General features: G+C 38.7%; 1 protein-coding gene across 1 annotated transcript; it reads left to right on the top strand.

The window, feature by feature from the left end:
• Positions 1 to 43947: 43947 nt before the first annotated feature.
• On the top strand, positions 43948 to 44830 carry LOC121982979. Its single transcript, XM_042535977.1, has 2 exons — positions 43948 to 44017; positions 44104 to 44830. The coding sequence occupies exons 1-2, from the start codon at positions 44003 to 44005 to the stop codon at positions 44800 to 44802; spliced, it is 714 nt and encodes a 237-aa protein (XP_042391911.1). The 5' UTR covers positions 43948 to 44002; the 3' UTR covers positions 44803 to 44830.
• The last annotated feature ends 27259 nt before the right edge of the window (positions 44831 to 72089 follow it).

Raw genomic sequence — 72089 nt, 5'->3', positions numbered from 1 at the left:
GCCTTACCTCCTCTCTTCTCTTCCTTGTGGCCGGCCCTCTCTCTTCCTCTTCTCACTTTGTTTCTTCTCTTAGGCCGGCGGCACCATCTTCTTCTCTTCCCTTTCTTCTTTCTAAGGTCATCACCTATCTCATCTTGGTGGCCGAAACTTGAAAAGAAAAGAAGAGATCCTTGGTGGCCGGTTGTTTAGAGGGGAAGAAGAAGAAGAAGGAAATTTCCTATTTTGGCATCCCTTGGTGGCTTGAGTTTCTTGGAGGCAAAGAAGTGGTTCGGGTGGAGTTATCTTGGTAGATCGTCGCCCACACAATGCCCAAGAGGAGGAGGGGAATACAATAGAAGAACAAGCGGTTATCGATTTTATGTTATTATTTTTGTTATCGATTTTGTGTTTTGATTTCATGTTTCGATATTGTGCTTCTATTGAGGTCTCTGTAGTTAAACCTAGTTTACTGTAAGAAGTTAAATATCCAATTTCTTTGAAAGGCTTTGTCTAGAAAGTGGTGGATGATCTCATACTCAAGAAGGCCTAGTGCCTCGCAATGTTTAACCTGGAAGTCGATCTTTGAAATAGATATTTAATTAACTTCTGTAATATGGTTTAACTTAAGAAGATCACATCGGTTAAACTTGGAGTAAAAATGTTAAGTATCGTTTCCAATCCAAGTTTAACTTCTGAAGAGCAACTTGGATTAATAATGTTAAGCATTGTTTGCAATCCAAGTTTAACTTCAGTAGAGCACATGGGTAGCTAGGTTAAGTTCTGTGCTTGTACAAATTTTTATATAGGGAAAACAGAACAGTGTTCCGAGTAGCAACCAACAATACCATATTTACTTACTTTGATTACTATTTATTCACATACCTTATTAAGCATGCTGGCTTACTATAGCATACTTGATTTCTGTTTATATATATATGATTGTTGCATCTTGCGCATCATATCATTGTATGTAAACTGACGATTGTTGTCTCCCTTGTGGTGTGAGAAAGTCGTCAATCAGCTTTAGCACCGCACACTCGGCCACTCATGGGTAGTGGTAGCTGGAGGAGATGCTGCTTGTCCCGTAGTGCTCCCACTCGATTACTCATATGTAATCATAACAAGAGATGCGAGAATTAGGGACCCCATTGCTAGTAGCTAGTTAGTTACTCAGCACATGTCCACTTGGCCACTCGAAAGTAGTGGTAGCTAGAGTGAGTACAGTTATCACTATCCCGACCTCTCGACATACAGAGGTCATGATGCTGAGGGATGGGCAGGAGTGATCATCTGTGCATATGCTGTTATTATTATACCTGTTGATGTTGTTGATTACTTACTTATGCAGTTGTTTTATTATATCCATGTGATATGTTTACATATATTGAGTTATATACCTGTTACATGTGCTTAGACACTAGCTTACTTATTGGTAGTATGTATATACCTCACATGATACCCTTGTAGTATGAGCAGTACTATTGCAGATCCTCACTACCCCTGACTTTTTATTACTAGCTTAGTATATGGATTCAGGGATGGATATTTATTATGATTACACTGTAGTTCATGTTAGTATTCCCTATGAGACTGTATACTGTAGGACCATTGGGCCGGCTAGAGGGGGGTTGAATATCCCTATAAAAAATAAACAAAAACCCTTCCTGACTTTTCAAACTAACACTTGTAAACTAATCAAAGCAGTAAATTAAAAACAGAAAAGAAAGAGGCACAATTGTTTACTTGGTTACAACCGGGGAGGTTGTTAATCCAAGGAAAGGATGAAGCACACTATCAATCTCCTTCAGGCGGAGAAGCCTCTTACAGCGTTGAAGCACAAAAAGAGAAGCTAAACTAGAGAGAGCGTACAAGTGTTGTTACAATGAGTTGTTCTGAATGAATTAAAAGCTTCTGGATCAAGGTTATATTTATAGCTTTGGTCGGGGCGCTTGGAAGGGGTTCCGGGCGCCCTGGGAGGATAAAACTTTATCCCCCAACGTTCAAATCACGTTTGACGTGATCTGGTCAACAATTCAGGTCCGGGCGCCCGGAAGGGTTCCGGGCGCCCCGGGCTGTTCTAGGCGCCCTGGGCTGCTCCGGGCGCCCCGGAGCCAAAAGTCAACAGTGGTTGACTTTTTCATCCGGGACCTCTGCTCCGGTTCGGTTCGGCTCGGTCCGAGTCTTCTATTCTGGATCCGTTCGCTTGGGTAATCTCTGCCATCCGGAAAAGGGGCTCACCCGAACCCAACTTCCGGTCTTCTCGAGCGGGCTTCCCTCCGGCTTCTCATCCTTCGGAATCGCCGCGTGTTTCCTTCTCGTCCGCCAGCGTACTCATCTGCAGTCTTCGTCCCTCGGACGCACCGCGTGCTGTCCTTCTCGCTAGCTGCGTCTCTTACTCCCCAAACAATCTTCCGCTCAGGCTTTCGCCCCTCGGAATCACCGCACGCTTCCTTCTCGTCCGCCGGTGTACTCTTCCGCAGCACCTCATCCCTCAAACTGCCGTCCTTCTTGCTAGCTGCATCTTCCGCTCGACTACCTGTGCTCCTAAGCTCCTGCACACTTAGACACAAGGTTAGTAAGAAATAGGACCTAACTTAACTTGTTGATCACACCAAAACAACCTTGGAGTTCCAACAATCTCTTTCTTTTTGGTGTGAGCAACCCAAGTTAAGTTACGGTAAAAATAGACATAAAATAAACTTAACTAAATTTGTAATTTAAGTGCAAAAATAAAACAAGTTAATATTTTGGTCTACCTCCCCCTAGACTTATACTAATCCTTCTCCCCCTTTGATCACAAATAAAATGGGGTTTCCAGAAAGAATCTAAGGGTTAAAGACTTAGAAAACTTTGAGATCCTTAAAAATTTACAATAATTTTCACATAAAGAGTCTCTGGAAAAAAGTTTAAGTAAAATTTTCTAAGTGAAATTAAAAAATTCTAACGTAGACATTTTTTTTGCAAAAACATTACAAAAATTTCTAAAAAAATTTGAAGTAGAAATTTTTAATTTCGTAACAACCTTTAACTAAAAAAATCTTCTGAGAATTTTTCTAAGTATTAAAGAAAATTTTCTAAGAAAAAAAATACAAAAAAAAATTTTAAGTTAATTTCAAAAAGTATTTTTCTAAGTATAAAAATATTTTGAGAGAGAAAAAAAATGTTTGAAAAACTTTGAAAGCATTAATTAATTCTAATTTTAATTCTTTGACAGAAAGTTAATTAAACATTTACTTCAATATTTTAACTTCCAGGTCGTGGCGAGGCACTAGACCTTCTTGGTTATTGGAGCAACAACCACTTCCTTAGACAAAGCCTCATAGAGAAATTCATTGTTTAATTTTCTCACCGAAAGTGCTAATTTTAATTTAAAATTTAGTTTAAGCATGATTTAGGAACCCAATATAAGTTTTAACCTACTGGATTAAAAAGTTTTTAGGGACATATTTTCTTGAAATGTTTCTAATTTGTCCAGGGTGATATTTAAAGTACCAATTTAAATTATTAAATCTTCTAAAATTGGTTTTAGATGGGCATGTATGGGTTTTCAAGTTTTCTACTTGAATTTTTAAATTTTGAATTTCTAACTTCAATTTTTCATTTTCTAGGTTTGATTTGTCTAACATTTCTAACGGGCAAGATTAAGCTAATATTCCTTTTAAAATTTTAATTTCTTTTTCTAACTTGCAGGAGTCTTTAGTTAGTAATTTAACAAATTTAAAAAGTTTATCGGGAGGAAGTGGACGTACCTGACTTACCTTGTCGATATCATTATCTGTGTCTTCCCCTGAACTGCTGCTTTTTTCCGACGAAGCTCCCCCTTCATTGATACTTTCGATGCTCATCTCAGAAGAACTTGAATCGCAGTTGTCGTCTTGATGACTCGCCATCAGTGCGAGTCCGGAGAATGCTTCGACTTCCGATTCGGACGACATATCGTCCCATGTCGCTTTTAGGGCCTTGCATTTTTGAACAGACTTTTTACCTTTATCTTTATCCTTGTTCTTTAGCTTGGGGCAGTTGTCCTTGACGTGACCTTCTTCGTCGCAATGGTAGCAGCGGATCGTTCTTTTCTTTCTACCCTGTGGATGGTTAGTTTTTCTAGAATTGTATAACTTCTTAAATCGTCTTACCATCATTACCATTTCCTCATCGTCGAGAAGATTCTGACTCAAGTTCGTCTCTCGATGCTTTGAGGGCGACGTTGTTCTTGGGCTCCTTTGAACCTGTGTATCTTGATTCGTGCACTTCAAATGTTGAGAAAAATTATTCTAAAATTTTTTTTTCTAGGTCTTTTGAAATATAAAAGGCATCTACTAGTGATGCCCATTTTGGATTTCTCGTAAAGGAATTTAAAGCGTACCTTAGCGAATCTCGGTTACTTACCTCTTCTCCGAGATTCGAAAGTCCAGTGATGAGCTCCTGTATCCTCGAGTGTAGATGTGCAATTGTTTCACCTTCTTCAAGACGGAGGTTGGTGAGTTGGTTGCGAAGTAAGTCCCGTCTCGCAAGCTTGGCTTCGGATGTTCCTTCGTGTAGTTCAAGGAACTTCTCCCAAAGTTCCTTTGCCGAGTTGTAGGTGCCGACACGGTTGACTTCTTGTGGCGAAAGTACGCTTAGCAGATGGAATTCTACTTTCTTGTTTACCACGTAGTCGACCTGCTCTTTCTTCGTCCATTGATATTTTACTTTGCCTTCAGGAGCTTCAAAACCGAGTTCCATTGTTAATAATAAATCAAAACTAGTACCGAAAAATACCTCCATACGCTTCTTCCAGCTTGCGAAGTCCCCCTCGAATTTTGGCGGGTAGATATTGGATCCGACCATCTCGTTGCTTCGTTCGGCGATTAGTCCTCCTGAAGCATCTCTGCTCTGATACCACTTGTAGGACCATTGGGCTGGCTAGAAGGGGGGGTTGAATAGCCCTGTAAAAAATAAACAAAAACTCTTCTCGACTTTTCAAACTAACACTTGTAAACTAATCAAAGCAGTAAATTAAAAACAGAAAAGAAAGAGGCACAATTGTTTATTTGATTACAACCGGTGAGGTTGTTAATCCAAGGAAAGGATGAAGCGCACTATCAATCTCCTTCAGGCGGAGAAGCCTCTTACAGTGTTGAAGCACAAAAAGAGAAGCTAAACTAGAGAGAGCATACAAGTGTTGTTACAATGAGTTGTTCTAAATGAATTAAAAGCTTCTGGACCAAGACTATATTTATAGCCTTGGTCGGGGCGCCTGGAAGGGGTTCCGGGCGCCCTGGGGGGGATAAAACTTTATCCCCCAACGTTCAGATCGCGTTTGACGTGATCTGGTCAACAATTCAGGTCCGGGCGCCCGGAAGGGTTCCGGGCGCCCCGTGTTGTCCAGGCGCCCCGGACTGCTCCGGGCGCCCCGAAGCCAAAATTCAACAGCGGTTGACTTTTTCGTCCGGGACCTCTGCTCCGGTTCGGTTCGGCTCGGTCCGGGTCTTCTATTCCGGATCTGTTCGCTTGGGTGATCTCTGCCATCTGGAAAAGGGGCTCACCCAAATCCAACTTCCGGTCTTCTCGAGTGGGCTTCCCTCTGGTTTCTCGTCCCTCGGAATCACTGCGTGTTTCCTTCTCATCCGCCGGCGTATTCATCCGCAGTCTTCGTCCCTCGGACGCACCTTGTGTCGTCCTTCTCGCTAGCTGCGTCTCTTGCTCCCCGAGCAATCTTCCGCTCTGGCTTTTGTCCCTCGGAATCACCGCACGCTTCCTTCTCGTCCACCAGTGTACTCTTCCGCAGCACCTTGTCCCTCGGACTGCCGTCTTTCTCGCTAGCTGCGTCTTCCGCTCGACTACCTGTGCTCCTAAGCTCCTGTACACTTAGACACAAGGTTAGTAACAAACAGGACCTAACTTAACTTGTTGATCACACCGAAACAACCTTGGGGTTCCAACATATACCTTTAAATTTCTAGATATATATATATATTATGCTCATGCGTTATCTGTCTATTACCTGCTAAGTCTCAGCACTCACCATCCCATGAACTAGTTTTCTTTCACCATGTAGCAAGTAAAGGATTTATGGAGTCGTCTTGAGATCCTGCCCGCCAGTCCTATTCACATCGAGCGACTTCTTCTGTTATTACTTCCGTTCGCATTATTGGCTTTGGACTTGTTCGTGTATGTATCTTTTGTATGAAGTTTAGCTTTGTATCTTCTTATAATTGTTTTGATGTGGTTGTCTCAAGCCGGGTCGACTCGCAATTAGTTATTTTATGGTTTTAAGATCGTTATTTAGTGATTTCCACTGTGTTTTGTTACAGCCGTGTGGGCTACTTATTATACAACTGCATGGTTATGTTCTTTTTGTTCCAGCCGTGCGGGCTGCGTATATAATTGCGTGGTTGTGTATGCTCTAGTCGTGTGGGATATTTTTGGTAGCTTGTGAGTAGCCTTGTGACATTGTATACATGATTCATTTGTCATTGCTACAGGAGAGGTGCTATCCGATTTTCATCGGACAATGTTACCCGTGGGGCGTGACAATATATATATATATATATATATATATATATATAAATGTTTTTTTAGGCTCGTAGATTGGCCTGCCTAACTCACAACCCGTCTTGGGTTGGGTTGAGATTTTCCAATTCGCTAAGATTACAGGTCAACCCATCCCACCTCGCCAAATGATATGGCACCATGGGTATGCTCACTTCGCCATGGGTCGGTTCATCTAATAGCTTTATTAGGAGTTATGGGTCTGTCATAAAACAGATCTGTTAGCGAGGGGCTACGAGGACCATAAGTCTCAGACATGTCCTAAGACTGAGTCATTAGTGAGGAGATAGGAGTTTAGGGTCTGTTGTAAGGAAGAGTTGTTAGTGAGGGGTTAAGACGACCATGAGTCTCGTGCTTGTTGTAAGTCTGAGTCGCTAGTGCGGAACTATGAATTTTGGACTTGTCGTAAAGTAGAGCCATTATCGAGAGGCTCAAAGGGGCATGATTCTTGGGTCTGTCATATGACTAAAACGGTTAGTGCGAAGCTAGGAGTTCTGGACTTGTCATAAGGAGTCGCTAGTGAGGGGCTAAAAGGGTCATGAGTCTCGGGCCTGTCATAAGGCTGAGTCACTAGTGCGGAGTTAGTGTTGGATCGTAAAGTTTGCTAGAGGGGGGAGGTGAATAGCGATTGTCAAAAATCGTAAATTAAATCGAGTACACAGTGGAAGAGAAAAATAGAAGCAATGCTAACAAACCAAATTTACTTGGTTCGGATCCTTCGTCGACTCCTACTCCAAGGCCCGCATGTGAGAGTACTTTCGTTGAACAATCACTAATAATTCGCAAAAAGTATTACACAATTTAGTACAAAAACTATAAAAAATACCGACAACAAGGAAAATGAAACTGAGTCGCAGGTTGTTGGAGGAGCTTCGCAGCGTTGCAGGATCGTCTTTGCAGCAGCGCACAAGAGAGTAATCGTAGAAGAAGCTGTGTTTGGCTCTTGGTGGAAGACTACTTATATAAGCAGTTCCAAGCGCCAGGATCCCTTTCGGGTGCCCGGACCGTGATGTCAGCCCATCCAATCAGCGCACTCCATGTTGGTGATGAGATAACTTTTGGCATTCCGAGTGCCCGGACCCCCTTTTCCAGCAACTTTTTTTCTTGCAAAAAAAAGGTTAGTCTAAAGCAATAAAAAATTATACTACCATGCAAAACAAAGTTAGTACAATATAACAAATAGAGTAGTAATTAGATTCTATCTCCTCGAGACCAGAATCTAGTCAAGATCTCAACTTAGGTTTCCAAAGTGGATCTAAGTTGGATCGATGCCTACTGTTCCCTCAAACGGGGAATGCGTCCTCACCAAGTCACTCCCCTCCAGTGACTTACCTTAACTTATCGCTTTCCCAGACATCTGGTTAGCCCGTCAACCTATCTAGACTTTGTGCCAGCTATCCGATCGACCCATTGACCTAGCTGGAATTTGTACCAGATATCCGGTCAGCTTGTCGACTTATCTGGACTTTTTACTAGCTATCCGGTCAGCCCGTTGACCTAGCTGGATTTCTTGCCAGATATCCAATCAGCCCGTCAACCTATCTGGACTTCGTACCAACTATCCAATCAACCCATCAACCTAGCTGGATTTCTTGCCAGATATCCGGTCATTCCGTAGACCTATCTGGATTTCTCCTGCACACTTAGTTAACTTGTTAGATCATAATAAAGCTAACTTAACTTACTTTATCATTCATCAAAACTTGAGTTAGATTGTTAGTACAACTTACACGAACAGTTAGGAGTTTTGGATCTATTTTAAAATGGAGCCATTAGCGAGGGGCTAAGAGGACCATGAATTTTAGGTTTGTCATAAGGCTGAGTCGCTAGTGTGGAACTAGGGATTCTAGTCATGTCGTAAGGTGAAATCATTAGTGAGGGGCTAAGAGAGTCATGAGTCTCGGGTCTGTCGTAAAGCTGAGTCGTTAGGGTGGAGCTAGGAGTTCTGGGTCTATCGTAAGGTGGAGCTGTTAGCGAGGACTAAGATGACCATGCATCTCTAGCATAGAGCTAGGAGTTCGGGGCCTCTCGTAAGGCCGATCTGTTAATAAGGGACTAAAAGGGCCATGAGTCTTAGGCCTATCATAAGGTTGTTGTTCAAGAAGAGATCAACAAGTAAAAGGCTGTAATTTTTCTTGATAGAACATTAATATTTATAAAGATAAATAACAAGAAAGGAAAAAATAGGATACGGTAAGGCCTTAAATGTGTTGCACTTTGAGCTCATTTGGGTTTCTTTTCCTTTTAAGGGATTGACTGAGAGATGGATACTTTCATTAAGGAGTATACTTCCTTTCTCTGAGTCCTTCGTGCTCTTTTGAGGTTAGTTTTAACTATCTCCACGTAACATTTGCAAGTGGCGCTCTAATTTCCACTAACAAAACCAACTCAATCTGAGATCGGGAACTTCAACTTTTGATGAAAGTTAGAGACCACCGTGTAAAATGAGCGGAGTGTTGGCTTTCCTAGGATGAATTTGTAACATGATGGAGCATCGACCACTATGAAGATGGTGCTTCGAGTTCACCTCAAAGGTTCCTTAACTAGAGAGAGAGGGAGGCTAATTTGTCCTAGCGGTTGCACCTCATGCACTGTAAATCCAAATAGAGTGGTTGATGTGGGTCATAACTCTTTCGGTTGATTTGCATTTGATTGAAAGCTTCTTTGTGCAACACATTTATCAAGCTTCTCGTGTCCACGACACTCTCACCTCGTTGTAGTTAGCTATAGTAGTATAGATTACTAAGGCGGCGTTGTGTAGGGTGACAACTCTTTCTAAATCTTGGGGCCAAAGTTTATGAGAAGGTCGCTCTCCATACCTCTTCCGATGTTGATGCTGTAATTCTCCAAACTCTGTTCATGTGCCTTCATGGCTTGGTTGGAATCTCTATCAGCAAAGCCACCTAAGATCAAGTTGATGTAACCTTGATGGGCAGCATTGTCCTAACAATCTCGATGATCATATCGGCAGACATCACAACGATCCTGGGAGTGGTGTCGAGGCAATTCTGGTTCTTGTCTAGGGACTGAATTGGCTCTGCGTTGGATCTATCAATCTTTCGAGTCGTTGTGCCGAGTGTATCTAATGTGTGTACGCCTGATAGTAATGGGTGAAGTTATCCTTCCTTGGCACCATTCCTTTATAACTCTACAAACTTTTTCAACAAGCTACCGACACTCTTAGGTGTCATGAGTGTGCGATGGGTGATATGTACAGAAACAAACCAACTTCTCCTAGGATGGCTAGCTTGACCCTTCTACAAATGGAGAAGTCGAGTATACGACTTACATCTGTTAGAGTGTATACTAAAAGCCTAGCTTTTGGTATAAATATTTATCTAGAAATAAGAATCACATTGGTCAAATGTCTACATTTATGATAAATGTAGTTGTTCAATTAATTTATATTGTAGATAACATGGTGTGTGGTGTCACACACAGAAGATCATGTTATCAGTACCTTATAAATTATAAACAGTAGCTCACGACCATAATGGAAAGGAACAAACCATTGGAAGGTCGTAGTGTAATTAGGTATTAGTTTATCTTAACTATATAATTACACTAGTACACTTAGAGTGTATTGAGTAGGACCATTAGAGGTCGTTTCTTTTATACTGACTTTATAAAGAAACAAAGACCTCAGTTATTATGGAAGTGTGTGCTCTTAATCCTAATATAATAACAAGCACATATGTTTGATATTTATTTCTTTAATTTATCAATGGGTGAGATTTAGTTCGATGAATCAATAAGCCCGATAAGTTGGGAAATGATATCACTTATAGTGTGTGTTGTTGATTATAGAAGGAAACTGTGTCCTAGTGATCTAGGTTGAGAATGTCCCCAAGAGGAGCTCATAAGGATTGTCATGTTAAACCCTGCAGGTGGACTTAGTCCGACATGACGATGAAGTTGAGTGGTACTACTCTTGGAGCTAGATATTAATTAAGTGAGTTGTCAGTAACTTACTTAATTAGTGGACATTTGTTATCTTAAACACAGGGAGACTAACACACTCATAATAAGAAGGAGCCCAAAATGTAATTTGGGATTGGTGCGGTAGTTCAATAATAGTTCTTTAGTGGAATGAATTATTATTGATGAAATTAAGTTGTGTGTTCGGGGCGAACACGGGATGCTTAATTTCATCGGGAGACCAAAACCAATTCCTCCTCTCGGTCCCTATCGTAGCCTCTAGTATATAGAGATTTATACCCACCGCATACCCACCTTCTTACCCATCCAATGGGGCCGGCCAAGCTAGCTTGGAACCCAAGCTAGGGCCGGCCAAGATCAAGTGGATGAGTCATGTAGGTGGCCGGCCAAAGCTTGGATCCCAAGCTTAGGTGGTCGGCCACTAGAATATTAAAAAGGATTTTTATTGAAATTATTTCTTATGAGGATATCATGATTTTAAAAGAGAGTTTAAAAATTAAAATTTTCCTTTTATAGCTTTCTACAAAAGATTAAGAGAAGAGATTAATCTCTTTCCTTATTTGTAGTTTAAGAGGATGGTTTTAATTTTTGGTAAAAACTTTTCTTATTTGTAAATCATCTACATGTTTAAAAGAGAGTTTAAAATTTGAAATCTTTCCTTATTTGTTGATTAAAAGGTGGATTTTAAATTTTAAGAAAACTTTACTTTTTAACCATGTTCATGATTTAAAAGAAAGTTTAAAAATTAAATTTTCTCTTTTATAAGTTTCTACAAGAGATTAAGAAAAGATTTGATATCTTTCCTTATTTGTAGATTAAAAGAGATTTTAATTTTTAGAGATAACTTTCTTTTTATCCACATGTTTAAAAGAAAGATTTTAATTTATTAAATTTCCTTTTTATTAACCAATCATGAAGGGATAAAATTATTGGAAATTTTTTTATAAATTTCTAGAAACAAATTAGGAAGTTTTAATTTTTGTTTTAATTAAAACTTTCCTTGATTTGTGGATTGTAGGTGGCCGGCCAAATAAGTTGGAAAAAGGAAATTAATTTTTAATTAATTTTTCTTTTTCATGGCAAAAGAATTAAGGAAGGTTTTATTAATTTTTCCTTATTTGCCAAGACCAAGGATTATAAAAGAGGGGGTAGAGGAGGCTTCATGGTGAACAACTCTATTCTATTCTTCCTCTCTTTTCCTCCTTGGTGGCCGGCCCTAGCTTCTTTCTCTTCTCTTCTTCTTGTGGCCGGTGGCAATCCCTCTTGGAGCTCTTGATGGTGGCCGGTTCTAGCTAGGAGAAGAAAGAGAGAAAGGAGGTTTTGTTTCTTGCATCCCTTGGAGCTTGGTGGTGGTGGCCAGACCTCTACTTCTCTTGGAGAATTTTGGTGGCCGAAACCTAGAAGGAAGAAGAAGGTGCTTGGTGGTTCTCATCTCGGAAGATCGTTGCCCACACAACGTCCGAGGTTAGAAGAGGAATATGGTAGAAGATCAAGAGGTCTTTCTAGAAGGTATAACTAGTTTTTTTTTCTTTCCGCATCATACTAGTTATTTTTGGAAATAATATCAAATACAAGAGGCTTACGATTCTAGTGTTTCGAATTTGTTTTCGATATAGTGTTCTTTTGTTTTTCTTTTCCTTGTGATTTGATTGTTCTTTTCGGTTAACCTAAAGTTATTTTAGGAAATTAAATATTAGCTTTCCATAAAAGGTTTTGTCTAGTCGGTGTTGGTTGCTCCCATATCCAAGAAGGCCATGTGCCTCGCCACGTCAGTACTGGGAACCAATTATGGAAATTAATGTTTAATGGAATTAATAACTTAAGGTGATTTGGGTCGAACGTGTTAAGTTCCGCAGGAGATCCAAGTCTAAACCTAAAAGAACATATAGATTAAGTTTTGGATCAAAAGTGTTAAGTTCCGCAGGCGATCCAAAATTTAATTTAAAAGAACACATGGTAGCTAGGAAAAGGTTCAGACCTTTGTACAAAATTTTTGTACAGTGGAATCTCTAGGTTTTCCGAGTAGCAACCAACAACATCGTCCGCTCCTCTCTTTGAGTTGGGATGTCATTTGAGGAGTTGATGAGGGATATTGCCCTTAGGTGGAGGCCAAAGAGGCTTCTTGTCCATTCAAGGGGCCACGACGGTGTCCCCCTTGCCTGCTAGCAAGGCTTCTTCCAAGTGTATGTACCTCTCAACCTATTCCAACAACCTTTTGTAATTCATTGAATATTTCTTCACCAGTGACCTAAAGAAATTTCCATCTACCATACCTTCAAAGAAGACATTAGTTAATATCTCTAAGAGAATCGATGGGACATCGATCCCAAATGACTCGAATCGCTAAAGATACTCTCGGAGGTTTTCTTGAGGCTTTTGCTTCATGGTCAATAGGTTATGAAGTGTCTTTTGATACCTCTATTGCAATCAAATTGTAGGAAAGCGGCTTTGAAGTCATCAAAGGAGTTGATAGAAGAGGCAAGGAGCCAACTGAACTACCACTAGACTGAGCCTAACAAAGTAGGTGAAAGACTTAGCACTTGACACCATCTATGTATTGATGTGTTGGGATATGCCTGATGCAGTGTGTGCTAAAAATTATTTTATAATTATGCACAACGGAAGATTTAATGAAAATAAATTAATTTATTACATCACATACACTACATGCATACAAGATATAATTGCGCAGATAAGATCATAAAATAAAATGAAATCAAATAACAATTATTCTAGGTATACCTTACGGATGACCTATAACGAGAAGGACATCAATATTTTGCGATGTTATCAAACCTTACCTCTATTCATATCCACGCCGAGCTCTTCAAGATAGCTCTAAGAGAACAAGCTTCATCTTTAGAAGGCACTAGCTAGGAGTGAAGGAGAAGGATCAAGAAGAGGAAAAGAAGCAAAAGGAAGATTTTCTTCCTTTGGGTGACTCACGGCAACAAGAGGAGACCTCTTGTTGTGGTCGGCAACAAGGGAGAGGGAGAGGGAGAGAAAGGTATTGGATTTAAGTTTTCAAAACCTAATCAAGCCAATAATAAATTGTGTATTAATTCTCTCTTAACCATGTCAATTTATAGTTCTCTTTAATGAGTTGGATTAGAAATCCTAAATTCAACTCATTATGCCTTAACAAAAAATTAGTCCATTAACCCTTGGTTTGGTTCACAACTAAATCAAGTTGGTTCATTGCTAAACCAAATTGGGTTCAACTCTTTTATAAGAGATGTTTTCCATCCGTGGTTCGTTCTGACAAATATTTGTATATTTGTCTTATGTATGGTCCAATCAAACATTTATCTCTTGATCTGAGAGTCCTATTCTCTAACTTGTTTTATGTCTTTTAGAGACTCGTACTGCATGTGACACAATAAGTTCCCAGTTTATCTTGGTCGTCCATAATTAACTACTCAATTATGGAACGATTATGAGTTGCACCTAGTAGTACATCATGATCCCCAATTGATAAAAAAATCATAATTGATCTTAGAATTAATTCTAAATCATTCAACAACTACAGTGAGTCGTGTGTCATTTCTTTCACTCATCTTATACTCACTTAGTTCAGGATATGGTCTATGTGTTTGCCCCCACTAGGCTGACTACGTCACACCTAGTCCAAGTAATACTTCCTTATTTTGTGGATTTAAATTACTTGTACATGTGTACAAGAGTGTCATACTCTTAACATATGATATTTTAGCCAAAGACTTTGAGTAATAATCCTAACGAGTAGTCATAGGGTATACATCTCCTTGCAAGGAGTGGTAAATCCTCTATGGGCTATCCAAACATCTTCAGACACTTCGATTTATACCTAATCATCTCGGATCCACACTTCCAAGTGATGTTTGCTTAAGATGTTAAAGTATAAGTCTCTATAACCAAGATGACTTGTATAAGTCAAGTTGAAGGAAACTTGCACTCGAGCCCAGTAAGAACTTTACAGACATATCCATATATGTAAAGAACCATATGAAGTTTTACAGCAAGTCACTTCAATGAACTAGTTACCATAACTAGCTTCCACACTTAATTCATGACATCCCACCGTCTCTAACTAGTGAGAAATAGCTGTTTGGCTAAACCAAGGAGTATAATCCATGCTAGTCTTACAAAATTGATGATGTTTGAATGCACCAATTCGATGATTAAAGAAATTCCAGTACATTCATAATTATACATATAGAGATAATCACAAGTTATGATCCAATCACAAATTCTCTCAAACTATGAATTGTATTATGGATATTTACTAAATAAGTTTAAGACTATTCAAATATATAATATACACTCAAATAGTGAATATATATTTATCAAATAAATAGTAAAACCATAAGGCAATTGTCTTATGACATCCCTCAAAATCTAACACTCCCACTTTGCCTGATATTAATCACCACTGTGTCCTAAATCGTAAACATGGATGTGACTCTCAAATTTATTTTGTGGTAGAACCTTTGTCAAAGGATCCGCTTGGTTGCTTTCAGTAGAAATTTTCTCGAGTTGTATTTCTTTCATACTAATGATCTCCCAGATCAGATGATAGTGGTGAAGCACGTGTTTAGATCACTAATGAGACATAGGTTCCTTTGCTTGCGCAATGGTTCCAATGTTGTCGCAGTAAACAGGTAATGCTTTAATAGTGGATGGAACCACACCAAGTTCGATAACAAACTTCTTAATCCAAAATGCATCTTTTGCTACTTTTGAAGCTGCAAAATATTCTGCCTCACAAGTAGAATTTGTAATAGTATCTTTCTTGGAACTCTTCCAACTAACTGTACCTCCATTTAATATGAATATGAATTTAGACTAGGACTTGGAGTTATCCTTGTCCATTTGGAAACTAGCATCCGTGTACCCACATATGACCATATCACTATCTCCATATATCAAGAATATATCCTTAGTTTTTCTCAAGTACTTAAGAATTGTCTTGACAGCTGTCCAATGATCCATTCCTTGATCTAACTGATATTTGCTCATAACACTCAGAGCATACGATACATCGGGCCTTGTACATAACATAGCATATATGATAGATTCTATTGCGAATGCATACGGTATAGCATATATGATAGATTCTATTGCGAATGCATACGGTATAGCATATATGATAGATTCTATTGCGAATGCATACAGTATCTTATCCATACAAATCCTCCCATCTTTTATACATAGACTTTGAAAGGTAAATTTCATGCCTCATAGGTATGAAACCTTTCTTGGATTCAGACATGCTAAACTGTTTTAGCACTTTGTCTATATATGTCGATTGTGAAAGACCAATCAACATTTTCGGTCTATCTCTATAGATCTTCATCCCTAAGATGTAAGTTGCTTCTCCTATATCTTTTATGGAAATTGTTGTGGACAACAAAACTCTAATTGACTATAGAACTCGCATATCATTTCCTATAAGTAATATGTTATCAACATATAATATTAGGAATACGACTACACTCCCACTAATCTTTTGACACACACAAGGTTCGTCTAGGTTTTATGAGAAATCAAACTTTTTGATCACCTCATCAAAATGAATATTCCAACTCCTAGATGCTTGCTTTAGTCCATAAATAGACAGTTGAAGCTTGCATACATTATTCATGTTAACAGAAGTGAAACCTTCAAGTTGTATCATATACACGTCCTCGAGCAGGTTTTCATTAAGGAAAGCTGTTTTCACATCCATTTTCCATATCTTATAATCATGATGAACTAATATGGTCAGGAGTATCCGAATGGATTTAAGCATGTCTACAGGTGAGAAGATTTCGTCATAGTCAATGTCTTGCCTTTGACGATAGCCTTTCGCTACCAATCTTACCTTGTAGGTAATTACATTACTATCCATGTCAGTTTTCTTCGTGAAAACCTACTTGCATCCTACAGGCGTAATTCGTTCAGGTGGGTCCACTAAATTTCAAACTTGCCTTTCATACATAGAATCTATCTCTGACTTCATGGTTGTTAGCCACTTTTCCTTCTCTAAACTATTTAGAGCTTCTTCATAATCATTAGGTTCCTCATCTTCAATTAGTAACATGCCATTTGATTTTCTTACAAGAGATCTATATCTCTTAGGAATATTGCATATCATACCTAATTTACAAAGAGGTTGTGTTATAATCAGCTACGATTCTTGACTAGGCATCTCATTAGTGGTCTATTGGAGTCTCTTGAACTTCATCAAGTTCAACTATACTCCCACTTGTTTCCTACAAGAGAAACTCTTTCTCTAGGAATGTAGCATGCCTTGAAACAAACGCCTTTTGTTCCAAGGGTTAATAGAATTGATAACCCTTAGTTTCCTTAGGTATCCAATAAATAAACACTTATTAGACTTAGCATCCAACTTATTTGATACGGTCCTCTTCACATAAGCAAGACATCCCCATATCTTCAAATAAGATATGAGGGGTTTCATATTAGTCTGTACCTCATATGGAGTAGTTGAGATTGTCTTCATCGGGACTCTATTTAGCAAGTGAACAGATGTGATGAGTGCATAACCTCAAAAGGTTTTGGGAAAACTTGCACGATCCATCATTGACCTAACCATGTCTAACAGGGTTCGATTATGCCTTTCTGATACACTATTATGTTGTGCGTATAAGGCAGAGTCCATTGAGACAATATATCATTGGCCCAGGTAATCTTGAAACTCTTTGCTCAAATACTCACCACCTCGATCGGATTGAAGTATCTTAATACTTTTACCAAGTTGTTTCTCTACTTCACTTCTGAATTCTCTAAACTTTTTAAAGACTTTAGATTTATGTTTCATTAGATATACATACTCATAACGAGAGTGATCATCAATAAAAGTAATGAAATAGCTATAACTTTTTAGGGTGTGAGTTGACATTGGTCCACATATATCGGTATGTATGAGTCCAAGTAACTCATCAACTCATTCACTCTTTCCAGAAAAAGGTAACTTTAGTATATTGTCTTTTAAATATGAATCACATGTATCAAATTTATCTAATTCAAATAATTTGATAACTGTAATGTTTTGCAATTTGGACATGTGTTTCTTGCTTATATGGCCAAGATGACAATGCCACGAGTAAGAGGTTAATTGATTATCTATTCGAACGTATTTATTGCTGGTTTTGATATTAAATGCATCACCAAATATATCTAACATGTAGATGTCATTGCATAAAGTTCCATTGTCATAAAGAACGCCATTCAAAGTTATATAAAAACAATTGTTACTAAAAGTCAAATGAAAATCTTTTCTATTTAAGCAAGAAATAGAAATAATATTCTTTATTAATATAAGAATAAAATAATAATTATCCAGTTCTAACACAAGTCCACTAGGAAGTTTAACAAGTATGTTTCGATGGCCACTACACCAATCTTTGCTCCATTCCCAACTTGTAGACTTGATTCTCTTTTGAAGTATATTCTACTATTCCTTAGTCCCAATATTTCATTATATATATGTGAGTCACATCCAATATCCAATATCCAAGTGTCTGAGAAAATAGCATGAAAATCAATTGTTGGTCCCTTTGGAGGTCGACAAGAAGGGAGGGGTGAATTACCCTACAAAAATAAAACAACCTTTCTCGGATTTTTAACTAAGTTACTAGCACTTGTAACTAAAATAGAAAGAGACTAAAAGAAACAGACACAAAAGAATTACTTAGTTTGCAGTCAGAGGATTGCTAATCCAAGGAAAGTGTAGCGCACTATCTGACGATCTCCTACGGGCGGAGTAGCCTCTTTACAGCGTTGATAGCACAAACAGAAAAGTAAAGCACAGAGAAATGGATTACAAGTGAATTGAATAAACTGTGCAGAACAGTGCTATATTTATAGTAGTGTTCGGGGCACCCCGAAGGGTCCGGGCGCCCTGGGGGGATAAAATTTTATCCCCCAACGTTCAGATCGAGTCAAAACTCGATCTGATCAAAAGTTGGGTCCGGGCGCCCCGGACTGGTCCAGGCGCCCGGAATGGTTCCGGACGCCCAGACCAGGAAAGTCAACAGAATTGACTTTTCTCAGTCCGGGACCTCTACTTCGGTTCAGCTCGTCTCGGTCTGGGCCTTTCGCTCCGGCTCCACTAGCTTGGGTGATCTTGGCCATCCGGAATAGGGCTCACCCGAACCCAAGTTCCGGCCTTCTTCTCGAGCAGCCTTCCTCCCCGGTTTCTCGTTTCTCGAACGTCGCGTACGTTCTTCTCTTCCACCGGTGTACTCTTCCGCGGTCACCTCGTCCCTCGGACGCACAGAGCCAGTCGACTCTCTCCCGAGTCGTCCTTCTCGTTAGCCACGTCTTCCGCTCGACTTCCTGTGCTCCTAAGCTCCTGCACATTTAGACACAAGGGTTAAACCAAACAGAACCTAACTTAACTTGTTTGATCACATCAAAATACCTTGGGGTTCCAACAATCTCCCCCTTTTTGATGTGAGCAACCTAAGTTAAGATAGGGTAAAACAAACATAAAGTAAAAATAAAATTTTGCAAATAAGTGCAAAGATTCTTCAATAGAAAAAATTTACACCTCTCCCTAGACTTAACATTCTTCTCCCCCTTTGATCACATAAAAAATGGGGTTTTTGACAAGTCTAAGGTTAACTTTTAAAAAATTCTAAGTTAACAGAAAATTTCATTTTCAAAGTTAAAAATGAATTGTGTGCAACGGAATAAGTAACTTTAAAAAAAAAAATACTAAGCTAAATTTCTAAGTTAGACACATATTTTCAACAGAAAAAATTTCATAAGTATTGAAGCATAAAACATTTTTGTGATTAAAAAATATTTTCAAAAAAAACTTTTTCTAAGTAAAAAATTTGTGCAAGAAAATTTTTCTGATTAACAAAATTTTTCTGATAAATCTTAATGCTTTATCAGAAAGTTAATTAAACATTTTATTTCAATATTTTGGCTTCTAGGTCGTGGCGAGGCACTAGGCCTTCTTGGTTATTAGAGCAACAACCACTTCCTTAGACAAAGCCTCATAAAAAAATTTTAATGTCTGATTTTCTCACTGACAGCTCTAAATCTAATTAGTTCAAGTTCAAGTTAGATAGGACTTTGGAAACCAATAAAGGTTCCAGCCTACTGGATTAACTAAAAATTTCTTAGGGACTTATCTTTTTGAAATGTTCCTAATTTGTCCCTTATGATATTTAAAATATCAATTTAAATTGTTATATTTTCTAAAATATGTTTTATTTGAACATGCATGATTTTTCAATTTATCAATTTCTTCTTTTAATTTTTCATTTTCAAATTTAATTTTATCAAAATCCTCTATCAAACAAGATTTAACTTGAAACACTAATTATGAATCATAAAATAATTTTATGATCATGTCGAAGCACGATCGGGCTCTAATACCACTGTTGAGATATGTCCGATGCGGTGTGTGCTAGAAACACGTTTTATAAACATGCACAGCAGAAGACTTGACTATAAATAAACTAATTTATTACATCACACACACCAAATGCATGCAAGGTACAATCAAACAACATAAAATCAAATAACAATTATTCTAGGTATAACTTAAGGATAACCTGTAACGAGAAGGGCATCAGCCTTTTGCGATGTTATCGAACCTCACCTCTATTCGTATCCACATCGAGCTCTTCAAGACAACTCCAAGAGAACAAACTTCACTTTTAGAAGGTCCTAGACACGCACGAGCAAAGGAAAAGGATCGAGAAGAGTAAGAAGAAGCAAAAGGAAGGCCTTCTTCCTTTGGGTGGTTCACGGAAACAACAGGAGGCCCTCTTGTTGTGGTCGTGGGAAGAGAGAGGGAGAGGGAGAGAGAGGTATTGGGTTTTGGTTTTCAAAACCTAACAAGCCAATAATAAATTGTGTATTAATTCTCTTTTAACCATATCAATATATAGTTCTCTTTAATGAGTTGGATTAGAAAATCCAAATCCATCTCATTATATCTTAACCAAAAATTAGCCAATTAACTCCTTAATTTGGTTCACAACTAAATTAAGTTGATTCATGACTAAACTAAATTGAGCTCAACTCTTTCATAAGAGATGTTGCCCATCCATGCTTTCGTTCTGACAAATATTTTCATATTTATCTTATGTATGATCCAACCAAACATTTATTTCTTGATCTAAGAATTTTATTCTCTAACTTATTTTACATCTTTTAGAGACTTGTAGTGTGTGTGACCTAATATGTTCCTAATTTATCTTGGTCATCTATAATTAACTACTTAATTATGGAACGATCATGAGTGTCACCTAGTAGTACATCATGATCTCCAATTCACTGAAAAATCATAGTTGATTTTAGAATTAATTCTGAACTCTTTAGTAGCTATAGTGAGTCATGTCTCATTCCTTTCACTCATCTTATATCCACTTGATTCAAGACATGATCTATGTGTCTATCCCCACTAGGGTGACTATGTCACACCTAGCTTAAGTAATACTTTCTCGTTCTACGGATTCAAATTACTTGTACATGTGTAAAAGAGTATCATACTCTTAACATGTGATGTTTTGGCCAAAGACTTTGAGTAATAATCCTAATGAATGATCATAGGGTATATGTCTCCTCGCAAGGAGTGGTGAATCCTCTATGGATTATCCAAACACCTTCGGACACTTGACTTATACCCATGTTAAAGTGTATACTAAAAGCCTAGCTTTTGTAAACATTTATTTATGAAATAAAAGAATCACATTGGTCAAATGTCTACATTTTATTTGTTAAGTGTAGTTGTTCAATTAATTTATAATGTAGATAACATGGTGAGTGGTGTCACACACAGAAGATCATGTTATCAGTTCTTTATAAATTATAAACAGTTGCTCACGACTAAGATGGAAAGGAACAAAACATTGGAACAGTCGTAGTATAATTAGGTATTAGTTTATCTTGACTAATAAATTACACTAGTACACTCTAAGTGTATTGAGTAGGACCATTTTAGGTAAGCTCTTTTTATACTGACTTAATAAAAGAACTAGACCTTAGTTATTATGGAAGTGTGTGCTCTTAATCCTAATATAATAACAAGCATATATATTTAATATTTATTTCTTTAACTTATCAAAGGGTAAGATTTAGCTCGATAAATCAATAGGCCCGATAAGTTGGGAAATGATATTACTTATAGTGTGTGTTATTGATTATAGAAGGAAACTGTGTCCTAGTAATCTAGGTTGAGAATGCCCCCAAGAGGAGCTCATAAGGATTGTCATGTTAAACACTGCAGGTGGACTTAGTCCGACATGACAATAAGGTTGAGTGGTACTACTCTTGGAGCTAGATATTAATTAAGTGAGTTGTCAGTAACTTACTTAATTAGTGGGCATTTGTTATCTTAAACATAGGGAGACTAACACATTCATGATAAGAAGGAGCCCATAATGTAATTTGGGATTGGTGCGGTAGTGCAATAATAACTCTCTAGTGGAATGAGCTATTATTGATGAACTTGAGTTGTGTGTTCGGGGTGAACACGGGATACTCAAGCTCATCGGAAGGCCAAAACCAATTTCTCCTCAAGGTCCCTGTCATAGCCTCATTAAAGCCTCAAGTCCATCCAAATAAGAGCCCTTCTTGGTGTCCAAGAGAGGGCCGACCCAAGGCTTGGTGACCAAGCCAAGGGTCGGCCACCATCTTCTCTTAAGGGACAGGCCCCTTGCTTGGTGGCCAAGCAAGATGGGGCCGACCATATTATTTCAAATTTGAAGGGGTGTTTTAAATTTTTAAAATCTTCTCTTTGTAGAAAACTATAAGTTTTAAAATAGAAATTTTAAAATGAAAAACTTTCCTTATTTGAATTAGGCCACATGGTTTAATAGAGAGTTTTAAAAGTTTTAAAACTTTCCTTTTTTTTAACCATTCTCATGGTTTTAGAAAAAGGAAGAGAAGTTTTAAAGTTAAAATTTTCTATTTTTGTAACCATGTTAAAAAAGAAAATTTTTAGAAGAGAAGTTTTAAATTTTAAAACATGGTTTTAATTTTTAAAACTTTCCTTTTTTTAAGATCCACTTTAAGAAAGAGAGCTTGTAAAATTTTATAAGAGGATTTCTTCTTTTATAAAATTTTATAAAAAATATTTTTCCTTCTTGATGATGTGGCTGGCCACCCTTGCTTGGTGCACAAGCAAGGGGTCGGCCAATCAAGTTAAATCAATCCATGTTTGATGATTGAATCATTCAAGAGGAAAGAAAAGAAAAAATAAAAAGGAAAAAGGAAAAACAAGAGGAAGATTTTAATTTTTTGTAAAAAGTCTTTCCTTATTTGCCTTGGGCAAGTAATATAAAAGAAGGGGAGATGAGGCCTCATGAGATAACAATTCTTATTCTCTTGTTGGTGATCCTCTTGTGGCCGACCCTCTCTCCCTCTCTTTTCCCTTTGCTCTCTTTTGCTCCTTGGTGGTGGTGGTGGCCGAAACATAAAGAAGAAGGAGAAGCTCTTTGGGTGGTGTTCATCTTGGAGGTTCGTCGCCCACATGACATCCAAGGCGAGGCGAGGAATACGGTAGAAGATCTCGAGGGTATTAGCATACAAAAGAAGGTATAACTAGCAATCTTCTTCCGCATCATGCTAGTTATTTTTCTTTGTATGAATTCCAAACACAAGAGGCATTAGATTCTAGTTTTTTCGAATTTGTTATTCGAGTTTGTGTTTTTTGTTTTTTAAATTTGTGATTCGATTATTTCTTTTGGTTAAACCTAGAGATATATAAGGAATTAAATATTATATTTCCTTAAAAGGCTTTGTCTAGGAAGTGATGGTTGCTCCCATATCCAAGAAGGCCTAGTGCCTCGCCATGTTTAACCTGGAAGCCAATTTTGAAAATTAATATTTAATTAAATTTATAACATAGTTGGATTTGGATCAATAGTGTTAAGTTCCGCTTGCGATCCAAGTCTAAACCATTAAGAACAGATAAGTTAAATTTGGAATCAATAATGTTAAGTTCCGTTTGCGATTCCTAATTTAACTTCTAAAGAACACAATAGGTTATTTACGAAAGGTTCGACACTTGTACAAAATTTTTTGTACAGTGGAACCGGTACGATCTTCTTAGGACTAACCAACAATTGGTATAAGAGCTAGGGTTTGCCTCTGTGTGATTTGGTTTTCAAATTAATTATGCACATGTTATACATAATTTAGGCAGGATAATAGTAGGATGTGCTAACTTTGTGGTTGCAGGCTCCAACTATTATAGCATATAGTTATTGTGTGTGATTGGACCCTTGGACATGTCAAGGGCATTATTTTGTGTGTGCATGATTGTATTTAACTAATATAGCAGGAGCTATATTAGCCCTAGGTTTTTAGAATTTTATTTTTCGATCTAGATTACATGTACATTCCTTTGTGGAATATAGGATCGATATATGTAAAATTCTATATTTGTCGCGGATTGTATTCTTGAAGGCGTGGTGCTATTGGAGGACCAGAGGCGCAACGGAATAAGAAGCAAGATAGATGCGATGACTGGACCCGATGACGGTGGCTAAAGATGGCAGCAGCTAGGGTTGGAGCATACTGAAGACAGTGATAGAAAAGGTCATAATAGTTGGAAAATTAAATTCTAAATTTATTGCTTTTATTTACTGTGATGTATGTGTGCATGATATGCTAGGATAGGTTAAAATCTTCAATTTTAAATAACTAAGTGGGAGAGAAATTTTAATAAATTCCACGATCTCCATTACTGGTTTGTAAGTGATGCAAACAAACTTACGCGTTGGCCCTGAGTGCCTTCCTCCATATCGGATGAGTTTGTTTGTGGATCACTAGATCAAACTTCCATTTTGGATGACTATAGGAAATTAATCAACAGCGTGTGATCTTTTCCATCGGAAGAGACATAATCTTATTAATGGACTAAGTGTTAAGTAATGGTATATATTTAGGCACGTCTAATAGTATTCTCCCCATCGGAGTCACTGCTATTATTTGTGTGACCGAAGGAAAATCAACTATTAATTTTATTTGTCATAAAGTTAGGTTGACAAGAATAAAATTAATCGATAAAACCTCCTCTTACAAATGTTTGATTTTGTATACGTCCACACTATCGTGGCATGCAAAATTCACGGTGATTTGAGGTGTTGGTTAATTTAAAATAGTATTGTTTGAGGAATCAATATTATTCTAAATTTAGAGTCTTGACCAAAGTTTATTTATTTTTTGTGATTCTTAGGATGACTTTCAACCCACTGGCCATTATTCTGAAAGAGAATAGACTTACTGGTCTCAATTATATAGATTGGAAAAGAAACCTAGATATTGTCTTAACTGCTGAAAGCTATAAGTTTGTATTGTCAAAGGTATGCCAAGATACACCTAATGATGATTCTACCCCAGAGGAGATTGAGTATCATAAGAAATGGGTAAAAGCAGATGAGATGGCGCGGTGTTACATTTTGGCTTCAATGACAAATGTATTGCAATATCAGCATCAAGATTTACCAACTGCTTATGATATAATGAACAATCTCAAAGAACTCTTTGGGTACCAGAGTTGGACTGCTAGGCAAGAGGCAATGAGAAAGTTAATGATAGCCACCATGTCGGAGGGGCACCCGTAAGGGATCATATCCTCAAAATGATGGTTTATCTGAACGAAATACAAGTCCTCGGAGGTGAAATCGATGGGGAAACTCATGTCGATATAATTCTCCAAACGCTACCCAGAAGTTTTGAGCAGTTCCGCCTGAACTATAATATGAATAAAAGAGAATATACGTTGGCGGAACTTCTGACAGAACTATAGGCAGCAGAAGGTATATTTCGTCACAGTTCTCAGATTCACTATGCTGAAAATGGTTCTACTTCTAAGTCGAAAGGCATGAAGAAGAAGAAACAGGTCTTTTCAGCAAAGAAGGGGAATAAACCTTAGGGTATAGGATAAAAAGTTGGAATGAAGAAGTCGAAGGGCAAGTTCTTCATCTACAAGCAGTAAGGACATTGGAAGGCGGACTGTCCTCGTAGAATCAGAACAATAAAGGTGTATCTCATTCTCTAGTAGTTGAAACATGTTTAGCGGTGTTATCTACCAACACCTGGTGTGTAGATACGGGAGCCACTGATCATGTCTGCAACTCTTTGTAGGGGTTGCAAGAAACCCGATGACTATTTGAAGGAGAGATAACCGTCTACATAGGCAATGCTACTAAGGTGGCGGCTGTTGCAGTGGGAAACGTCTACTTTTCTTTTGATAGGAATAGAAGTTTGGTTTTAAGAAATTGTCTTTATGTACCCAGTTTTAGAAAGAATTTAATTTCAGTTTCTAAACTATATTTGGATGGATATTCTGTTTCTTTCAGTAACAATGCAGTTATAAAGAGAAATAGAGTTATTATCTGTTCTAGTACATTGGTTGACAATTTATATACATTAAATCTAATTTCTCCCATAAAGCAACAAATGGAAATTAATAACATATCTTCTAACTCTAATAAGAGAAAAGAACCTTCAGAGATAAACCAAACATATCTTTGGCATTTAAGGCTTGATCATATTAACTTAAGTAGGATTCAAAGGCTTATAGCCGATGGACTCTTGGGTACATTGAGTTGGAAAACTTTCCAACCTGTGAATCTTGCTTGGAAGGTAAAATGACCAAGAGACCTTTTAAGGCCAAAGGGTATAGAGCCAAAGATGTGTTAGAACTGGTTCATTCTGATTTGTGTGGTCCTATGTCTATCCAGGTAAGAGGTAGTTTCGAATACTTTGTCTCTTTTATAGACGATTATTCGAGATACAGATACATTTACTTGATGCGCTGTAAGTCTGAGTGATTTGATAAGTTCAAAGAGTACAAGGCTGATGTGGAGAAACGTCTTGGTAAAAGTATCAAAACACTACAGTCTGATCGTGGTGGTGAATACCTCTTAGGAGAGTTTAGGAATTACTTATCAGAGGTCGGGATTCAATCCCAGTTGTCTGCACCTGGTACACTCCAATAGAATGGTGTGGCAGAACGAAGGAATAGGACTCTTATGGAGATGGTTAGATCGATGATGAGTTATTCAGAATTACCAAATTTGTTTTGGGGATACGCTCTAAAAACAGCAACGCACATTCTGAACTTAGTACCTTCTAAATCAGTACCTTTTACTCCCACAGAATTATGGAATGGACGAAAGCCCAGTCTAAGACATATTCGGATTTGGGGTAGTCCGACACATGTGCTGAAAGCAGATGCTGATAAGTTAGAATCTCGTACAGAAGTTCGCGTGTTTGTGGGTTATCCTAGAGGAACGAAAGGTGGTTTATTTTATAGTCCTAAAGACTAGAAGGTCATTGTTAGCATCAATGCCCAGTTTTTAGAAGAAGACTATATAATGGACCACAAGCCCAAAAGTAAAATTGTTCTAGAAGAAATGAGAGAAGACACGTCTACTTCAGTACCAACAGTACAAGATGAAGTACCACAAGAGACTGCAACACGTGTTACACATGATACACAACCAAAGATAGTGCCTCGTCATAGTAGGAGGGTTGTGAGGTAACCTGAGAGATTCATGTTTTTGGGAGAGTCTTCAGACTTGATCCCGGGTAAACATGAATCTGATCCCCGGACATATGACGAAACACTCCAAGATATAGATACAGTATCTTGGCAAAAGGCAATGAATTCTGAAATAGAGTCTATGTATTCTAATAAGGTCTGGGAGCTTGTAGAACCACCAGATGGTGTAAAAGCTATTGGATGCAAGTGGATCTACAAAAGGAAAAGAGGGACAGACGGGAAGGTAGAAACCTTCAAGGCAAGGCTTGTTGCGAAAGGGTATACTCAGAAAGAGGGAATCGATTATGATGAGACTTTTTCGCCGGTAGCTATGCTAAAGTCTATCCGGATACTCTTATTCATTGCTGCTCATATGGATTATGAGATTTAGCAAATGGATGTCAAGACAGCTTTCCTTAACGGAAGTCTTGAAGAAAACATCCATATGAAGCAACCAGAAGGGTTCATTGAAAAAGGCAAAAAGCATCTAGTGTGCAAGCTCAATCTGCCCATTTATGGACTGAAGCAAGATTCAAGATCTTGGAACATCTGGTTTAATGAAGTAATCCAGTCATATGGATTTATTCAGTGTCCGGATGAGTCTTGTGTATACAAGAAGTGTAACGGAAACGTGGTGGTATTTCTTGTACTATATGTAGATGATATTTTGTTAATTGGCAACAATGCCAAAGTGTTATTGGATGTAAGGATATGGTTGTCCAAACAATTGGATATGAAGGACTTAGGAGAATGTGCACACATCCTTGGGATCAAAGTCATAAGGGATCGCTGAAAAAGATGTTGTGTCTCTCTCAAGCTTCATATATAGATACAATCGTTGCTCGTTTTAGCATGCAGAACTCCAAGAAAGGTTTCTTACCTTTTAGGCATGGAGTAGCTTTATCTAAAGAGATGTCTCCGAAGACATCAAAGGAGATAGAGGACATGAAGGTAGTTCCTTATGCTTCGACTGTGGGAAGCCTAATGTATGCAATGCTCTATACGAGACTTGATATCTATTTTGCCGTGGGCATGGTTAGCAGATATCAGAGTAACCTTGGACAAGGACATTGGACTGCTGTAAAGCATATATTGAAGTACCTTAGAAGGACTAGAGATTATATGCTAGTTTACCAAGCAGACGATTTGCTCCTTGTGGGTTACACGGATTCAGACTTCCAATCAGATAGGGACAACAGTAAGTCTACATCAGGCTATGTGTTTACTTTAAGAGGTGGAGCTATTGCATGGAGGAGTGTTAAGCATAAATGTGTTTCTGACTCAACCATGGAAGCTGAGTATGTGACAGCCTCTGAGGCAGCTAAAGAAACTGTATGGATCAGGAACTTCCTAATGGACTTATATGTGATTCCTGGTTTGCCCAAAATCATCACAATTTATTATGATAATAGCGGTGCAGTTACAAACTTGAAGGAACCATGAGCCCATAAGGTGAGTAAACATATAGAGCGCAAGTACCACCTGATATTAGACATCGTCAAGCGAGGAGAAGTTGTCGTCGCCAAGATTGCATCAGCAGATAACCTGGCAGATCCTTTCACTAAGGCCCTTCCGGCGAAAGCTTTTGATCAGCATGTGGAGGGGATAGGAATCAGATGTATGGTAGCAGATATGGCAGCTTAGTCTTTTAGTATAAGTGTGAGATTGTTAAAGTGTATACTAAAAGCCTAGCTTTTGTAAACATTTATTTATGAAATAAAAGAATCACATTGGTCAAATGTCTACATTTTATTTATTAAGTGTAGTTGTTCAATTAATTTATAATGTAGATAACATGGTGAGTGGTGTCACACACAGAAGATCATGTTATCAGTTCTTTATAAATTATAAACAGTTGCTCATGACTAAGATGGAAAGGAACAAACCATTGGAATAGTCGTAGTGTAATTAAGTATTAGTTTATCTCGACTAATAAATTACACTAGTACACTCTAAGTATATTGAGTAGGACCATTTTAGGTAAACTCTTTTTATACTGACTTAATAAAAGAACTAGACCTTAGTTATTATGGAAGTGTGTGCTCTTAATCCTAATATAATAACAAGCATATATATTTAATATTTATTTCTTTAACTTATCAAAGGGTGAGATTTAGCTCGATAAATCAATATGCCCGATAAGTTGGGAAATGATATTACTTATAGTGTGTGTTATTGATTATAGAAGGAAACTGTGTCCTAATAATCTAGGTTGAGAATGCCCCCAAGAGGAGCTCATAAGGATTGTCATGTTAAACCCTGCAGGTGGACTTAGTCCGACATTACAATGAGGTTGAGTGGTATTACTCTTGAAGCTAGATATTAATTAAGTGAATTGTCAGTAACTTACTTAATTAGTGGAGACTAACACACTCATGATAAGAAGGAGCCCATAATGTAATTTGGGATTGGTGCGGTAGTGCAATAATAACTCTCTAGTGGAATGAGCTATTATTGATGAACTTGAGTTGTGTGTTCGGGGCGAACACGGGATACTCAAGCTCATCGGAAGGCCAAAACCAATTTCTCCTCAAGGTCCTTGTCGTAGCCTCATTAAAGCCTCAAGTCCATCCAAATAAGAGCTCTTCTTAGTGTCCAAGAGAGGGCCAGCCCAAGGCTTGGTGACCAGGCCAAGGGCCGACCACTATCTTCTCTTAATGGATAGGCCCCTTGCTTGGTGCCCAAGCAAGAAGGGGTCGGCCATATTAATTCAAATTTGAAGGGGTGTTTTGAATTTTTAAAATCTTTTTTTTGTAGAAAACTATAAGTTTTAAAAGAGAAATTTTAAAATGAAAAACTTTTCTTATTTGAATTAGGCCACATGGTTTAATAGAGAGTTTTAAAAGTTTTAAAACTTTCCTTTTTTAACCATCCTCATGGTTTTAGAAAAAGGAAGAGAAGTTTTAAAGTTAAAATTTTCTATTTTTGTAACCATGTTAAAAAAGAAAATTTTTAGAAGAGAAGTTTTAAATTTTAAGACATGGTTTGAATTTTTAAAATTTTCCATTTTTTAAGATCCACTTTAAGAAACAGAGCTTGTAAAATTTTATAAGAGGATTTCTTCTTTTATAAAATTTTATAAAAATTATTTTTCTTTCTTGATGATGTGGCTGACCACCCTTGCTTGGTGCCCAAGCAAGGGGCCAGCCAATCAAGTTAAATCAATCCATGTTTGATGATTGAATCAATCAAGAGGAAAGAATAGGAAAAATAAAAAGGAAAAAGGAAAAATAAGAGGAAGATTTTAATTTTTTGTAAAAAGTCTTTCCTTATTTGCCTTGGGCAAGTAATATAAAAAAAGGGGAGAGGAGGCCTCATGAGATAACAATTCTTATTCTCTTGTTGGTGATCCTCTTGTGGCTGGCCCTCTCTCCCTCTCTTTTCCCTTTGCTCTCTTTTGCTCCTTGGTGGTGGTGGTGGTCGAAACATAGAGAAGAAGGAGAAGCTCTTTGGGTGGTGTTCATCTTGGAGGTTCGTCACCCACACGACGTCCAAGGCGAGGCGAGGAATACGGTAGAAGATCTCAAGGTCATTAGCATACAAAGAGAAGGTATAACAAGTAATCTTCTTCCGCATCATGCTAGTTATTTTTCTTTGTATGAATTCCAAACACAAGAGGCATCAGATTCTAGTTTTTTCAAATTTGTTATTCGAGTTTGTGTTTTTTTTTTCGAATTTGTGATTCGATTGTTCCTTTTGGTTAAACTTAGAGTTATATAAGGAAATTAAATATTAGATTTCCTTAAAAGGCTTTGTCTAGGAAGTGGTGGTTGCTCCCATATCTAAGAAGGCCTAGTGCCTCGCTATGTTTAACTTGGAAGAAAATTTTAGAAATTAATATTTAATTGAATTTATAACATAGGTGGATTTGGATCAATAGTGTTAAGTTCTGCTTACGATCCAAGTCTAAACCATTAAGAACAGATAAGTTAAATTCGGAATCAATAATGTTAAGTTCCATTTGCGATTCCTAATTTAACTTATAAAGAACACAATAAGTTATTTCGGAAAGGTTCGACACTTGTACAAAATTTTTTGTACAGTGGAACCGATACGATCTTCCTAGGACTAACCAACAACCCAATCATCTCATATCTACACCTCCAAGAGATGTTTACTTAAGATGTCAAAGTATAAGTCTCCATGACCAAGATAACTTGTATACCTCAAGTTGAAGGAAACTTGCACTCGAGCTACAGTAAAAACTTCACTGATATATCTATATATGTAGAGAATCATATGAAGTCTTACAGCAAGTCACTCCAATAAACTAGTTACCATAACTAGCATCCACGTTTAAAGCTCGACATCCCAATATCTCCAACCAGTGAGAAATAGCTACTTGGCCGAACTAAGGAGTATAACCCGTGCTAGTCTTATAGAATTGATGATGTCCCAATTCACCAATTCAATAACTAGGAAAATTTCAATACGTTCATAATTACACTTGTAAAGATAATCACAAGTTGTGATATAATCATAAATTCTCTCATACTATGAATTGAATTACGAATATTCAATAAATGAGTTTAAGACTATTCAAATATATATTATGTACTTAAATAGTGAATGTGTATTTATCAAATAAATAGTAAAATCATATGGTGATTACCTTAGGACATCCCTCAAAATTTAACATAATGTAGTAGTGAAATATTCTCAAAGTATCACAGATGATATTTTGGGTCTGACGACCCTGTGTATTCGCCTAGTTGTGGATGTAAAAAATGGTGAGGCAATTCCTATTAAGGACTCCTCTAGATAAGGGCGTTCCTCGAACACTTCCCTCATCGGAGGTTGGCGCCTTTCCTTTACGATCACGAGGAAGTGTCTCCCCTACTTGTGACTCATGTATACCTTCGCCCGAGAGGGCTACATCCTTGTTGATTGAGACAATAATTGGCGAACCCCCAATGAAAGGTGGTGGCATCTTGCCCAGAAGAGGGGGCATGCCAGCTAGGACAAGAGGGCTTCCCACTAGCAGCGGTTGTAGGAGTGAATGTTGTCGTAGTAGGTCATATAGCGCTGTGGAGACCAGTCGATTGATGTCTTCTTATGTCATGACCACTGCTTCATCATGGCTTCTTTCTCAGAAGGAGTCATGATTGTCATTAGTTCTTCTAGTGTTAACCATTATAGCATCTTGTCTTAGAGTTCCCACATACGACATCAATTTTGTTTCGACCAAATACGATGGATGGTCAAGTCACCAGTCAACGAATAATCTAACGTGCGCACTCTTAGGAGATCGTCAATGAAGTAGATGTGGAGGACCTAAAACACACTTTAATAGAGGGTTAGAATTGCGTCGGGAAGAGATCCCGATAGGCCACTCCAATGCTTAAGTTAGGATTTGTTTGAGGTATGAAGCTAGTACAGAAACAACAAGAAGAAGATGCAAGAGTGTGATGTAGCCGAAGAGAGTGTGTGAGAGAGTTTTTCTTGCACTTACCTACTCTAGGATTAACTCCTCCCATGACAACCAGTCATGGTCAATCCCAAGCTCAGATAAATGAGGGTTGCATTAGGTTATCATCCAGCGTTCAAACTATGACAAATATTCAATGAATGGATCCATTAAACTATTATGTTAATGCTAGGTTGTTCTTTGAAAGGAACGCATTACAGGGTCAAATTGTAACATTTTGGCAAGGACTGCTACATCTTCAGAACTCGAGTGTAGTACTAAATATACAAGAGTTTGTGTTACAGGGTCCGCTTGTAGCATATCAACAAGGACCACTACATCTCCATGAGAACTTGGGTGTAGTGTTAAACAGCAAGAGTTCTCACACCATAAGTTGGATAAGAACAAATATGATAGAAAACCCAATAATCTAAGATTTGGAACATGGAACATGGAACATAGGAACCCTCTCTGGTAAATCAATGAAGGTAGTAGATACGATGATTAGGAAAATAATTAGTATTTTGTGTGTACAAGAGATAAAATGGGTAGGCGAGAAGGCAAAGATGATAGAAAACTAGGGTTTTAAGTTATAGTACATTGAAAAGAGTAAAGCAAGAAATGGAGTGGGTATTATTGTAGATAGTTCGTTAAAAGATGAAGTTGTAGGAGTAGTTAGAAAAGGGGATAGAATTATAGCTTTTAAGATAATAGTGGTAAAAGAAATTATGAATATAATTAGCGCCGCAAGTAGGATTAGATGAAACTACCAAATCAAGGTTTTGAGACAACTTAGATAAAATATTATAAAATATTTCATCAAATGAAATGATTTAAATAGAAGGTGATCTAAATGAGCATGTTGCAGTGAAAAATAAAGAATATGAGAGGGTACATGGGAGTTCAGGAAGGAAAAAATATATTAGATTTTACGATAGCATATGACCTTATACTAGCTAATAAGTTTTTTAAGAAAAGAGAAGAACACTTAGTCACATTCAAAAGTGCGAACAATAAATCATAAATTGAATTTCTTATAGTTAGGAAGAATGATAGAAAGATATGTAAAGATTGAAAAGTCATCCCTAGAGAAAACTTAACTACCCAACATAGGTTAGTAGTGTTGGATATACACTTCAAATATAGTATTAATAGAAAGAAAATATATACGACTCCTAGAATTAAGTGGTGTAAGTTAAAGAATGAGAAGCAAAATATATTTAAGGAGAAGGTAGAAGTATAAGCATCAGGTGAAATATACAATGACTCTAATCCAATATGGGATAAGATGGTATCAAAGTTAAAAAAATAGTAGCTAAGAGTGTACTTGGTGAGTCAAAGGGGCATGCATCACTAAGTAAGGAATCTTGGTGGTGGAATGAAAAAGTATGAGAGAAAGTGAAGGAAAAATGAATAGTTTATAAGAAATTATATATTTGTGAGAACGAGAAAAACTTTAAAAAAATATACAATAGCCCAGAAAGAAACTAGGAAAGCAATGAGTGAAGGAAAGAATGAAACTTTTAAACGGTTATATCAAAAATTGGATACAAAAGAAGGAGAAAGAAACATTTATAGAATAGCTAAAGTGAGAGAAAGGAAAACAAGGGATCTTATCCAAATAAAATGTATTAAAGATGAATATAATAGGTTATTAGTAAACGATGGAGAAATAAAGGAGCAATGGAAGAAGTATTTTCATCAACTTTTTAATGAAAATTTAGGTGACTAACTTAACTTAGGTAATTTAAGTAGGTCAAATGAGCATAGAAATTTTAATTTTATTATAGAATTTAAACTTCAGAAGTAGAACAAACTTTAAATGGGATTCATAATGGAAAAGTTGTTGGACTAGATGATATTCCGATCGAGGTATGGAAGTGCCTAGGGAAACAAGGTATTGAATGACTTACAAAATTATTTAACATGATATTGAAAATGAAAAACATGTTTGATCAATGGAGGATAAGTGTTGGTGCAGCGGAGGCCGGCAAGAGGGGGGTGAATTGCCTGTAAAATTAAACTATACCCTACTCAAAGCTTTCAACTCAAAAATACAGCAACAATAAGTAAAATTAAGATGGAAGATAAAAGAGGAGACAGAAGTTTAACTTGGTTACAACCAAGATGGTTGTTAATCCAAGGCAGTCGAAGATCGCATTAGCAAAGTCTCCTTCACTGTAGGCGGAGAAGCCTTTTTACACACTGAGAACACTCACTAGTTGCTAGGAATCGATTACAGAGTTGAGTATAGATTTGATGTTTAATTCCTAGCTCCAGGGGCCTTTATATAGCCTCTAGAAAATCTATCTCGAGGGTCTAAGGCGCCTTCAATAGGGGTCCAAGGCGTCTCCATCGAGTGGGCGGATAAAACTTTATCCGAAAGCTCAACGACCATTTTGGCCTGGTTAAAGGCGCCTCCAACAGGCATTGAAGGCGCCTTCAAGGTGAAGGCGCCTTCAATGCCCAATAAAGGCGCCTTGAGCTTGAACTCCAGCACACTTCTTCCTTCGCTTTGACTTCCGAAGCTCCGTTCTTTTGGGTGATTCGGCCAACCGAAATAGGGCTCACCCGAACCCAATTTCTGGCCTTCTCCTCGAGTAGTCTTCCTCCCCTGCTTAACATCCCTCGAATGTCGCACACGTTCTTCTCGCCCACCGGTGTACTCTTCCGCAGCTCTCTCGTCCTTCGGACGCACCGAGCCCGTCGGCTCCCTTCCCGTGCCGTCCTTCTCGCTATCTGCGTCTTCCGCTCGACTTCCTGCGCTCCTAATCTCCTTCACACTCAGACACGGGGATCAAACACAAAGCAGGACCTAACCAACTTGGGTGATCACATCAAAACACCACGGGGTCCAACAATCTCCCCCTTTTTGATGTGCATCAACTCAAGTTCAAGTTAGGATTAAAATAGACAAGTAGTAATTTTTAAATAAAATTACTAAACTTACATGTTAAGCATCAGTTTGCAATAAATAAAATTGCAACTACTTAATTAAGAGTTAACCAAAAAAAATATTTTTAATTTTTAAAAAAATTCTCTCCCCCTAAACTTGTACTTTTCTCTCTCCCTTTGATCACAGTAAAAATGGGGTAATAATAAGAGAATATGATTTAAAAAAAATATTTAGTAAATTTTAAGTTAGAAAAACTTCCGAGCAAGATGAATTTTTCAAAAAATATCTAAGCAAAAATGAATTTTTAGAATTTTCCAAAAAAAAATTCTAAGTAAACCGAATTTTTACAATTTTTCAAAATAATTTCTAAGTCAAAATTAATTTTTAAAATTTTTCAAAAAAATTTCTAAGTAAACTGAATTTTTAGAATTTTTCAAAATAATTTCTAAATCAAAATTAATTTTTTAGCATTTTCCAAAAATGTTTGAAAACTTTCAAAGCATTATTTAATTCTAGTTTTAATGCTTTTTCAAAAAGTTAATTAAACATTTTATTTCGATATTTCAGCTTCCAGGTCGTAGCGAGGCACTAGGCCTTCTTGGTTATTGGAGCAACAACCACTTCCTTAGACAAAGCTTCATAAAGAAATTTTAACGTTTAATTTTTCTTCTAAAAGTCCAAAAAAAATTTTTAATCTAGCAAGGGTTTTGGAATCCAGTATAGATCCTTCCTACTGGGTTATTCAAAAATTTAGGGGGTATATAATTTCTGGGGGCTTTCTTAAGTTGTCCCTGATGTTTTCTAATATACCAATTCAATTTTCCATAAATTATTAATTTTGATTTTGGAAATTTATTTAAGCATGCATCATTATTCTTCAATTTCTCAATTTCAACTTTTAATTTTTTATTTTCTAATTTTAGATTATCATACATTTCTAGTGGACATGCTTTTGCTAGGTTCAATTTCAATTCAACATTTTCTTTTTCTAATTTGAATAAGTCTTTAGAAAGAGACTTAATAAATCAAAACGATTAAGTAGGGGTTAGATTGCGTACCTGACTTACCTGACTCAGTGATGCTCCCCCTTCATCGTCGCTTTCTTCGCCTGAAGTTCCTCCCCCTTCATCTATGCTCATTTTTGAGCTTAACTCTTCTTCCAGCTGATGGTTAGCCATTAGTGCTAACCCAGAGAAGGCTTCTACGTCTGATTCAGAAGAAGACGAATCTGACCAAGTGGCCTTCAAGTTCTTATACTTGGAGGATTCTAGTTTCTTGTACTTTGTCTTTTCCTTCTCTTTCTCCTTTTTCTTTAATTTTGGGAAGTCATCTTTGATGTGCCTTTCTTCGTTGTAGTTGTAACAACGAACCGTTCTTTTACTTTGCTGATGTTTCTTTGTCTACGATCTAAATTTATTAGAATTAAAACACTTATTAAATCATCTTACCATTAATGCAGCTTTGGATTCATCGATCGAGGCCTCGGAGTCAGAATCATTTGATCTTGCCTTTAGGGCAATGTTCTGACTAGTCTTCACTACTCCACTGGGTTTTGCAACTCGAGATTCATGAAATTCAAAAGTTGAAAATAAATTTTCTAAAGTACTTACCTCGAAGCCCTTACAGATGTAGTACGCATCTACTAAGGACGCCAATTCTGGAGTTCTTGGGAAGGCGTTGAGCGCGTATTGGATTGAGTCCCAGTTCGTTACTTCTTCTCCAAGGTTGCTTAGTTGAGTTATTAACTCCTTAATCCTTGCTTGGAGTTGCGCTACCTTCTCGCCGTTGTTCATCCGAAGGTTCGTTAACTGAGTCCGGAGGATGTTGCGCCTCGCTAGCTTAGCTTCCGAGGTACCTTCGTGAAGCTCCAGGAATTTTTCCCAGAGGTCTTTCGCGGAGCCGTAGCTTCCGATTCGACTTACCTCTTGTGGTGGCAGCACGCTAAGCAGGTGGAATTCTGTCTTTCCGTTGGCGACAAAATCGGCTTGTTCCTTCTTGCTCCACGTGTTTTCTTCTTTATCTTTTGGAACTGTATAGCCATATTTCATAATTAAGCAAATATCAAATTCTGTCTTGAAAAATACCTCCATCCGACGTTTCTACGTCGTGAAGTCTCCGTCGAACTTTGGGGGATGAATATTCACTTCGGGCATCATCTTGATCGTTGTGCTTCAGTCGACGGTTAGTCCTTCTGAGGCGGTCTGGCTCTGATACCAATTGTTGGTGCAGTGGAGGCCGGCAAGAGGGGGGTGAATTGCCTGCAAAATTAAACTATACCCTCCTCAAAGCTTTCAACTCAAAAATACAGCAACAATAAGTAAAATTAAGACGAAAAATAAAAGAGGAGACAGAAGTTTAACTTGGTTACAACCAAGACGGTTGTTAATCCAAGGCAGTCGAAGATCGCACTAGCATAGTCTCCTTCACTGTAGGCGAAGAAGCCTTTTTACACACTTAGAACGCTCACTAGTTGCTAGGAATTGATTACAAAGTTGATTTTTAATTCCTAGCTCCAGGGGCCTTTATATAGCCTCTAGAAAATCTATCTCGAGGGTCTAAGGCACCTCCAATAGGGGTCGAAGGCGCCTCCATCGAGTGGGCGGATAAAACTTTATCCGAAAGCTCAACGACCATTTTGGCCTGGTCCAAGGCGCCTCCAATAGGCATTGAAGGCGCCTTCAAGGTGAAGGCGCCTTCAATGCCCAATGAAGGCGCCTTGAGCTTGAACTCCAGCACACTTCTTCTTTCACTTTGACTTCAGAAGCTCCATTATTTTGGGTGATTCCGGCCAACCGAAATAGGGCTCATCTAAACCCAATTTCCGGCCTTCTCCTCGAGCAGTCTTCCTCCTCGGCTTAACGTCCCTCGAATGCCGCGCACGTTCTTCTCGCCCACTGGTGTACTCTTCCGCAGCTCTCTCGTCCTTCGGACGCACTGAGCCCGTCAGCACCCTTCCCGTTAGGGGTGAGCATTCGGTTAATTCGGTCAATAAATTAACCGAATTAACCAAAAACCGATTTAGTGTTGGCTATCCGAATCAAATCAAAGTTTTACTAAAACTGAATTAACCGAATTAGTTATTTCAGTTAACACCGAATTAACTAAATTTGTTTAAAATAATAATAAAAAGAATTTATACAAAATTAATATCAAATTAACCGAATTAACCGAATGTTCACCCCTACTTCCCGTGTCGTCCTTCTTGCTAGCTGTGTCTTCCGCTCGACTTCCTATGCTCCTAACCTCCTGCACACTCAGACACAGGGATCAAACACAAAGCAGGACCTAACAAACTTGGTTGATCACATCAAAATACCACGGGGTTCAACAATAAGTACTCTAGTTCCCTTATATAAGAATAAGGGAGACGTACAAAATTATGCAAACTATAGGGGTATTAAACTAATGAGTCATACCATGAAACTTTAGGAAAAAAGTAATAGAAAAAAGATTAAAGAAAGAGACCATAATGACCGAAAATCAATTTGGGTTCATACCTGAAAGGTCAACAATAGAAACTATACATTTTCTTAGACAATTAATTGAAAAATATCGGGAGTAAAAATAAGATCTATACATGATATTTATTGACTTAGAAAAAATTTATGATAGAGTCCCAAGAGAAATTTTATAGAAAATTCTATAAAAGAGAGGTGTTAGCGTAACATATATTGAACTAATTAAGGATATGTACGAGGATGTAACAACCAGAGTAAGGACTCCAGGCGGAGTAACTGAAATATTTCCAATAAAGATAGAGTTATATTAAGGATAAGCTCTATGTCTCTATCTTTTTACACTAATTACGGATGAACTCACTACGCACATTCAAGATACAAGAGGGCTTCCCACTAGCAGCGGTTGTAGGAGTGGGTGTTGTCGTAGTAGGTCATATAGCGCTGTGGAGACCAGTCGATTGATGTCTTCTTATATCATGGCCACTGCTTCATCATGGCTTCTTTCTCAGAAAGAGTCATGATTGTCATTAGTTCTTCTAGTGTTAACCATTATAACATCTTGTCTTATAGTTCCCACAGATGATATCAATTTTGTTTCAGCCAAATACGATGGATGGTCAAGTCACCAGTCAACGAACAATCTAACGTGCGCACTCTTAGGAGATCGTCAATGAAGTAGATGTGGAGGACCTAAAACACACTTTAATAGAGGGTTAGAATGGTGTCGGGAAGAGATCCCGACAAGCCACTCCAATGCTTAAGTTAGGATTTGTTTGAGGTATGAAGCTAGTGCAGAAACAACAAGAAGAAGATGCAAGAGTGTGATGTAGCCGAAGAGAGTGTGTGTGAGAGTTTTTCTTGCACTTACCTACTCTAAGATTATCTCCGCCCATGACAACCAGTCATGGCCAATCCCAAGCTCAGATAAATGAGGGTTGCATTAGGTTGTCAGCCAGCGTTCAAATTAAGACAAATATTCAATGAATGGATCCATTAAACTATTATGCTAATGCTAGGTTGTTTTTCGAAAGGAACGCATTACAGAGTCTAATTGTAACGTTTTGGCAAGGACTGCTACATCTTCAGAACTCGAGTGTAGTGCTAAATATGCAAGAGTTTGTGTTACAGGATCCGCTTGTAGCATATCAGCAAGGACAACTACATCTCCATGAGAACTTGGGTGTAGTGTTAAACAACAAGAGTTCTCACACCATAAGTTTGATAAGAACAAATATGATAGGAAAACTAATAATCTAAGATTTGAAACATGGAACATGGAACATAGGAACTCTCACTGGTAAATCAATGAAGGTAGTAGGTACGATGATTAGGAAAATAATTAGTATTTTGTGTGTACAAGAGATAAAATGGGTAGGCGAGAAGGCAAAGATGATAGAAAACTAGGGATTTAAGTTATAGTACATTGAAAAGAGTAAAGAAAGAAATGGAGTGAGTATTATTGTAGATATTTCGTTAAAGGATGAAGTTGTAGGAGTAGTTAGAAAAGGAGATAGAATTATAACTTTTAAGATAATAGTGGCAAAAGAAATTATGAATATAATTAGCGCCGCAAGTAGGATTAGATGAAACTACCAAATCAAGATTTTGAGACAACTTAGATAAAATATTATAAAATATTCTATCAAATGAAATGATTTAAATAGAAGGTGATCTAAATGAGCATGTTGGAGTGAAAAATAAGGAATATGAGAGGGTACATGGGAGTTCAGGAAGGAAAAACTATATTAGATTTTACGATAGCATATGACCTTATACTTGCTAATAAGTTTTTTAAGAAAAGAGAAGAACACTTAGTGACATTCAAAACTGGGAATAATAAATCATAAATTGAATTTCTTATAGTTAGGAAGAATGATAGAAAGATTTGTAAAGATTACAAAGTCATCATTAGAGAAAACTTAACTACCCAACATAGGTTAGTAGTGTTGGATATAAACTTCAAATATAGTATTAATAAAAAGAAAATATATACGACTCCTAGAATTAAGTGGTGTAAGTTAAAGAATGAGAAGCAAAATATATTTAAAGAGAAGGTAGAAGTATAAGCATCAGGTGAAATATACAATGACTCTAATCCAATATGGGATAAGATGGTATCAATGTTAAAAAAATAGTAGCTAAGAATGTACTTGGTGAGTCAAAGGGGCATGCATCACTAAGTAAGGAATCTTGATGGTGGAATGAAAAAGTACGAGAGAAAGTGAAGGAAAAATAAATAGTTTATAAGAAATTATATATTTGTGAGAACGAGAAAAACTTTAAAAAATATACAATAGCCCAGAAAGAAGCTAGGAAAGCAGTGAGTGAAGGAAAGAATGAAACTTTTAAACGATTATATCAAAAATTGGATACAAAAGAAGGAGAAAGAAACATTTATAGAATAGCTAAAGTGAGAGAAAAGAAAACAAGGTATCTTATCCAAATAAAATGTATTAAAGATGAATATAATAGGGTATTAGTAAACGATGGAGAAATAAATGACCAATAGAAGAAGTATTTTCGTCAACTTTTTAATGAAAATTTAGGTGACTAACTTAACTTAGGTAATTTAAGTAGGTCAAATGAGCATAGAAATTTTAATTTTATTATAGAATTTAAACTTCAGAAGTAGAATAAACTTTAAATAGGATGCATAATGGAAAAGTTGTTGGATTAGATGATATTTTGATAGAGGTTTGGAAGTGCCTAGGGAAACAAGGTATTGAATGACTTATAAAATTATTTAACATGATATTGAAAATGAAAAAAAAATGTTTGATCAATGGAGGATAAGTACTCTAGTTCCCTTATATAAGAATAAGGGAGACGTACAAAATTATGCAAACTATAGGGGTATTAAACTAATGAGTCGTACCATGAAACTTTAGAAAAAAAGTAATAGAAAAAAGATTAAAGAAAGAAACCATAATGACCGAAAATCAATTTGGGTTCATACTTGAAAGGTCAACAATAGAAACTATATATTTTCTTAGACAATTAATTGAAAAATATCGGGAGTAAAAATAAGATTTATACATGATATTTATTGACTTAGAAAAAACTTATGATAGAGTCCCAAGAGAAATTTTATAGAAAATTCTATAAAAGAGAGGTGTTAGCGTAACATATATTGAACTAATTAAGGATATGTACGAGGATGTAACAACTAGAGTAAGGACTCCAGGCGGAGTAACTGAAGTATTTCCAATAAAGATAGGATTATATTAAGGATAAGCTTTATGTCTCTATCTTTTTACACTAATTATGGATGAACTCACTACGCACATTCAAGATAAAATATCGTGGTGCATGTTGTTTACAGATGATATTGTTTTGATAGATGAAACATGTGAAGGAGTAAATGCTAAACTAGAATCTTGGCGGGAAACACTAGAAGGGAAAGGTTTTAGGTTTAGTAAATTAAAGACAGAATATATGGAATTTAAGTTTAACAATATTGGAAGTAATGAGACAATTATTAAGATAGGAGAAAATGAGTTGCCCGGAACCGAGAGCTTTAAATATTTAGGATTATTTTTGTAAAATGATAGAGGGATTGAGAGAAATATCTTACATACAATACAAGCAGGATTGTTGAAATGGAGAAGATGACTTGAGCACATGAGCAGAAGATGAGAGTTGTAGAGATGAGGATGTTAAGGTAGATGTGTATATACAATAATGGATAAAATAAGAAATGAGAACATTAGAGAGAAAGTCGGAGTTGCATCTATTGAGGAAAAACTCCGAGAGACATATTTAAGATGATATAGACATATACTTAGATGACCAATAAATGTTCTAGTTAGGTGATGTGAAACTATGACAATACGCATATCAAACGAGGAAGAGGAAGACAAAAAAAGACTTCATTAGCAACAATAAAATAAGATACAATTTATTTAAGTATAGATGATGATATAGTAGTAGATAGAGCTCAATGGGATAAAAGAATTCATATAGCCGACCTCACCTAGTGGCATAAAGCTTGGTTGTTTTTGTTGTACCTACTCTAGGATTTATATAGTTGTCAGAAGAGTATCTCCATGTCATAGCCAACGAAGAGACTAGATCTGATAGCTACCTTTCCATCCACTAAATGCCATGAGTTTGAAGGAAGACATTTTAGAGACTAGATTTGGCAACCACATAACTATTTTTTCATTCATCTAATGTCACATGTTCTGGATATTCACTATCATTGTCTGTAGCTTCTAGGGAAAATGGTCTCATCAATGAGGGTTTAATGTAGGTCTAATCCGAGGACGGATGAAGAAATGATGTCGAGAGGCAGAAATGATGCTAGGATCTAAGACTAAAGCGTGGAGGATGTCGAGGACTGAGGTCGAGAGAGGATACTGAGATTTGAGGTTGAGGTAGAGATGATGTCGAGATTAGAAGAGACAGAGGGGATGTCAACAACTAAGATCGAGACATGGATGATATCGAGATCTAAGGCTAAGACAGGGATGATGCTGGGATCTGAGGTTGAGACTAATAGAATGTCGATATTTGAGGCCGAGACGTAGATGATGTTGACGATTGAGACTAAGGCACAAGGGATGCCAGCGACTGATACAAAGGCATGAAAGGTGTTGAGATCTGAGAGTGAGATATAGAGCATGTCGACGATTGATGTCGAGACACGGATATACCGAGATCTAACACTAAGACATGGATGAAATCAGAGGAAAAATATTGGGATCTGAAATCAAGACATAATAGTTGTCTTGTCTCCAAGTAGATTCTAATTCTGAGAACGAGTGTATTGAGTAAGCTCGATCAAATCTGAATCCCATCTGAGTTAGATTGGTCGATTTTCTTTGGGTCACATTGATCTATTTTAATTTTGACTGACAATTAAGTGTGACTTTTGACTATATTGTTTACACGGAGCCGGTAACATTTTTGCCACATGATCGTGGTTTTGCTGTTCCTCATTTTGGGTCAAATTTTAGACCAGACTAAGGCCACAGGCTAAACATTGGCTCGTATTGGAATTTCTACGGTCATACCTAATTTGGTAAAACGTTCGTTGCATGATTTTGTTGTTTCACTTTTGTATACATACAACTTGCCAAAACTCAGTCAAAAAATACATTTTTGTCTCTGAAAAAACTCCAAAATTAAGAACCTGGTCAACCATCTCACTGAGTCAAACACCAGCGTATACGTACGAGAGCGACTGCCACGCGGTTCAATGTTTTCTTCTTCCCTGCGTGCGCTATAAATAAGTGTAATGGCGTAGTTCATGTCTTCACAACAAGTTTTAGCAGGGAGAAAGATCAAAAATGGGATCAGTTTGGGTAAGATGATTGATTTTAGTTTGTTTATCGCCATTTTTTTTACTTTTTTTTAAAACTAATTTTGAGTTTGCTGTTGGTGTGCGCAGGTTAGTTATGCACCGGCGAAGAAGGACTCGGATGCCGACAGAACTCCGGCCCGACCGGGAGTCGGCGATGGCGATGGCGATGGATCCCATACTCATGCTGTCGACAAACGGCAGCTGCTGCCGGTAAATGAAGATTTGGTACTTCAACGTTCGAGAATCCCGACTCCGCCGTCGATCGGTGACGGCGGCGGAGCTCATCATTATGCAATCGACGAGAGCCAACTGCCAGAGGATGGAGCATCGAGATCCGAGCGCTCAGGAGCTCCGACTAAGCCACCGATCAATGACGAGGGTGGAGCTCATCATAATGCAATCGATGAGAACCAACCACTGGCGGATGGAGCGTCTAGATCCGATCTCTCAGGAGCTCCGACTAAGCCACCTATCAATGAGAACCAATCGCTGGCGGATGAAGCCTCGAGATCCGAGCTCATAGGAACTCCGACTAAGCCACCGATTAAAGACGGTGGTGGAGCTAGTCATCGTGCCATAAACGAGAGGCAACAGCCCGCCGATGAAGCCTTCATATCCAAACGCTCGAGAACTCCGACTTCACCGCCGCCCAAAGACGGCGGTGGAGCTCGTCATCATACTATAAACGAGAGGCAACTGCCGACGGATGGAGCCTCGAGATCCAAACACTCAAGAACTCCGCCTCCACCGCCAATCAATGATGGCGGTGGAGCTCGTCATCATTGATTAAGAAATATATATATATATATATATATATATATATATATATATATATATATATATATATATATATATATATATATATAAAATACATTATATATCGCAATGAGGTGGAGAATTTAAAATAAGGTAATAAGAATAAATTTTAAAATAAATGTATAGTCAGATTGTTAGATGTAATTTTATTTTATATTAAATGTCAAAGAAATATATTTTTTTCTCTTCGTAGCTTAAGGTTTGTTTTTCCTAACATTTTTATTTATTATTATTATATTATAAATAACATTATTATATTATAAAACCTCGAGTAATAAAGTCTAGTCAAATGTAAAATAAAAACATAAATTGTATGTGGGTCTACTTACAGAAGATTGTATGTGAGAAGACTGTATGCGTACATTTTTCCTCGAAGGAAAATAATTATAATTACATTATTTTACTAGTAATTTAAGATGTGATGGGGGTAAATTTCTTAAATTATTAAATGATAATTTTAAAATTATTAATTTATATATTTATTTTTTATTTTATCTTTACCAGTCGACTGATATTTTAAAGTAATCGAATAAATTTAATTCTGTGCTAAAATATTAGAATTTTAAAGAAATCAGTCTCAGTCGACTGATTTTTTTTTCATATCAAAATCAATTTTAGATAAAAGCAGTTGAAAGATCAAGCGAGATTGATATGAAACTAATTTCAATATATTTTGTTATTTTTCTTGATTATATTTATGTCCTTAAACGTAAATTTGACGTTTAGTACATCAGTCAGTTTTGTCTAAAATTAGCTGATTGACCAAATGACCTTGGATTTACATGGAACTAGTTCTTATATGTTCGTATACCTCTTCTGATTATATCCATACTCTCAAATATTAATTTGACTAAATATATTTGTTTCTGTCGGGAAGCTGAGAAGACGAATCTGTCGGAATGACGTGTCTGGAATGTTGAGCGCACCTCCATGACCCGGATGGTGAACTATCTTCTGTGCTGACCAAGTCACCGGATGACCTCTGGTCAACGCTACCTGCAGCCAGCGACCGGGTTGCCCCTGTCGCTGGTACCTCGATGCTCGAGGTGGGTCTCACGAATGTATGAGCATTCGTATAATAGTGAAGAAATGAAATGCACAAATACTGAGTATGAGAACATACCCTGGCCCCAGGGGAGGCACCCTCGGTGGATCGGTAAGTTGGTCGTGATGCGGATCGAGTCGTCACGACCCCAGAGAGCAGATAGTTGTCCACCAAATGAGTAGCTGGATCCAGTGGCTCGAATCCGAACGCGATATGGATCCGCAGAACGACGCGCGGTCTAGCTATAGCATCAGCTCGTAAGCCGAACTAGGGGCACGAAGGCCGGAATACAATAATGGCCCGCAGACCAACCACTCTATCGGCTCGCAGGCCACATCAAATAAATAGTATGAAACATAAACATCCGGGCGACGGCTGCCCGGAGGGTGATGACAGCATGTGGCGACTAGCGCTGGAAGCGGCAAGGTTGGCTGCTAGAGGCAGCTGTGGCAGTCCCTAGAGGTGATGACAGTGATGATCGCCAAAGGTGGTGAGGCGGTGGCCGCCGGAGGTCGCTGTAGTGACCGCTGGAGCCGGCAATGGCGACGGTGGCAGCAATCGCTGGACGCGGCCCAGAAGGCTGTGCGCTGTCGGTGTGCCAGCGGCCTTGAGCGGCGGCAGCGACGCTTGTTCCAGCAGGCGACGGCGGGACCAGAACACAAAAGCCCTGCTCCTAAACCCGGCGGCCGGAGGTTTCTGTCGGCAAGAGGAGAGGGAGAGCGAAGCAGTGGCCGGTCTATCTGGCGATCCGGCGACGACGTCGTGAGGAAGAGAAGAAGAGGAGAAGCGGTCGTTGCCGGTGTCGCGAGGAGGAGAGGGAGAAGAGCGGTGGTGGCGGCCGACGAGGAGGATAAGGAAGAAGACATGCTTTTTCCTGTTGGCGGCGGTGGAGAAACACGAACCCCTCCTCTTTCTGACGCTGTGAACAGTGCTTTCTTTAAGCACCAAAGAACCCTAAACGCGAAAAGACCAAAACACCCCTCCCCCTTCTCCTAATCCCCCCTTTGCCCTCAAGCTGCCTCCGCATCACAACCCTCCCCTTCAAGTCTAGTCGAATGAGGCATGAGTCCGACTGACTAGACAGTCTATCACAAAGGCTGACTCAGTCTCGATAACTGAATCAAATCGCTGAATCCATAGTATAATGCCACGCGAGCGATTGCTACAGTAATGGTGTCGCATGAGATCGTCTTTGGAGCAGTGCACAAGAGAGTAATCATAGAAGAAGCTGTGTTTGGCTCTTGGTGGAAGACTACTTATATAAGCAGTTCCAAGCACTCGGATCCCTTTCGGGTGCCCGGACCGTGATGTCAGCGCATCCAATCAGCGCACTCCATGTTGGTGACGAGATTACTTTTGGCATTCCGGGCGCCCGAATCCCCTTTTCCAATAACTTTTTTTCTTGCAAAAAAAAAGGTTAGTCTGAAGCAATAAAAAATTATACTACCATGCAAAACAAAGTTAGCACAATATAACAAATAGAGTAGTAATTAGATTCTATCTCCTCGAGACCAGAATCTAGTCAAGATCTCAACTTAGGTTTCCAAAGTGGATCTAAGTTGGATCGATGCCTATTGTTCCCTCAAACAGGGAATGCGTCCTCACCAAGTCACTCCCCTCCAGTGACTTACCTTAACTTACCGCTTTCCCAGATATCTGGTTAGCCCGTCAACCTATCTGGACTTTGTGCCAGTTATCCGATCGACCCGTTGACCTCGCTGGAATTCGTACCAGATATCCGGTCAGCTCGTCGACTTATCTGGACTTTTTACTAGCTATCCAGTCAGCCCGTTGACCTAGCTGGATTTCTTGCCAGATATCCAATCAGCCGTCAACCTATCTGGACTTCGTACCAACTATCCAATCAACCCATCAACCTAGCTGGATTTCTTGCCAGATATCCTGTCATCTCGTCGACCTATATGGATTTCTCCTACACACTTAGTTAACTTGTTAGATCACAATAAACCTAACTTAACTTACTTTGTCATTCATCAAAACTTGAGTTATATTGTTAGTACAACTTACACGAACAGTTAGGAGTTTTGGATCTATTTTAAAATGGAGCCATTAGCGAGGGGCTAAGAGGACCATGAATTTCAGGTTTATCATAAGGCTGAGTCGCTAGCGTGGAACTAGGGATTCTGGTCCTGTCGTAAGGTGAAATCATTAGTGAGGGGCTAAGAGCTTGGGTCTATCGTAAAGTTGAGTCGTTAGGGTGGAGCTAGGAGTTCTGGGTCTATCGTAAGGTGGATCTGTTAGCGAGGACTAAGATGACCATGCATCTCTAGAATAGAGCTAGGAGTTCGGGGCCTCTCGTAAGGCCGATCTGTTAGTAAGGGACTAAAAGGGCCATGAGTCTTAGGTCTATCATAAGGTTGTTGTTCAAGAAGAGATCAACAAGTAAAAGGCTGTAATTTTTCTTGATAGAACATTAATATTTATAAGGATAAATAACAAGAAAGGAAAAAATAGGATACGATAAGGCCTTAAATGTGTTGCACTTTGAGCTCATTTGGGTTTCTTTTCCTTTTAAGGGATTGACTGAGAGATGGATACTTTCATTAAGGAGTATACTTCCTTTCTATGAGTCATTCGTGCTCTTTTGAGGTTAGTTTTAATTATCTCCAGGTAACATTTGCAAGTGGCGCTCTAATTTCCACTAACAAAACCAACTCAATCTGAGATCGGGAACTTCAGCTTTTGATGAAAGTTAGAGACCACTGTGTAAAATGAGCTGAGAGTTGGCTTTCCTAGGATGACTTTGTAACATGATGGAGCATCGACCACTATGAAAATGGTGCTTCGAGTTCACCTCAAAGGTTCCTTAACTAGAGAGAGAGGGAGGCTAATTTGTCCCAGCGGTTGCACCTCATGCACTGTAAATCCAAACAGAGTGGTTGATGTGGGTCATAACTCTTTCGGTTGATTTGCATTTGATTGAAAGCTTCTTTGTGCAACACATTTATCAAGCTTCTCATGTCCACGACACTCTCACCACGTTGTAGTTAGCTATAGTAGTATAGATTACTAAGGCGGCGTTGTGTAGGGTGACAACTCTTTCTAAATCTTGGGCCCAAAGTTTATGAGAAGGTCGCTCTCCATACCTCTTCCGATGTTGATGCTGTAATTCTCCAAACTTTGTTCATGTGCCTTCATGGCTTGGTTGGAATCTCTATCAGCAAAGCCACCTAAGATCAAGTTAATGTAACCTTGATGGCCAGCATTGTCCTAACAATCTCGGCGATCATCTCGACAGTCATCACAATGATCCTGGGAGTGGTGTCGAGGCAATTCTGGTTCTTGTCTAGGGATTGAATTGGCTCTGCACTGGATCTATCAATCTTTCGAGTCATTGTGCCGAGTGTATCTAATGTGTGTACGCCTGATAGTAATGGGTGAAGTTATTCTTCCCTGGCACCATTCCTTTATAACTCTACAAACTTTTTCAGCAAGCAACCGACATTCTTAGGTGTCATGAGCGTACGATAGGTGACATGTACAGAAACAACCCAACTTCTCCTAGGATGGCTAGCTTGACCCTTCTAGAAATGGAGAAGTCGAGTATACGACTTACATCGTCCGCTCCTCTCTCTGAGTTGGGATGTCATTTGAGGAGTTGATGAGGGATATTGCCCTTAGGTGGAGGCCAAAGAGGCTTCTTGTCCATTCGAGGGGCCACGACGGTGTCCCCCTTGCATGCTAGCAAGGCTTCTTCCAAGTGTATGTACCTCTCAACCTATTCCAACAACCTTTTGTAATTCATTGAATATTTCTTCACCAGTGACCTAAAGAAATTTCCATCTACCATACCTTCGAAGAAGACATTAGTTAAGATCTCTGAGAGAATTGATCGGACATCGATCCCAAATGACTCGAATTGCTAAAGATACTCTCGGAGGTTTTGTTGAGGCTTTTGCTTCATGATCAATAGGTTATGAAGTGTCTTTTGATACCTCTATTGCAAGCAAATTGATATAGGAAAGCAGCTTTGAAGTCGTCAAAGGAGTTGATAGAAGAGGCAAGAAGTCGACTGAACCACCACTAGACTGAGCCTAACAAAGTAGGTGAAAGACTTAGCACTTGACACCATCTATGTATTGATGTGTTGGGATATGCCTGATGCAATGTGTGCTAAAAAATGTTTCATAAATATGCACAGCGGAAGATTTAATGATAAATAAATTAATTTATTACATCACATACACTACATGCATACAAGATACAATTGCGCAGACAAGATCATAAAATAAAACAAAATCAAATAACAATTATTCTAGGTATATCTTACGGATGACCTATAACGAGAAGGACATCAATATTTTGCGATGTTATCAAACCTTACCTCTATTCATATCCACGCCGAACTCTTCAAGACAGCTCCAAGAGAACAAGCTTCATCTTTAGAAGGCACTAGTTAGGAGTGAAGGAGAAGGATCAAGAAGAGGAAAAGAAGCAAAAGGAAGATATTCTTCCTTTGGGTGACTCACGGCAACAAGAGGAGACCTCTTGTTGTGGTCGGCGACAAGGGAGAGGGAGAGAAAGGTATTGGATTTAAGTTTTCAAAACCTAATCAAGCCAAAAATAAATTATGTATTAATTCTCTCTTAACCATATCAATATATAGTTTTCTTTAATGAGTTGGATTAGAAATCCTAAATTCAACTCATTATGCCTTAACAAAAAATTAGCCCATTAACCTTTGGTTTGGTTCACAACTAAATCAAGTTGGTTCATTGCTAAACCAAATTGGGTTCAACTCTTTTATAAGAGATGTTTTCCATCCGTGGTTCGTTCTGACAAATATTTGTATATTTGTCTTATTGGTTAGTCCTAGGAAAACGTACCGGTTCCACTGTACAAAATTTTTTGTACAAGTGTCGAACCTTTCCTTAAATAACCTATTGTGTTCTTTAGAAATGAAATTAGGAATCGCAGACGGAACTTAACATCATTGATTCCAAATTTAACTTATCTGTTCTTAATGGTTTAGATTTGAATCGCAAGTGGAATTTAACACTATTGATTCAAATCCACCTAAGTTATTCAACAACAACAACAACCAAGCCTTTTCCCACTAGGTGGGGTCGGCTGTATGAATCTTTTTATGCCATTGAACTCTATCTTCTATTATATCATCATCTATATTTAAATAAATTTTATCTTGTTTTATTGTTGCTAACCAAGTCTTTTTTGGTTTTCCTCTTCCTCGTTTGATATACATGTTTATCATAGTTTCACATCGCCTAACTGGAGTATTTATTGGTCGTCTAAGTACATGTCCGTACCATCTTAAACGTATCTCTCGGAGTTTGTCCTCAATAGATGCAACTCCGACTTTCTATCTAATGCTCTCATTCCTTATTTTGTCCATCTTCGTATGTCCACACATCCACCTTAACATCCTCATCTCTGCAACTCTCATCTTATGCTCATGTGCTCGAGTCATAGCCCAACATTCAGCTCCATATAACATAGCAGGTCTAACAGCGATTTTGTAGAACTTACCTTTAAGTTTAAGAGGTACTTTACGGTCACATAAAACACTCGACGCTCCCCTCCATTTCACCCATCCTGCTTGTATTCTATGTAAGACGTCTCTCTCAATCCCTCCATCATTTTGTAAAAATTATCCTAAATATTTAAATCACCTATGACAAATATTCAATGAATAAAAATCCACCTAAGTTATTAATTCCATAAATATTAATTTCCAAAATTGGCTTCCAGGACTGCATGGCGAGGCACATGGCATTCTTGGATATGGGAGCAACCACCACCGCCTAAGCAAAGCCTTTTAAGGAAAACTAATATTTATTTCCTTAAATAACTCTAGGTTAACCAAAAAGAACAATCGAATCACAAATTCGAAAAAAGAAGAAAACACAAACTCGAAAAAAAAACTATTTCGAAAACTCTAGAATCATATGCCTCTTGTGTTTGGTATTTCCATAAATAACTATACAAAGAAAACTAGTATGATGCGGAAAAAAATTACTAGTTATACCTTTCTTTGTAAGAAAAATAACCTCTTGATCTTCTACCGTATTCCTCTTCTTATCCCGGACGTTGTGTGGGCAACGATCTACCGAGATGAGAATCCACCTAAGCCACCTTTCTTCTCCAAGCATGATTTGGCCACCACATAAACTCCAAGAGATATAAGGTTCGGCCACCACCACCAAGCTCCAAGGGATGCTAGAAACAAAACATCCTTTCTCTCCTTCTTCTCCTAGCTAGAACCGGCCACCATCAAGAACTCCAAGAGGGGTTGCCGCCGGCCACAAGAAGAAGAGAAGAGGGAGAAGCTAGGGTCGGCCACCAAAGAGGAAAAGAGAGGAGAAGAATAATAGAGTCATTCTCCATGAAGGCACCTCTACCCCCTCTTTTATAATCCTTGGTCTTGGCAAATAATGAAATTTAAATAAAAATTTCCTTAATTCCTTTGCCATGAAAAAGAAAAATTATTTTAATTAAAACAATTTTCTTTTTTCAATTACAATGGTCGGCCACCTCTTTCCCCAAAACAAGGAGAGTTTTAATTAAAACAAAAATTAAAACTTCCTAATTTGTTTCCAGAAATTTATAAAAAAATTTCTCCAATAATTTTTCCCTTCATGGTGGTTTGTAAAAAGGAAATTTTATAAATTAAAATCTTTCTTTTAAACATGTGGATAAAAAGAAAGTTATCTCTAAAAATTAAAATATCTATTAATCTACAAATAAGGAAAGATATCAAATCTTTTCTTAATCTTTTGTAGAAACTTATAAAAGAGAATATTTAATTTTTAAACTCTCTTTTAAATCATGAACATGGTTAAAAAAGGAAAGTTTTCTCAAAATTAAAATCTACCTTTCAATCTACAAATAAGGAAAGATTTCAAATCTTTTCTTAATCTTTTGTAGAAAGCTATAAAAGGAAAGATTAAAATTTTAAACTCTCTTTTAAAACCATGATATCCACATAAGAAATAATTTTAATAAAAAAATCCCTTTTTAATATGATGTGGCCGACCACCTAAGCTTGGGCTCTAAGTTATTGGCCGGCCACCTTAAGGTTCAACCTTTAGGATTGGCCGACCCTAAGCTTGAGCTTCAAACTTAGCTTGGCCGGCCCCTATAGGTTGGGTAAGAAGGTGGGTATGTGGTGGGTATAAATCTCTAGATACAAGAGGCTACGATAGGGACCGAGAGGAGGAATTGGTTTTGGTCTCCCGATGAAATTAAGCTTCCCGTGTTTGCCCCGAACACACAACTTAATTCTATCAATAATAATTCATTCCACTAAAGAACTATTATTGAACTACCGCACCAATCCCAAATTACATTTTTGGGCCCCTTCTTATTATGAGTGTGTTAGTCTCCCTGCGTTTAAGATGTCGGGTGTCCACTAATTAAGTGAGTTACTGACAACTCATTTAATTAATATCTTAGTCCAAGAGTAGTACCACTCAACCTTATCGTCATGTCGGACTAAGTCCACCTACAGGGTTTAACATGACAATCCTTATGAGCTCATCTTGGGGGCATTATCAACCTAGATCACTAGGACACAATTTCCTTCTATAATCAACAACACACACTATAAGTGATATCATTTCCCAACTTATCGGGCTTATTGATTTATCGAACTAAATCTCAACTATTGATAAATTAAAGAAATAAATATCAAATATATGTGCTTGTTATTATATTAGGATTAAGAGCACACACTTCCATAATAACTAAGGTCTAATTCTTTTATCAAGTCAGTATAAAAAGAACTTACCTAAATGGTCCTACTCAATACACTTAGAGTGTACTAGTGTAATCTATTAGTCAAGATAAACTAATACCTAATTACACTACGACTATTCCAATGGTTTGTTCCTTTCCATCTTAGTCGTGAGCTACTGTTTATAATTTATAAAGAACTGATAACACGATCTTCTGTGTGTGACACCACACACTATGTTATCTACAATATAAATTAATTGAACATCTACATTTGGTATATATAAATGTAGACACTTGACCAATGTGATTCTTATAACTAGATAAATGTTTATACCAAAAGTTAGGCTTTTAGTATACACTGTAACAATCTTCCACTTATACTAAAAGACTAAGCTCCCATATCTACTATCATACATCTGATTCCCAACCCTTCAACATGCCCATCAAAAGCTCTTGCCTTAAGGGCCTTAGTGAAAAGATCTATAGGTCATCATCTGATGCAATCTAGGCGGCAACAACTTCTCCTCGTTTATACGATTTCTCGTATTGGGTGGTACTTGCGCTCTATTGTGTTTACTCGCCTTATAGACTCATGGTTTCTTCGAATTTGCTACTGGACCACTATTATTACAATAAATTGTAATAATCTTTGAACAAACCAGAAATCATATCTAACTCCATCTTAAGGTTACTGAGTTATTCAGCTTCTATGACTGCCTCAAAGGCTGCCACTTACTCAGCATCTATGGTTGAGTCCGAAAAAGCACTTTTGCTTATCATTCTTCCATAGTTATGACTTTACCTCCTAAAGTAAACACAAAACCCCGAGGTTGACTTACTTCTATCCCTATCTGATTGGAGGTTAAAATCCGTGCAACCCACAGGGACCAAATTATCTGCCTTGTAAGCTAGCATATAATCTCTAGTGCCTCTAAGGTACTTTAATATATGTTTTACTGCAGTCCAATGTCGTTGTCCAGGGTTACTTAGATATCTGCTAACTATACCTTCGACAAAACAGATTTCTGATCTCATGCATAGTATACATTAGGCTTCCGACAGCCGAAGCATAAGGAACTGCCTTCATTTCCTCTATCTACTTTGATGTCTTTGGAGACATCTCTTTAGATAAAGCTACTCCATGCCTAAAAGGTAAGAAACCTTTTCTTGGAGTTCTGCATGCTAAAACGAGCAAGGATTGTTTCAATATATGAAGCTTGGGATAAGTAAAAATCTTGCGATCCCTTTGATCCCAAGAATATATGCATTCTCCTAAGTCCTTCATATCGAATTGTTTGGACAACCATACCCTTACTTCTGACAACACTTTGATATTGTTTCCAACTACCAAAAATGTTATCTACGTATAGTACAAGAAATACCACCACGTTTCCATCACATTTCTTGTATACACAAAACTCATTCGGTTATAAAATAAATCCATAGGTCTGGATTACTTTATTAAACCGGATGTTCCAAGACCTTGAAGCTTTACTTCAGTCCATAGACTGATTGAGCTTACACACAAGATGCTCTTTGCTCTTTGCAATGAACTCTTCTAGTTGCTTTATATGGATGTTTTCTTCAAGACGTCCATTAAGGAAAGTTGTCTTGACATCCACTTGCTAAATCTCATAGTCCATATGAGAAGTAATAGATAAAAGAATCCGGATAGACTTAAGCATGGCTACCGGCGAAAAAGTTTCCTTTTTCAACAAGCCTTGCTTTGAAAGTTTCCACCTTCCTATCTATCCCTTTTTTCCTATTGTAAACCTATTTACGCCAAATAGCTTTTACACCATTTGGTGGTTCTATAAGCTCCCAGATTTTATTAGAATATATATATTCTAATTTTGTATTCATTGCTCTTTACAAAGATGTTGTATCTTTATCTTGGAGTGCTTCATCATATGTCTGGGAATCAGGTTCATGTTCACCAGGGATCAGGTCCACAGACTCTCCCAAAACATGAATCTCTTAGGTTGCCTAACAACCCTCCCACTATAACGAGGCACTTTCTATAATTGTGTATCATTTGTGATACGTGTTGCAGTTTCTTGTGATATTTCATCTTGTACAGTTGGTACTAGATTTTTAATTTCCTTAAGAATAATTTTTTTTTTTACTCATGGACTTGTGGTTCATAATATAGTCTTTTTCTAAAATCGAGCATTGGTGCCAACAATGACCTTCCGATTTTAAGGACTACAAACCTCTTTTCATTTTTCTAGGATAACTCACAAACAAGTGAACTCATGTCCAATTTTTCAGTGTCTCTCACGTGCTAGACCACCCAAATCCGAATATGCTTCAGACTAGGCTTACGCCCATTCTGCAATTCTGTGGGAGTAGAGAGTTCTGACTTAGAATGTACTATGTTCACTTCCGTTTCCAGTGTATATCCCTAAAACGAATTTGGTAATTTTCTAAATAACTCATCATTGATCTAATTATTCTATAAGAGCCTTATACCTTCTTTCTACTACACCATTCTATTGGGATGTATCAAGTGAAGTTAGTTGGGATTGAATCCCTACTTCTGATAAGTGACTCCTAAATTCTCCCAAGAGGTATTTGCTACTACGATCTCACCGTAGTGTCACGATATTTTTACTTTGACATTTCTCCGCATCAGCCTCGTACTCTTTGAACTAATCAAAGCACTTAGACTTGCGGCGTATCAAGTAAATCTATCCGTGTTTCGAATAGTTGTCTATAAAATAGATGAAATATTCGAAACTACCTCTTGTCTGGATAATCATAGGACCACACAAATTAGAATGAACCAATTCCATTATATCTTTGGATCCATACCCCTTAGACTTAAAAGCTTCTCAGTTATTTTTCCTTGCAAGTAAGACTCTTAGGTTGGAAAGATTTCCACTACCAATGAACCCAAAAGTTCATCAGCTACCAATGAATCCTTCTTAAGTTAAAATAACCTAGCCTTTGATGCCAAAGATATAATTGGTTTATTTCTGAAGGTTGCTTTCTCTTAATAGTTAGAAGATGTGTTATTAATTTCCATTTATTGCATCGTGGGAGTTATTGGATTATAAATTGTCAACCAACGTACCAGAACAGATAACTTCCTTATTTTCCTTGATAACAAGTTTGTTATCAAAATAGACAGAATATCTATTCTTTAATAGTTTAGAAACTGAAATCAGGTTCTTTCTAAACATAGTACGTAAAGACAATTTCTAATAATCCATATTTTATTCCTATCAAAGGATAAACTTCTCCCACTGCAACAGCTGCTACTTTTACAGCAGTGCCCATGTGGACGGTGATTTATATATGTAAGACCGATAGGTTCGATAGAGGGGGGGTGAATATCGATTCGAAAATATAGAGTATTAGCGCAGCGGAAAAGTAAAGTAGACACAGTTGTTTTTTTACTTCGTTCGGAGCCTGTGACGACTCCTACTCGAAGGCCCGTGGTCCTTGACCACTTTCGTTGGGCAATCACTAGCAATTCGATAATAATTACAAAATGAATACAGGAAATGCTTAATGAAACAAAGTAATACCGACAAGAAAATTAACCAAAAACGAAGAAGCACTTTGTCGGAGCTTTGTTAGCGTCGCAGGAACGTAGAGCAGCGGGACCAGCAGTCGAAAGTTCTCAGTCGATGATTGATTCTGAAGCTTCTGCCTGAGGCTTCTTTTATATGCTGTCCCGGGCGCCTGGATCCCTTCCGGGCGCCTGGAATGTGACGTAGCTGCACAAACCATGATGCTCCACGTGGCGATGAAATTTGCCTTCCGGGCGCCCGGATCCCCTCCGGGCGCCCGGACCCCTCTTCTCCGGAAAGTCCTTCTCCTGCAAGAAAAGGTTAGTCCGAGGCAAATGTACCTGCAGCAAAGAATGTTAGCACAGCTTTATAGATGAGAAAGTATGACTTAGATTCCGTCTTTCCGAGACCGGAATCTAGTCACGATCTCGACTTAGACATCCGAAATGGATCTAAGCCGGATCGACGCCTAATGTCCCCTTCCCGGGAACGCGTCCTCACAGTCACTCCCCTCCAGTGACTTACCTCACTTACCCGTCGACCCGTCTGGACTTCTCGCCAAGCGTCCGGTCAGCCCGTCGACCCGCTTGGACTTCTCGCCAGCTATCCGGTCAGCCCGTCGACCTAGCTGGACTTCTCGCCAGCTATCCGGTCAGCCCGTCGACCTAGCTGGACTTCTCGCCAAGCGTCCGGTCAGCCCGTCGACCCGCTTGGACTTCTCGCCAGCTATCCGGTCAGCCCGTCGACCTAGCTGGACTTTTCCTGCACACTGGATAAAAGTCTCAGACAACAACAAACCTAACTTAACCTGATTTGTCATTCATCAAAACCTGAGTTAGACCGTTAGTGCTAACCGCACCAACAATATAGTTGTCGGATTTCCTGGAACCCCTGCAATGAATTGCAGACATAATCAGTGGTTCCTGTATCTACACACCAAGTACTGGTAGATAACACCACTAAATATGTTTCAACAACTAATAAAATACACCGTTATTGTTCTCAGTTTTATGAGGGCAGTCTACCTTAATGTCCAAGTTTTCCAATCATTACAATTGGGACTACTAAGTCTATTCTATAATATAACAGCTAGGGGATTGACTAACATTTGAAAACCTAAGAATCACAAAATTATTTGGTCAAGACCAACATTTCAAAATCCCCGTGAATTTTGTATGCCACGTTAGTGTGGACATATACAAATTCTAAAAAGAGATTTTATCCATTATTTTTATTATCTTGTCAACCTATGACAAATAAAATTAATAGTTGATCTGTCTTTGATCAAATATTTGGTCAAGACTCTAAATTTAAAATAATATTAATTCCTCTAACAATACTATTTAAATTTACCAACACCTCAAAACACCGTGAATTTTGCATGCCACGTTAGTGTAGACGTATACAAAATAATCATTTGTAAGAGGAGGGCTTTACCCATTAACTATCTTGTCAACCTAACTTTATGACAAAATAAAATTATCTCAAACACCGTTAATTTTGCATGCCACGTTAGTGTGGACGTATACAAAATCAATCATTTGTAAGAGGGATTTTAACCCATTAATTTTATTATCTTGTCACCCTAGTTTTATGACAAATTAATAGTTGGTTTCCTTTTGGTCACACAAGTGATAGCAGTGACTCCGTTGGGGAGGATACTATTAAATGTGTCTAAGTGTATACCATTACTTGATACTAAGTCCATTAAATAGAATTGTGCCCCTTCAGTTGGAGAAGATCACACACATCCTAAATAACTTCTTATAACCATCCATTAAGGAAGTTTGATCTAGTGATCCGCAAACAAACTCATCCGTTGTGGAGGGAGGGACCCAGAGCCAACACGCAAGCTTGTTGCATCACTTACAAACCAGTAATGGAGACCATGGGATTAATATACTAATCCCTCTCCCACTTAGTTATTTAAGGTGAGGAATTTTAACCTATGCTAGCATATAACACATGCATACACACACATCACAGTAAATAAAAGCAATAAATATGGAAATTAATTTTCCAACTATTATGGCATTTTCATCACTGTCCTCCGTGTGCTCCAACCCTAGCTGCTGCCATTTTTAGCCACCGTCATCGGGTCGAGTTGTCGATCCGCGACAAATATAGAATTTTACATACATCAATCCTATATTCTATAAAGGAATGTACATATATTCTAGATCGAACAAAAAATGTAAAATCCTAATAACTAATACATCTCCTGCTATATTTAATTTTACAATTATGCACACACAATTAAATACCCTTGACATGTCCAAGGGTCCAATCACACACAATAAAAATATGCCATAATAGTTGGAGCCTGCAACCATAAAGTTAGCACATCCTACTATTATCTTGCCTAAATTATGTGTGACATGTGCATAACCTAATTTGAAAACCAAACACACAGAGGCAAACCCTAGCTCTGATACTAATTGTTGGTTAGTCCTAGGAAAACGTACCGGTTCCACTGTACAAAATTTTTTGTACAAGTATCGAACCTTCCTTAAATAACCTATTGTGTTCTTTAGAAATTAAATTAGGAATCGTAGACGGAACTTAACATCATTGATTCCAAATTTAACTTATCTGTTCTTAATGGTTTAGATTTGAATCGCAAGCAGAACTTAACACTATTGATTCAAATCCACCTAAGTTATTAATTCCATAAATATTAATTTCTAAAATTGGCTTCCAGGACTGCATGGCGAGGCACATGGCCTTCTTGGATATGGGAGCAACCACCACCGCCTAGGCAAAGCCTTTTAAGGAAAGCTAATATTTATTTCCTTAAATAACTCTAGGTTAACCAAAAAGAATAATCGAATTACAAATTCGAAAAAAGAAGAAAACACAAACTCGAAAAAAAAACTATTTCGAAAACTCTAGAATCATATGCCTCTTGTGTTTGATATTTCCATAAATAACTATACAAAGAAAACTAGTATGATGCGGAAAATAATTACTAGTTATACCTTTCTTTGTAAGCAAAATTACCTCTTGATCTTCTATCGTATTCTTGTTCTTATCCCGGACATTGTGTGGGCAATGATCTACCGAGATGAGAATCCACCTAAGCCACCTTTCTTCTCCAAGCAAGATTCGGCCACCACATAAACTCCAAGAGATATGAGGTTCGGCCACCACCACCAAGCTCCAAGGGATGCTAGAAACAAAACCTCCTTTCTCTCCTTCTTCTCCTAGCTAGATCCGGCCACCATCAAGAACTCCAAGAGGGGTTGCCGCCAGCCACAAGAAGAAGAGAAGAGGGAGAAGCTAGGGCCGACCACCAAAGAGGAAAAGAGAGGAGAAGAATAATAGAGTCATTCTCCATGAAGGCACCTCTACCCTCTCTTTTATAATCTTTGATCTTGGCAAATAAGGAAATTTAAATAAAAATTTCCTTAATTCCTTTGCCATGAAAAAGAAAAATTATTTAAATTAAAACAATTTTCTTTTTTCAATTACAATGGCCGACCACCTCTTTCCCCAAAACAAGAAGAGTTTTAATTAAAACAAAAATTAAAACTTCCTAATTTGTTTCCAGAAATTTATAAAAAAATTTTCCAATAATTTTTCCCTTCATGGTGGTTTGTAAAAAGAAAATTTTATAAATTAAAATCTTTCTTTTAAACATGTGGATAAAAAGAAAGTTATCTCTAAAAATTAAAATCTCTTTTAATCTACAAATAAAATAAGGAAAGATATCAAATCTTTTCTTAATCTTTTGTAGAAACTTATAAAAGATAATATTTAATTTTTAAACTCTCTTTTAAATCATGAACATGGTTAGAAAAGGAAAGTTTTCTCAAAATTAAAATCTACCTTTCAATCTACAAATAAGGAAAGATTTCAAATCTTTTCTTAATCTTTTGTAGAAAGCTATAAAAGGAAAGATTAAAATTTTAAACTCTCTTTTAAAAGCATGATATCACATAAGAAATAATTTTAACAAAAAAATCCCTTTTTAATATGATGTGGCCGACCACCTAAGCTTGGGCTCCAAGTTATTGGTCGGCCACCTTAAGGCTCAACCTTTAGGCTTGGCCGACCCTAAGCTTGAGCTTCAAACTTAGCTTGGCCAGCCCCTATAGTTTAGGTAAGAAGGTGGGTATGTGGTGGGTATAAATCTCTATATATAAGAGGCTACGATAGGGACCGAGAGGAGGAATTGGTTTTGGTCTCCCGATGAAATTAGGCTTCCCGTGTTCGCCCCGAACACACAACTTAATTCCATCAATAATAATTCATTCCACTAAAGAACTATTATTGAACTACCGCACCAATCCCAAATTACATTTTTGGGCTCCTTCTTATTATGAGTGTGTTAGTATCCCTGTGTTTAAGATGTCGGATGTCCACTAATTAAGTGAGTTACTGACAACTCATTTAATTAATATCTTAGTCCAAGAGTAGTACCACTCAACCTTATCGTCATGTCGGACTAAGTCCACCTGCAGGGTTTAACATGACAATCCTTTTGAGCTCCTCTTGGAGACATTATCAACCTAGATCACTAGGACACAGTTTCCTTTTATAATCAACAACACACACTATAAGTGATATCATTTCTCAACTTATCGGGCTTATTGATTTATCAAACTAAATCTCACCCATTGATAAATTAAAGAAATAAATATTAAATATATGTGCTTGTTATTATATTAGGATTAAGAGCACACACTTCCATAATATCTAAGGTCTAATTCTTTTATCAAGTCAGTATAAAAAGAACTTACCTAAATGGTCCTACTCAATACACTTAGAGTGTACTAGTGTAATCTATTAGTCAAGATAAACTAATACATAATTACACTACGACTATTCCAATGGTTTGTTCCTTTCCATCTTAGTCGTGAGCTACTGTTTATAATTTATAAAGAACTGATAACATGATCTTCTGTGTGTGACACCACACACTATGTTATCTACAATATAAATTAATTGAACATCTACATTTGGTATATATAAATGTAGACACTTGACCAATGTGATTCTTATAACTAGATAAATGTTTATACCAAAAGCTAGACTTTTAGTATACACTCTAACATGTCTTATGTATGGTCCAATCAAACATTTATCTCTTGATTTGAGAATCCTATTCTCTAACTTGTTTTATGTCTTTTAGAGACTCGTACTGCAAGTGACACAATAAGTTCCCAGTTTATCTTAGTCGTCCATAATTAACTACTGAATTATGGAACGATCATGAGTTGCACCTAGTAGTACATCATGATCCCCAATTGATCAAAATATCATAGATCATCTCAGAACTAATTCTAAATCATTCAACAGCTACAGTGGGTCGTGTGCCATTTCTTTCACGCATCTTATACTCACTTAGTTCAGGATATGGTTTATGTGTTTGCCCCCACTAGGCTGACTATGCCACATCTAGTCCAAGTTGTAACGCCCGAAAATTCTCAAAACTATTTTAGGAATATTCTATGATTTTTCTGGAATTTTTAGATATTTTTCTGGAATTTTCCGAGTAGCGGAAGTAGAAAAAATAATTAGAAGAATAAAAAGGCTTAAGCGGGAATTGAACCCGGGACCTCTCGGGTCAGCTAAACCTTTAGTTAGCCTTAGTAACCGGTGAACCCAGCGGGGCCGTGCTGAAAGAGAAGGGAAACATTTATATTTATATTTGAGTTGGGCCTAGTTACCCACTTAATATAAATTAAAAACTTAAGTTGGTTTGGGTTATTTTCTTTTATTTGGTTCGGCAACTTCTCCCTCTCCAAACCCTCACGCCGAACACCTCTTCCTCTTCTCCTTCTCTCGGTGCCAACCACAAGAGGACCTAGGGTTCTCTCCCTAGGGCCCCAAGGACATCTTCCGATGATAACTCCGGCACAAGGACGCTCTCCTTCACGAGGGGAACGCTTAGACGCGAGAAGATCATCGAGAAGTCGTCTCCACCGGAATTTCTAGCGATTAGATTTGTAAGAAATCTAGCACACTAGGTAAGAAACCCCTCACCTGCAGTATAAGTAGCTTCCGTTTGGTTTCTATGCACTAGTTTAGTTATATGCAGATTTTTCGACATGTAGGGTGTATTTAACCCTCCTCGCAGGTTTAGGGATTTAGTGAGTACCTTTAGATGGGTCGGACACGTCTTTTCCCCTTCAGTTGGAGGTTAAGATGCTGTTGGGTGCCTAAAGGTAGTCTCCCTAATAGAGAGGGGAGTTAAAGCACACTAGGTGTTCGATAAATTAGCTAGTTAAGTAAAAATGCAAATTAGGCATTTTAACAGTTCAGTTGAATGCATTAGAAGCATCTAAATCAGTAAATCAGTTTATTCTAGCTTATATGGGACTACGGTCCAATGGGTGGGCTCCCACAGTCGCCTCTAGGTTCAGACAACCTAGCTCTAGGTTCAGATAACCTAGAAATAGCAGGTTAAAACAGTTAGCTATATTCAGTATCTTATTTTCAGTGGCACTGTACTGGATCAGATATCCATTGGGTTGAACTCCCACAGTCGTCCCTAGGTTTAGATAACCTAGTTAACCCTACTAAATTCGGGACTTGCAAACCCGGGTCTAGTTAGGGATGCGCGCACAGCAAGTACAGTTACCGGGCCCAAACAGTATGTTTAGTATTTTCACTTACTATATGTATATGGTTTTCAACCTTTCACAAATTAGTTCGTGAATTCAGTACAGTCCTAGCAGTAGCTCAGTATTAGCTTAGTTCAGTTTTTAGTATCAGCTTAGTTCTTCATTGATACCATGTGATTGATATCATGTTCAGTTTTAGATATGTCATGATTGTATGCTTATATGCCATGCCAAGTTTAGTTTATTCAGTATACTTAGCATAACCTTTTAAACAGCATGATTTAAAAACATATTTGCATCGTATGCATGTTTTAGTGAGGTAGATGGTTTCTTACTAAGCTTTAAGCTTACAGATACTATTTTCCCTTATACTGCAGATAAAGGTAAAGGGAAGATGGTCTAGCAGAGGAAGCTGGAGTTCAATGCAAAGATGGTGTGTGTGGCAGGAACTGGAATAAAAGATCCTCAGGGGTTTTCTCAAGCTTAAATAGTTGGATTCTTAGTATTTCTTCTTTCATGCATTTCCAGACCTTAGAATGTTTAAACCATGGGAGATTTATTTAGTTTGTTAGTAATTATGTTAGAATGCTGGTTAATAGTTGCTAGAATACATTCCAATTGATTCTAGAATTTGTTGTGTGAGGTTTTGGTACGCCAAAGTGCTGAAATCAGAGTTTCAGTGCGAAATCAGAAACTCCGATTAATCCATGGATCGATCGGGGGTCCTTGATCGATCCATGGATCGATTGGGGGCTGATTCCGCGAATAGAAGGCTTCTGGATCGATCAGCCGATTGATCCAGACACATTCTGTCGCGAACAGAAGGCCTCTGGATCGATCGGTCGATCGATCCAAGCTATTCCTCGCGAACAGAAAGGTTTTTGATCGATCATTGGATCGATTGACTTATATTGGATCGATCAGCCGATCGATCCAAATAAAGTCCCGTGCACAGAAGCACGCTGGATCGATCACTGGATCGATCGGTGAGCCTGGATCGATCAGCCGATCGGTCCAGATTATCACCCGAGCACCGTAGCGGTCTGGATCGATCCCTGGATCGATCCAACAGAGAGCAATCGATCCAGTTCAGTCTGGATCGATTGGGAAGTTCAGTTTCGACCAGGAAACTTAGCAGATCAGCTTCTAGTCCATAGGGAATGTAGGATACACCTGACATCCTTTATATTATACCCTTCAGCACATGTAGAACCAAGAATAGTTATCAGATAGCAACTAAAATTTAAATTAGATCAGTTTTCCGCACAGTTAGCACAGCATAACTGTAGCGATCGGCCTTACAGCTCAGTCAGTAGAAGGCGGGTCGTTACAGAGTGGTATCAAAGCAGTGTTCCATACTTCCTACACACACATCAGCATTGAACCTACAGCTTCCAAGTAAGAATACCTCTACTCTATTTATGCTTTCTGTTTTCCCTGTTATTACAGTTCATGTTTATATGCCTACTGCTTGTTAGTATGTGATAGTTTTTAAACATGACATTAGTAGTTATATAACTGTGATTACATTAGTTATGTTATGTTCTCTATGTCTTTAGAAATGGCACGAGGACGTCCAGCTAGAAGGGCACTAGCTACTGAGCCCCAACAAGAGGCGATTCGGTGCCTCCTCGACCTTCTGACATTAGTGGCTCGATTCTGAACTATGTCGAGCAACAGAAATAGCCACCTTAAAGGCTAATCAGTGATACCCCCACGGTCACCGGAACCGTCGCGACTCGGTGGTCTTAGAGGTTCCACCGACCTCTGACACCGGCTGACACGGCACCGGCCAAGCAAGGAAGTCTATCGATCCGGTGGCGGTGGTCAGCGGAGAACTTCTCGGGCACTAGTGAACCATGGGATGCACAAGCTGGTTCAAAACACTGGAGAGCACGATGGAGCTCTGGACTAGCGAACACGAGAAGGTGAAGTGTGCCTCCTACTGCCTGACGAGACGCACGCATGTGGTGGGAAAGAATCGAGCAGGCGCCCGGTGAACCGGATGTCATGGGTGACTTGAGAAGGAGTTCTTGAGGAGTTCTTTCATATCACGGGTTACAAACCGCCACTCCGACGAGTTCACCGAGTTTCAGGGCAACCTTTCAGTTGAGGAAGCCATGAAGAAATTCAACAGGTTGGCTCTATGCCCGGAGCTAGTCGGCACAGAGAAGGAACGAATCGGTTGATGCTCAAGATGCCGAGGCCGAGATAATAGTGAACGTGGTGGTGGCATATAGGCCACAAACCACGGAGGAGTTAGTGAGCGGTGCCTTGACCACGAGCATTACGAGAACAGCATAAAGCAGAAGCAAGTCTCCTCGAGTCCAAAGGCCAAGGAAACTCTCACACTCCAAAACAGCAAGGCCACGGCTCTAACTGGAAGGGACTCAGCAAGCGCAAATCGGGTAGTGATCAAAAGGAGGACCATCTAGCAAGCGACCCAGTTATCAAAGTGTGCTACTTGTGGAAATTCCACCGGGGGTTTGTCAGGGCACACAAGGATGCTTCGAATGTGGACAAGAAGGGCACATGGCCAAGCAGTGCCCAAACAAGACCGGTCTTCCTCGGCCACAGCAGATTCAGTATGCGGCTCAGTTATATCAGATGCAGGCCGCTCTAGAAGGTCCACTTATTAGCCAGGGCAGATTAGAAGCCCCTCCAGCGATGGCGAATACGAGGATCTACTCACTCACCAGAGAGGACGTAACCAATGCCTCGACAGTTGTCACAGGTCAGATTAGCATTTTTCAGTATAGTGCTACTGTTCTATTTGATACTGGGGCAACCCACTCATATATAGCCAGGATGTTTTCCGAAAAGTTAGAAATACCCTCAGAAGTACTCAGTGGTCAGTTTATGATGGCCCTACCTTCAGGAGATATCATGGCATCCACGCACTGGCTCAGAGCAGTGCCGGTCATTATAGCAGACAGAGAGCTCTTTTGTGATCTGATAGTGCTAGAGATGACCGACTATGACGTGATCTTTGGAATGGACTTTCTGATCAGATACGGTGCTACCATAGAGTGCCGTAAACAGAAAGTCATCTTCCAACCTGAAGCGGCAGTGCAGTTTGAATACAGCGGAGAACCAAAGAGAAAGGCTAAGAAGTTTCTCTCAGCTATGAAAGCACAGAAGCTACTGGATTCAGGATGTACAGGATTCCTAGAACACGTAGTCAACGCCAGCCAGGACAAGAACCAACAGCTAGCAGAGGTTCGAGTCGTATGTGACTACCCAGCAGTCTTCCCTAAAGAGTTACCAGGCTTAGCACCAGACAGGGAGATTGACTTTGAGATAGAGCTCATTCCCGGTACAAATCCTATCTCCAAAGCGCCTTATCGCATGGCTCCAGCAGAACTGAAGGAACTTCAGGAGCAACTACAGGAGCTGCTTGACAAGGGTTTCATACGCCTGAGTCACTCACCATGGGGAGCGCCTGTATTGTTCGTGAAGAAGAAGGATGGAAGCATGCGACTGTGCATAGACTACAGATCACTGAACCAAGTCACGATCAAGAACAGGTATCCCCTTCCCAGAATCGATGACCTGTTCGACCAGCTGAAGGGAGCAGCAGTGTTCTCTAAGATAGATCTCAGATCAGGTTATCATCAGGTAAAGGTTAAAGAAGGGGATATACCCAAGACAGCATTCAGAACCAGATACGGACACTACGAGTTCATAGTCATGCCCTTTGACCAATGCTCCACTACATTCATGGATCTCATGAGCAGTATTCAGGGAGTATTTAGATAAGTTTGTTATTGTGTTTATCGATGACATTCTTATCTATTCAGAAGGAAGAACATTCGAGCACTGAACTAGTATTGCAGACCCTTCACAGAACCAGCTATATGCCAAGTTCACGAAATGTGAATTTTGGTTAGATCAGTGTCCTTCCAGGGTCATATCATCTCGAAGGATGGTATTATGGTAGATCCCACAAGATAGAAGCGATAAATAGCTGGAAGAGACCTAAGAACGCCAAATCGAGGAGCTTTACGGGATTAGCGAGGATATTACGAAAGTTTGTAGAGGACTTCTCGGGATAGCCTCCCCAGTGACCCTTACCGGAAAGAACAAGAAATTCCGGTGGAGGACTCGGTCAGCGAGCTAAAAGGAGATTGACCAGTGCCCATTTTGGCTCTACCAGACAACACCAAACTTTGACATCTATAGTGATGCCTCTAAGTTGGGACTAGGAGCGATGCTGCAAAGCGGCAAGGTGATCGCCTATGCCTCGGACAACTCAAGGATTATGAGAAGAATTATCCTACTCATGACCTTGAGCTTGCAGCGATAGTGTTCGCTCTCAAAATTTGGAGACATTACTTATATGGAGCTCGGTGCAGAGTGTATACAGATCATTGAGGCGAATCTTCACTCGGAAGGATCTGAACAGCGCAGATGTCTTGAGCTGGTCAAAGACTACGATATAGACATCCTCTACCATCCGGGAAAGCCAATAAGGTAGCCGACGCACTTAGCAGAAAATCCGGTGCTACCTTGTTATCTCTTACGACCATGTCACCACCCCTACGAAGGAGATCGTAGATTTCGGTCTTGAACTCATCGTTGGACTCTCTACTATGACCTTAGAGTCTACCTTGCTTGGTGATATTCGGTCAGCTCGAGCAGGACCACGAAATTGAGAAAATCAAGCAAGGGCTAGGAGAATCAGAAAGTAGAGAATTCGATAGGGGGATGTTGTATTTTGGTGACAGACTGTGTTCCGGATCGGGAGGAGCTACGGAGCAGTTTTAGATGAGGCTCACAGGACTCCTTATGCGATGCATCCAGGTTCCACCAAAATGTATCAAGACACAAGAAAGCGTTTTGGTGGCGGGATGAGCGAGACATCGCCAGATATGTTAGCATCTGCCTCACACCGGAGGTCAAGGCGGAACATCGGCGACAGGAGGAGTTCTGCGGCCTATAGATTCCGGAATGGAAGTGGGAGGATATCTCTATGGATTTCATAGTGGGACTGCCCGAACCACGAATGGTTTTGACGCCATCCGGGTAATAGTCGACGGGTTGACTAAATTAGCCCACTTCTTAGCTATCAAGATATCCTACTCCATGGAGAAGCTAGCTCAGTTGTATCTCGAGGAGATCGTCGGACTACATGGAGTTCCACGAACCATCATTTCAGACAGAGACAGCAGATTCACATCACACTTCTGGGAGTGTGTACAGTCAGCGTTAGGCACTAAGTTAAAGTTCAGCACAGCATTCCATCCTCAGACAGATGGTCAGACGGAGCGAGTAAACCAGGTACTCGAAGATATGCTCCGAGCGTGTGCCCTAGACTTCAAGGGAAGTTGGTGCAAATATCTGAGCTTAGCAGAATTTGCATACAACAACAGCTATCAGGCCACTATCGGCATGGCACCTTACGAGGCTTTCTATGGGCGGAGGTGTAGATCTCCAATCTGCTGGTATGAGAGTGGTGAACAGAAAGAGCTAGAACTTCAGACAGATCTAGTGGCAGATACCACAGCAGCTATACAGCAGATCCATCAGAGGATAGAGACAGCTCAGAGCCGCCAGAAAAGCTATGCTGATACACCGCGCAGACCCTTAGAGTTTTCAGTCGGGGATTCAGTGTTCCTCAGAGTAGCTCCCATGAAGGGAGTAATGCGTTTTGGGAAGAAGGGCAAGCTTAGTCCTAGATATGTGGGACTATACCTTATCAGCAGAAGAGTGGGCAAGGTAGCATATGAGCTAGAACTACCCCAGGAAATGTCAGCTGTCCACAACGTATTTCATGTCTCTATGCTGAAGAAGCATACCCCAGATGCCACCTAGGTGATTGAGCCCCAGTCGGTACAGATCCGCGAAGACCTCAGCTATGATAGTCGGCCTATTCAGATAATAGACCAAGCAGTTAAGAAATTGCGGAACAAGGAAGTACCATTAGTCAAAGTCATTTGGCACAGTCACACAGCAGAAGAGGCAACTTGGGAGACAGAAGCCAGCATGAGACAGAAGTACCCAGAATTATTCTAAGTTCGAGGACGAACTTTTTATAAGGTATGGGGGATTGTAACGCCCGAAAATTCTCAAAACTATTTTAGGAATATTCTATGATTTTTCTGGAATTTTTAGATATTTTTCCGGAATTTTTCGAGTAGCGAAAGTAACAAAAATAATTAGAAGAATAAAAAGGCTTAAGCGGGAATTGAACCCGGGACCTCTCGGGTCCGCTAAACCTTTAGTTAGCCTTAGTAACCGGTGAACCCAGCGGGGCTGTGCTGAAAGAGAAGGGAAACATTTATATTTATATTTGAGTTGGGCCTAGTTACCCACTTAATATAAATTAAAAACTTAAGTTGGTTTGAGTTATTTTCTTTTATTTGGTTCGGCAACTTCTCCCTCTCCAAACCCTCACGCCGAACACCTCTTCCTCTTCTCCTTCTCTCGGCGCCAACCACAAGAGGACCTAGGGTTCTCTCCCTAGGGCCCCAAGGACATCTTCCGGCGATAATTCCGGCACAAGGACGCTCTCCTTCGCGAGGGGAACGCTTAGACGCGAGAAGATCATCGAGAAGTCGTCTCCACCGGAATTTCTAGCGATTAGATTTGTAAGAAATCTAGCACACAAGGTAAGAAACCCCTCACCTGCAGTATAAGTAGCTTCCGTTATTTTTCTATGCACTAGTTTAGTTATATGTAGATTTTTCGACATGTAGGGTGTATTTAACCCTCCTCGCAGGTTTAGGGATTTAGTGAGTACCTTTAGATGGGCCGGACACGTCTTTTCCCCTTCAGTTGGAGGTTAAGATGCTGTTGGGTGCCTAAAGGTAGTCTCCCTAATAGAGAGGGGAGTTAAAGCACACTAGGTGTTCGATAAATTAGCTAGTTAAGTAAAAATGCAAATTAGGCATTTTAACAGTTCAGTTGAATGCATTAGAAGCATCTAAATCAGTAAATCAGATTATTCTAGCTTATATGGGACTACGGTCCAATGGGTGGGCTCCCACAGTCGCCTCTAGGTTCAGACAACCTAGCTCTAGGTTCAGATAACCTAGAAACAGCAGGTTAAAACAGTTAGCTATATTCAGTATCTTATTTTCAGTGGCACTGTACTGGATCAGATATCCATTGGGTTGGACTCCCACAGTCGTCCCTAGGTTTAGATAACGTAGTTAACCCTACTAAATTCGGGACTTACAAACCCGGGTCTAGTTAGGGATGCGCGCACAGCAAGTACAGTTGCCGGGTCCAAACAGCATGTTTAGTATTTTCACTTACTATATGTATATGGTTTTCAACCTTTCACAAATTAGTTCGTGAATTCAGTACAGTCCTAGCAGTAGCTCAGTATTAGCTTAGTTCAGTTTTTAGTATCAGCTTAGTTCTTCATTGATACCATGTGATTGATATCATGTTCAGTTTTAGATATGTCATGATTGTATGCTTATATTCCATGTCATGTTTAGTTTATTCAGTATACTTAGCATAACCTTTTAAACAGCATGATTTAAAAACATATTTGCATCGTATGCATGTTTTAGTGAGGTAGATGGTTTCTTACTAAGCTTTAAGCTTACAGATACTATTTTCCCTTATACTGCAGATGAAGGTAAAGGGAATATGGACTAGCAGAGGAAGCTGGAGTTCAATGCAAAGATGGTGTGTGTGGCAGGAACTGGAATAAGAGATCCTCAGGGGTTTTCGCAAGCTTGAATAGTTGGATTCTTAGTATTTCTTCTTTCATGCATTTCCAGACCTTAGAATGTTTAAACCATGGGAGATTTATTTAGTTTGTTAGTAATTATGTTAGAATGCTGGTTAATAGTTGCTAGAATACATTCCAATTGATTCTAGAATTTGTTGTGTGAGGTTTTGGTACGCCAGAGTGCTGAAATCAGAGTTCGGAATCAGAACTCGATCGATCCATGGATCGATCGGGGTCGATCGATCCATGGATCGATTGGGGTGCCTGAAGAAGGCTTCCGGATCGATCAGCCGATTGATCCGGACACATTCGCACAGAAGGCTCTCGGATCGATCGGTCGATCGATCCAAGCTATTCCTCATGACGAAGGTTTTTGATCGATCATTGGATCGATTGACTTATGTTGGATCGATCAGCCGATCGATCCAAATAAAGTCCCGTGCACGAAGCACGCTGGATCGATCGATCGGTGAGCCTGGATCGATCAGCCGATCGGTCCAGATTATCACCCGAGCACCGTAGCGGTCTGGATCGATCCCTGGATCGATCCAACAGAGAGCAATCGATCCAGTTCAGTCTGGATCGATTGGGAAGTTCAGTTTCGACTAGGAAACTTAGCAGATCAGCTTCTAGTCCATAGGGAATGTAGGATACACCTGACATCCTTTAGATTATACCCTTCAGCACATGTAGAACCAAGAATAGTTATCAGATAGCAACTA

Source organism: Zingiber officinale, chromosome 5A (assembly GCF_018446385.1).
Source record: "Zingiber officinale cultivar Zhangliang chromosome 5A, Zo_v1.1, whole genome shotgun sequence".
In the NCBI taxonomy this organism is placed as follows: domain Eukaryota; kingdom Viridiplantae; phylum Streptophyta; class Magnoliopsida; order Zingiberales; family Zingiberaceae; genus Zingiber; species Zingiber officinale.
The sequence above is the reverse complement of the archived record's forward strand: the minus strand, read 5'-3'. Positions and strand labels throughout refer to the sequence as shown.